Raw genomic sequence first — 72,089 nt, 5'->3', positions numbered from 1 at the left:
AAATTATTGTTAACGACGAAAATAGCTACAGGAATCTAACAAAGAGGGTAAAACTGCATCAAACTTGCAAAGTTAGGGACATAAGGCAACATCTAAGAAAGAAGAGATTTAAAATAGAAAACGTTACCCAAATACTAAAAGAAAAGGTCAAATCGCAACTGATACTTGTGCACTTACTTTTAATAAAGAGGAACATACAAAAAAAATGTATAAAATTACCGAAATTTTACACATGAAAGTGACCATAGAAGCTTTCAGAAAACTGAATTTGACTCCACAATATAAACGATGTTAATAGTACGAACATAAATAAAATTATTACAGAAAAGAACCTAGAGGCGTAAAATGCATCGGAAAATATTTAACAAAGGATTGTGTAAAACCATAGAATAAAAAACCTAAATATGTACACTGTGGTGGAGCCCACCCAGCTAATTATAGAGATTGCGCGAGTGCTATAGCTCTTTAAAAATTACAGAACAAACAGAAACCTACAACCACACTACAAAATAAGGCAGCAAACATGGAGAATTCGATACAAAACCATCCTAAAGGGGTTAACCAAATCCAAATATAGGCCCAAATAAAAAAAATATGTGCCAAAACAAGTAGAAGAAAATGACCCCCAGTTTAATACCAAACATACACATACTAATAAAATGCATGAATAAGCAAGAAGAATTCAATTAAAAAATTCTAGAAATATTAAATAGCGCATAAACTAGTAGAAGATAAAATGGCGGTAGAGTTAAGAATATCGCATTGGAACGTAAATAGCCTCTTGCAACATCGCCAGGAGATACTGTTTACCTTAAACAACCAAAAGATCGATATATGTTTAATATCATAGACACATTTCACAAAACAAACATCACTAAACTGAGAGGATATTAAATATATCGAGCTCTTTACCATAGAGACACAGCTAGTGTAGGAGCGGCAGTAATAGAAAAAAAATAAACTTATTCAGTTCGAAAGAGTAAATATAGAGACTGAAGCCATCTAGGCAGCTAGTAGAAATGTTTAAACACAAAAAGTGGTTATGTAATACCACTTGTAATGGTAGTAGCTACATACGTTCCACCAGCACGTAATCTAAAAAAAGGAAATTATATTCATTTTCTCAACACGCTTGCAGAAATATAAATCATTGGTGCATACTTTATTGCTTATAACAATGAATGGGGTTCACTGTTAACCAATAGAGAGAATAACATGCAGCAATAAAAAAAATAAATGGAAAATGGCACTTAAATAAAAAACCCACATATTGGCTTACTGATAAAAATAAAACACCCGTCTTAGTTAACTTTTTGATTTTAAGTAAAGTTACAACAAATTTTATAAAAATAGAAGAATCGAAGAGTCCCAGTTCTGATCACTCTTTAATACTACTAACGCCCATTAAACATATTATACTTAGAGAAAATAGCCCTACCCTAACCAATACTAAGATAGCTTTAGACAGAAGTTAAGTGACAGAATTAAACTAATGAACAACTTGATAAAGCAGCAAAGAAACTTACCATATATATACAACAAGCAGCATGAAACAATACCAAACAAACTATAAGAAAAACTAAAGGTCAAAATTATCCCAAATAAATTCGAGAACTGGTACAAAGAAAAATAAAAGTTAGGAAACCATAGCAAAAAAATTAGGCTGTAGAAAATAACGATGTATTAAATAACCTAACAGTTAAAATGGAAAATATATTTAATCAAAAATGACTCAATAAACTAATACCTAAAGGATCCAACCGATGATCAAACCACTGACTAATCTTTGGGGAAGTTTACAAGAAAAAAAAAACCAATGCAATTGTCAATCTGTTTGTTTTATACTTGGGGAATGTATTCCAAAATCACGAAGTAGAAAATAATGATCAAGTAGAAAACGATGATGATGAGAGTACTGAATACGATGTGAACAGTACTAATCAAGGAACAATAAAGTCTACTATCCTTCAAGAAGTAAGCAAATGAATCAAAAACAATCAATTGCAAAAAGGCTCCTGGATTTAACTTACTAACAGGAGAAATACTACAATAATTATCAAGGAAGGCCATTATTAAATTACCAAACCTTATAAATGCAGTATTCAGATTAAAATATGAACGTACTAATAACATGAAAGACATCTGAACTAACTGTAATTCCCAAACCAGGTAAACCAGTAAATAAAGTAGAATTGTACAGACCATCATCGTTACTACCAATTATTTCCATATTATTCGAGACGATATTGCTTGTAAGAATACAACCTATACTTAACTGTAAAGAAACTATTCCTTCCAACCAATTTCGACTCCGCTGTAAACACTTAAAAATGGACCAAATACATCGCATAACAAAAATTATAGAGAGGTTTCTACAAGAGAATAAAATAAGATCAGCTACTTTTCTAGACGCAGCAAAAGCATGTGATGAAGTTTGGCACAAAGGCTTAATACTAAAGCTAAAAAGATATCTTTTCATCCAACATCTTCATTTAATATAGTCATATTTGGAAGACAAAACTTTTAGAGTTAAACAGGAAGGCGATTATTTAGAAATACGAACAATCAGAGCAGGAAGGAATCCCACAGGGCAGTGTTCTAAGACCCATACTATAACTATTTTATACCTGCAACATTGCTGTTATAGACAGTATTAAACTGGTCACATTTGCAGACGACACTGCAATACTATCAGTCGGTGAAACTTTCGGGGAAACAACTAGACACCTCCAAAATGCAGTAAACAAAATAAACACTTGGAATAATTACTTACAAAAAATTAGTAATCACCCAGTTACACTAAATAATTAAATCACCTCATACAAGAAAACAGTTAAATACCTAAAGCTACATTTAAAAGCTAACTAAAGTGGTAGGAACACATCAGAAATAAAACTGAAATACAAGAGATTATATTGGTTTAGTAGATAGAATCTCACAACTTGAATCAAAAACAAGCTATTAGTTTACAAACAATTGCTCAAATTAGTGTGGTCCTATGGTCTACAGTTATGGAGCTGTACTAGTGGGAGTAACTATATTTGCCTTCAAGGAGTCCATAACCGAATATTTAAAAATATAGTCAACGCTCTGTGGTATATCCGCAACAAAGACCTACATCGGGAACTTCGTATAGCCGTAATTAAAGAAGAACTGAAAAAGATTGCCAAGGGTTACGAATACCGACTTCACACCCATATAAACAGGGAAGTGTTAGAACTGTTAGAACATTAAGACCTAGTCTGCAGACTCAAATGTACCTTTTGAAGTTGTTTGGTAGTGATATAAATTATTATTATTATTAATATTATTATTATTATTATTACAGATAAGCGAGGGCAGAGGAACTAAGTCCCTATTATGCCCAAAAACAAAGAAATTTCATTAATAACCTACTAGTAAAAAAAAACAAAAATTACAAATAAAAGAAATAAAATTACAATTTTTGGTTTAAAAGAAAAACAATATTTTAACTATAATGTAAAACGGTCAAGTCTGTTTTTGAACGAATTGGTAGAGAGAGCAGAGACAATGTTATCGTTAAGGTTATTCCAGCACTCAAAAACTCTATTTGGTAAAAAGTTCTACCTTGATCTTGTAGAAAAATTTTCTTTCTTCAGTTTGAACTGATGACCTCTGAGACGTTTATCTTGATTAATAATAAAAATTTCATCGAGATTTCCAAAATTGAATTTTAATATTTTAAAAGTTGTAATTAAGTCTCCACGTTGTCGGCGAAGTTCAAAGGAAGTTAGGTTGGCCATACTAAGTCTTTCTGCATAGGAAGGTCTTCTCGGTCCCAAAGAAATTCGGGTGGCTTTTCTTTGGACGTTTTCCAACATAGTCTTGTTTTGAACCAGAGATCAGGATACCACGTTGGTCCAGCGTATTCAGGTATGGGTCTTGCGTAAAGAAAGATCGTTATTCGAAAACACTGAATCTAATGGCTGCCCGTTAACAAAGTACGGCACAAGTGGGTTATTTTTACCAAATCGAAGCACTACACATTTTCCGGCGTTTAAGGGTAGTAACCACTGGGAACACCAAGTTAAAATAGAGTCCAAGTCCATTTGGAGTGTTAGCTGGTTTGTGATTGGATTGGCATATATTTTTGTGTCATCAGCGTAGAACGATATTTTACTTGAGACAATAAGGAACATCGCTGGTGTAAACCGTAAACAGCAAAGGTCCAAGGACGGAACCCTGAGGCACTCCACTTTCCACTAACCTGTCCTGTGAGAAAGATTCGCCAACTCTAACTTTGTAATATCGATCTGTCAGAAAATCATCATCCAACGAAGTAAATTACCGCGAACTCCGAAATGTTCTAGCTTATGTAGAAGTCTGCGCTTAAGTACACTATCAAAGGCTTTAGAAAAATCTAGATAAACAACGTCGACCGGCTGCGAACTGTTAAGGGATGACGTCCAGTCGTTAACACAATGTAAGAGATTGGTTAGAGTAGAGCGACCAGAGACAAATCCATGTTGTTGTGTTGGAATAACATGTTCCTGGAGAAGTAATTTGGTTATCTCCTCGGAGATAATGGCTTCCATAACTTTGGCAACTACTGGCAGCAAGCTAATAGGACGATAATTGTTGGGATCGAGTTTGTTGCCTTTTTTAAAAATAAGAGTAACGGAAGCTAATTTCCAACTAGGCGGTAAGGAGTTCTGGATGAAAGAAGTTTGCATAATTAACGTTAAGGGTATTGCAAGCGTGTCTGCGCACCTTTTTAACAGTTGTGGTGTTAAACCATTTAAACCGGGTGAAACGGCTGTGCGAAGTTTAATTGTTGTTTGACATGATCCACTGTGAATTCAACTTGCAGTAAGGATGCGCCGACACGATTACAGTTAATAGCAGGTAGATAACCATCATTCGATTATTCAGTAAAAACCTATGAAAATGCTAAATAGAGAGTTTCGGAAGATTCTTTGTCAGAAGAGCATAAAGTCTGGTTGGATTTTTGAAGTAGAGGAATGGAAACTTTAGATGTCATGGAGGAACGTATGTATTGTCTTAGGGTTTTTAGAGATGTTTTTAAGTTATTTGAAAATCTGCGTTGGCTTTGGAAATCACTAAGAAGCCCGGTGTGTTTAAATTTTCGCCATAGATGTCGTTTGTGGTTAATTTGTTTAATTGTTGTTCGATTTATCCAGGGTTTAAGGTTGTTTTTATAACTCTTACGGAAAGTGGTATTTGTAGAAATTATACTGTGGACTTTATCGAGAAATGCAGTCCACATTAATGAGGGGTCGTTTAAGTTTGCAAAAAATAAATGTCAGTCGATTTGAGAAAGTTCAATGTCCACTTCAGAAAAGTTGGTAGTAGCATATATTACAATATTATTTTTGCGGGGTAATATCTGATTGAACTGAATGTGAGCCGTTATAACTGCATGATCTGACTTTCCTATAGGAGAACTGACGTCGAGAGATGAAATCAGCTGTTCGTCATTCATAAGCACTAGATCTAAAGTAGAAGGTTGGTTATTATTTCTTAATCTAGTGGGTTCTGTAATTAGTTGTATCAGGTTTGAATTTACTACCTACAAAGCTTTTAAATAAATTATGAGCGTTTTCGGTGTCAGATAAGGAAGTTATTGGCCAGGTAATCTCTGGGAAGTTAAAATCTCCAGTAATGATAAGATTATCAAGATGATAGTTCTTCAAGTTTTGTGAAGAAAACATTATCGTGTGCAAGTAGTGTAGTAGGTGGACGATATATACATACTAAATAAAGGCAAAAAGAATTTTTAGTAATAGATAAGTGAATTGCATCTATTCCAGTAATATCTATTAGCTTAATGTTAATTTTGAAAGTTGTGGCAATAATATTAGATAAGTAAATGCATACACCGCCACCCACACGATTTTCTCTGTCTTTACGATATATTGTTTATCCCTTTATATTAACAGCGGAGTCAGGAATTGTGGGTTTAAGCCAGGATTCGGCAATACAAATAATGTCAGGTTTAAGAAGTTGCACTGTGCATACAAATTCGTCAAACTTAGCGGAAAGTGAATCTAAATTAGTATATAGAAATAGCCAGTCATTAAATTTCTCGGTAGAAAAATTATAAACGAAATTTCGTGATTCTGGGAATGCCATTGGTGTATTTAATAGTTAAATTATGTTCACCATTATTTTTGCGAGTTTCTAGCTCACTTCGGAGTTCTTTTAAACGTACTTGTTGGATGGGCATCTTGTCGTCAATTATTGAGAATTTTTCCGTGGGTTTGTTCTCCAGAAGTTTGGCTTTATTTCTCAGAATATCTTTAACGTGGTATTCAGAACCCATTACAACCTTTATCATTCGGGGAAATCGTTGGTTTGCGTTGCCGATTCTGTAGAAGGTGATTTGCTTTTCCTGGCAGCCAACAGTATCCAAAACAAGCTTAACCTTATTCGCGTCGTCATCTTTTCTGCGTTGTGCATCTCCAGAGGAAGATTCTGTTACGCCTCTAAGTAGAATATTTTTAGCACGTGTTATGCGATCTACAGCTTCGTTATGTCAGTTTAAATTCGGACAGTGAACCTAGCTACAATAGTAAAGTGTGCAACAATAATTATTAGATTCTAAGGTAAACCATTGAGAATACCTAGGACAGTAAAGTAGCAGATTAGGTTAAATTTAAAATTCTAGTTAGTCTTAGGATTAGGTATTAGCTTAATATATTGTTATATTAAAAAAAACAAAAATTACAAATAAAAGAAATAAAATTACAATTTTTGGTTTAAAAGAAAAACAATATTTTAACTATAATGTAAAACGGTCAAGTCTGTTTTTGAACGAATTGGTAGAGAGAGCAGAGACAATGTTATCGTTAAGGTTATTCCAGCACTCAAAAACTCTATTTGGTAAAAAGTTCTACCTTGATCTTGTAGAAAAATTTTCTTTCTTCAGTTTGAACTGATGACCTCTGAGACGTTTATCTTGATTAATAATAAAAATTTCATCGAGATTTCCAAAATTGAATTTTAATATTTTAAAAGTTGTAATTAAGTCTCCACGTTGTCGGCGAAGTTCAAAGGAAGTTAGGTTGGCCATACTAAGTCTTTCTGCATAGGAAGGTCTTCTCGGTCCCAAAGAAATTCGGGTGGCTTTTCTTTGGACGTTTTCCAACATAGTCTTGTTTTGAACCAGAGATCAGGATACCACGTTGGTCCAGCGTATTCAGGTATGGGTCTTACGTAAAGAAAGATCGTTATTCGAAAACACTGAATCTAATGGCTGCCCGTTAACAAAGTACGGCACAAGTGGGTTATTTTTACCAAATCGAAGCACTACACATTTTCCGGCGTTTAAGGGTAGTAACCACTGGGAACACCAAGTTAAAATAGAGTCCAAGTCCATTTGGAGTGTTAGCTGGTTTGTGATTGGATTGGCATATATTTTTGTGTCATCAGCGTAGAACGATATTTTACTTGAGACAATAAGGAACATCGCTGGTGTAAACCGTAAACAGCAAAGGTCCAAGGACGGAACCCTGAGGCACTCCACTTTCCACTAACCTGTCCTGTGAGAAAGATTCGCCAACTCTAACTTTGTAATATCGATCTGTCAGAAAATCATCATCCAACGAAGTAAATTACCGCCAACTCCGAAATGTTCTAGCTTATGTAGAAGTCTGCGCTTAAGTACACTGTCAAAGGCTTTAGAAAAATCTAGATAAACAACGTCGACCGGCTGCGAACTGTTAAGGGATGACGTCCAGTCGTTAACACAATGTAAGAGATTGGTTAGAGTAGAGCGACCAGAGACAAATCCATGTTGTTGTGTTGGAATAACATGTTCCTGGAGAAGTAATTTGGTTATCTCCTCGGAGATAATGGCTTCCATAACTTTGGCAACTACTGGCAGCAAGCTAATAGGACGATAATTGTTGGGATCGAGTTTGTTGCCTTTTTTAAAAATAAGAGTAACGGAAGCTAATTTCCAACTAGGCGGTAAGGAGTTCTGGATGAAAGAAGTTTGCATAATTAACGTTAAGGGTATTGCAAGCGTGTCTGCGCACCTTTTTAACAGTTGTGGTGTTAAACCATTTAAACCGGGTGAAACGGCTGTGCGAAGTTTAATTGTTGTTTGACATGATCCACTGTGAATTCAACTTGCAGTAAGGATGCGCCGACACGATTACAGTTAATAGCAGGTAGATAACCATCATTCGATTATTCAGTAAAAACCTATGAAAATGCTAAATAGAGAGTTTCGGAAGATTCTTTGTCAGAAGAGCATAAAGTCTGGTTGGATTTTTGAAGTAGAGGAATGGAAACTTTAGATGTCATGGAGGAACGTATGTATTGTCTTAGGGTTTTTAGAGATGTTTTTAAGTTATTTGAAAATCTGCGTTGGCTTTGGAAATCACTAAGAAGCCCGGTGTGTTTAAATTTTCGCCATAGATGTCGTTTGTGGTTAATTTGTTTAATTGTTGTTCGATTTATCCAGGGTTTAAGGTTGTTTTTATAACTCTTACGGAAAGTGGTATTTGTAGAAATTATACTGTGGACTTTATCGAGAAATGCAGTCCACATTAATGAGGGGTCGTTTAAGTTTGCAAAAAATAAATGTCAGTCGATTTGAGAAAGTTCAATGTCCACTTCAGAAAAGTTGGTAGTAGCATATGTTACAATATTATTTTTGCGGGGTAATATCTGATTGAACTGAATGTAAGCCGTTATAACTGCATGATCTGACTTTCCTATAGGAGAACTGACGTCGAGAGATGAAATCAGCTGTTCGTCATTCATAAGCACTAGATCTAAAGTAGAAGGTTGGTTATTATTTCTTAATCTAGTGGGTTCTGTAATTAGTTGTATCAGGTTTGAATTTACTACCTACAAAGCTTTTAAATAAATTATGAGCGTTTTCGGTGTCAGATAAGGAAGTTATTGGCCAGGTAATCTCTGGGAAGTTAAAATCTCCAGTAATGATAAGATTATCAAGATGATAGTTCTTCAAGTTTTGTGAAGAAAACATTATCGTGTGCAAGTAGTGTAGTAGGTGGACGATATATACATACTAAATAAAGGCAAAAAGAATTTTTAGTAATAGATAAGTGAATTGCATCTATTCCAGTAATATCTATTAGCTTAATGTTAATTTTGAAAGTTGTGGCAATAATATTAGATAAGTAAATGCATACACCGCCACCCACACGATTTTCTCTGTCTTTACGATATATTGTATATCCCTTTATATTAACAGCGGAGTCAGGAATTGTGGGTTTAAGCCAGGATTCGGCAATACAAATAATGTCAGGTTTAAGAAGTTGCACTGTGCATACAAATTCGTCAAACTTAGCGGAAAGTGAATCTAAATTAGTATATAGAAATAGCCAGTCATTAAATTTCTCGGTAGAAAAATTATAAACGAAATTTCGTGATTCTGGGAATGCCATTGGTGTATTTAATAGTTAAATTATGTTCACCGTTATTTTTGCGAGTTTCTAGCTCACTTCGGAGTTCTTTTAAACGTACTTGTTGGATGGGCATCTTGTCGTCAATTATTGAGAATTTTTCCGTGGGTTTGTTCTCCAGAAGTTTGGCTTTATTTCTCAGAATATCTTTAACGTGGTATTCAGAACCCATTACAACCTTTATCATTCGGGGAAATCGTTGGTTTACTTTGCCGATTCTGTAGAAGGTGATTTGCTTTTCCTGGCAGCCAACAGTATCCAAAACAAGCTTAACCTTATTCGCGTCGTCATCTTTTCTGCGTTGTGCATCTCCAGAGGAAGATTCTGTTACGCCTCTAAGTAGAATATTTTTAGCACGTGTTATGCGATCTACAGCTTCGTTATGTCAGTTTAAATTCGGACAGTGAACCTAGCTACAATAGTAAAGTGTGCAACAATAATTATTAGATTCTAAGGTAAACCATTGAGAATACCTAGGACAGTAAAGTAGCAGATTAGGTTAAATTTAAAATTCTAGTTAGTCTTAGGATTAGGTATTAGCTTAATATATTGTTAGTTCAACATAAAAATTGTTAGTTTAATAAAAAATATTTAAAAATGTTAAATTATTACAAAATAAATTTAACTAGACTTACTGATGATAATATCAGTACGTTTTGGTTATCTTGTCATAATTATTTTAAAATTTCGACGATGTGATATAGATACAAATTTAATAGTTGTCAGATATCTGTTAAAAATAGAAATATCTAGAAATAACACGTTCTAAGAAACCTCATTCTAGTTAAAAATTATCACTTTCTCATAAATGGTGATCATCAACGTATTCTTTGAACAAAAAGCAATGCTAACAATATTTCGAAAAATTAGACATTCTTTTTGGTGTTTTTCAGCTAATCTCTTTCTTAAGTACAAAATATTTTTGGCAAAATATTTGGCAAAATAGTATATTTGGCCTTATTAATCTTCAGTTGACTTAGAAGATTTTAACAAAATTCGTACATTCGTACATACATAACGAATGTCACCAAAATACAACACAAAGATCTTACCCAATGATGAATTATCTACTGCGACGAATGATAAAATCTTGCTTTAAATCATACCTGTAACAAAAAAAGTATTTTAATGTAGTGTTGTGCAAAGGTAAAGCTACTAAACTAACAATCATGTAAAATTTGTACATGAAAAGAGAATAGGTAAAGTGACATTAATCACTCGTTCGGATTGGATGCTGTTTATTGTGAGTGAGTGTATCGTTCGACCTACAATATAAATTTTCTAATATGCAATATTGGTCATTGATGTATATTTAGGTAAGTAAAAAAACAATTGAAGAAGGTCCTAATGGGCCAATTTCAAAATGTTTAAATGACGTGTTAAATTTGGTATATAATAGGTACAAATAATAATTTTTATATAAAAGATTTCTTTGCATTTAGGGAATTGATCAATGATTTTAAGCTTTTCGATGACTATATAAAAGTTAGTTTTGATGTTGTATTCTTATTCACCAAAATATCTTTAAACACAATCCTTCACTGGTATAAATGTTTAAGAAATGTATTGATTTTACATTAACAACAATTAATAGGAAGAAACAAATAATCGTATTTATAAAGTAATTACTATTTTAATGGGAATAAGCCACAATTGTTGTTTGAAATAAGTTGGTTGACGTTTCAATTTCCACTTCGGAAATCTTTTTGAAAATACAATTAATAAATTAAACAAATTTTGTTTTTTTGTTACCTGGTGAAAAATTCCTCTAATAATTTAATTTTACCTCATCATCATCAATGACGCTACAACTCTTCGTGAGTCTTTACTGCGTTTACTATTGCCTTCCATGTTTGTCGGTCCTGTGCCAGTAATTCCCATTGTCGCACTCCCATTTTTTCTAGATCTTCTTTGACTGCATCTTTTCACCTTTTTCCAGGCCGCCCTACAGACCTTCGTCCCTCTGGCCTTTCCCAGAACACATTATTTATAAGGCGATTGTCTTAGTTGTGTTAATTTTACTAGACTCATATATATATTGACAATTCAGATATATATTATATATTTTACAGTCAATAATGCTGAGTTGCGTTCCTGGGACGACTTTGTTGTAAGATAGTCCATTCGATTATATGAAATTAACTTTAACTGGTGAATATTTGCGATCATAGCATGTGATTTGTTTGTGTAGTATATAACATGTGTAGCATTTATAACAGTCACATTCTATGTGTAGCCACATAGAATGTGACTGTTTAAAATGTACAGTAAATGTGACAGTAAAATTCTCCTGTTAATGATTCCACAGTAATACATGAGGAAAAAACCAGGAAAAAACTCCATAATACTATCCTGATATGGTAAGTATTTGGTCTTATATTTAGTTTACTCTAAATAAACACCAAATTCTGATATTTTGTAGGTATGTTATTTAAAAAACATAAATGATGCATTTTCGATATATTACTGACTTAATAATATACTGACGTAATACTAATACTAATATTTTCCTTTTAATAACTTTCTCTTTTAATATGGGTAACCACATCTTACTGCATTCTGCCGAGGAATTTGCGACACAATAGGTCTCGGTAGCAAAATTATTCGAGCAGCTTCTTTAATTTTTTTTTCACCATCTGTTTTTTTTTAGCAACTTGGGTTTAGCAACCCAAGAAAAGAAGAATATAGAATATTATACAAACTTGAATGAAAAAAGTATATTTATTATAAACAAAGTATAAGCAAAAAGAAACTTAAAGCTATAAGAATTTTAAAAAATGACGACTCCATAATTATCCTACCAGCAGACAAGGGGAATGCAACTGTGAGTATAGATAAAATTCAAAATAAAAATAAAATTAAAGATCTAATAACACACGGACTAATAATCTAAGTTAAGAAAGAATCTAACAAAGTCTTTGGAAAACAGAATATATAGAGCTTTATTTAAATTTAAAGATTATTTAACAAATTATCAAAGAAGATCAATTAAATGGATTATCAAAAAAAAAAGATAAAAAATAAATTAAACGTTTCAACAACACTCAAAACAACAAATGCATTAAGATCTATTTTATCTAAAACTAAACCTAACAGTGAGCGAGAAAGAACAAAGAATGCATTTATAAAATATTTTGTGAATGCGATCTTTTTATTTAGGTGAAACATTAAGGCCATAAAATGTTAGAATATGTGAACATCAACTTTATTTTAAAAATAAAGAATTTAATAGATCTCAAACATGAACACACGCATGGGAAAATGAGTGGAACAATTCAAGTATAGTCCTAAAAGAAACAGTGGTAAAAAAATCAAACAAGCAGCTCTATAATATATGCTAAATGAGACCAATTGTGTCCCAAGTTTTTCGGCAGAATGCAGTCGGATCTAGTTACTCATATTAAAAGAGGAAGTAAACAAAAGAAAAATACCACTTTTAGTAATTCAGTAACATATCGAGGATATGTCATTTATGTTTTTTAAATAACATAAATAAAATCAGAATTTGGTGTTTATTATTATTGCGTCCTCAAATTCACAGGTAAGGTACACAGCTTCTGATCGCTCGACCAAAAAACTAGAGCAAGCAAGCAAGCAATTTGATTAAACCCAGCCTGTGAGAAATGTTCACCCCTATGAATTACGTTTGGGTGTAACAATTCATTGGATCGAGGTGTGTTAACTGTAAAAACAGGAGTCACCCACCGCGCTCCAATGCTCTAGACCATCCCTTTCCCCCTATAGCACTCTGATGCGCGATAGAGGCACAACTATCTTTGAGTTCAATTTTATTGCTTTATTATTATCTTCTAAGGCTCCTTGGAAGTTGCATAATTTTCCCCTTACTTTTCCTCTATTATCAACGAGTGTCTTTTTATCATTTGGGCATTTCAGAACAGCTTCATCAAAGAATGGCAGACTTTTCATATTGTTCAATGCAAGCCATATAATTTCCTATTGTATGCCATAGTGTTTGGTAGCCGCCGTATATTTCAGAAGGATAAAAAGGGTTATTGTTTTCAATAAAAATATTTAAAAATAAATAAAATATTCACGTAAGAAAAATATTCTAAAAACAGTTAAAAATAATTCTGATGAACAAAAAGTATGACATTCGTCCCACAATGTATAATATATATATATATATATATATATATATATATATATATATATATATATATATAAGGAAGGGGGTTTACTTAAATAGTGGGTTTGCAGCAATAAAAATGAAATGTGTACTCTTTTAAATTTTTATTCCAAGCTTTCGGACATTGGTTATGTCCTTCATCAGGGAGCTACAAATGTGATTAAGAAATTGTTGGTGTTGGTATAATTAATTAAAAATTGTTTCTACTTACAAACTTAACGAGGTTACATTTAAACCAACACCAACAATTTCTTAATCACATTTGTAGCTCCCTGATGAAGGACATAACCAATGTCCGAAAGCTTGGAATAAAAATTTAAAAGAGTACACATTTCATTTTTATTGCTGCAAACCCACTATTTAACGTTTACTTCCTTACGTTGTCAGCAAATACTTCTGGTTCATTATATATATATATATATATATATATATATATATATATATATATATATATATATATATCTGAATTGTCAGTATAAATCAGTCAGATAAAATTAAATTATTAGAAGAATTTTTTACCAATTAACAAAAACCAAAATTTGTTTATTTATTAATGTTTTGTACTTTCAGAACAATTTTCAAAGTGGAAATTGGAACGCCAAAAATAAACTTATTGTGTGGTTATATCCAACGAAAATGGTAATTTAATTAATAACATCATTACAAGTATACTCCCAAGAGAAAAGAGGCTTATAAATAGCTGCAGATTTAGATATATGTCTTTTAAAAACATATTCTTAACCGTTATTAAAACCTTGTTAGAATAATTAGAAACCAGCTAAGTAAATTATTTTCTTAATTCAAATTCAAACTAATAAACGAATTAAAAAACAAAAATTTAGTAAAATAGCAAATAACTAAAGGCAAATTGAAGACAGTTGCAATTAAATTAAGAGCCTAAGGCAGGCATTATAACGATGAAAAGTAATAACCACTGCAAAAATCCACAAATTGGAAATAGAAAAGTTTCACACTTCCCTTGGCTACAGAAAGGGTTTTTGAGAAAAGTTTTCCGGAGAATATTTTAACTTTTTAAGTTCATTTAGCACTACACGAAAAGGTACTAAGGGTATATAATAACGTCGGTTTGAACTTTCGATGAAGCCAAATTAAATTTATAGAGCTAAACCGACAGAATTAAAATTATCTGAAAACGATACCACATGAATTTGTTGGGCTAACTTATTTTCGGATTAAATATTTAGAAAATTCAAACGTAGTGTATAATACAAGGAATGTTTGTTTGAAATTGAAATGTTTGTTTGAATGTTTGAAATTATTCTCATGAAAAAACAATATAATCCGATTATACGCACCTATGACAAAAAATTCAGATTAAGCAATGTAAAGAAAGTCTGAAGTAAGTTAAAAACTCATGAAGTAACACCATTGCTAACACTAGGTCTAACACATTAGCAAACACTACTATTTTGTCAAAATAAAAACAAAACATAAATTAAGCTGTTTGCTTTGCAAGTTTTAGAAGGCACAGTGGTAACAATTTTAATTGGGTTTCGCCAGGTAGAAATCGTATGATTTCTTTTTGTCATTAGATGGCGTAGTTACGTCCGTAAATAGATATTTTGATAACTATTGGTTTACGACGGGATAGATTTTCTTTCGATTCAGAGCAGTGGCTATACCGCTCTAAGGAGACCTAAAGAGGTTCAAATACGTATAAGTGGTTTGTCGCTGCCCTGTATCAAAACAAAAATCTAATACCGTCATTATGTTTTATTTTTTTACTCCGTTTGGAGTACCAGAAACTAAATTCATTACTAATTTTGACCATGATGAACGGCAGGTTAAATGCAATTTTTAGATTCCCTTGCCGAGTAATGTATCAATCTGTTTACTTTGAAAGTTTTAGAAGGCACAGAGATAAAAAATTTCAGCACCTCAGAGGTAAACTGTACCAAGTCACAATTGTACCATAAGTGAGATTTCATTACTAGATGACTTGATATTCATGCTATTTTCTGTGGTAAACAGATCTAGGTTCAATACTATTCGATTACAAAGATGGTGACGTTAAACAGTACTAACCCACAGACTGTATTAAAAGTAAACTGTATTATGTCAGTTAATTCTCTTTATCTCGAATGCCTGTAGTCACGTGTCTGGCTTGGTATTAAATTGTCATTGCGTTTACTGCGTTTATGAGTACTCAGTCATTCACAAAAAATATTCTGAAGATAAGTTTGAACTTAGTGATTGTGTTTGTAGTACTATATTTAAAAAAAGTATTGAAAAACTGAGCCGTGGACAACGTTTGTGTGCTTTAGTAAAGAAAATGAATGACGACTCAGATGAAGATCCAAATTATCAGTTTTCTGATAGTTCGAGTATTTAGGGTGAAAATGAAGCAAATGATAATGGAAACAGCAATACTTTCAATAACGAAGTACAAGGAGATAAAAAAATAAAGTTTCGTAAACATAAGAGGAATTACAAAACATGGAAGTCGACAGTTAAAAAAGAAAAAGGAGCGGGTGGTGAACAGTATACATCGAAAAAAAAATAAGATAGTAAAACCGGGTACTGGATCCAACGTGCAAAGAAACTTACAAATTGAAATGTAGTGAGAAGTTTTCACAAGAAAATCGTCACGATATTTTAAAAGAGTTTTGGTCTGCTCTCTGCACAAATTGATATTATTCAGAAACGTCAATTTGCTGCATCAACTGTTAAAGTTGAGCCCATCCATACACGACGCGAAAGAACGGGAGAAAGAACAAATCAGCAGAAAAAACTTTACGATATTCACTCGCTAAAGACCAGATGTATGTAGTCGTTTGTAAATTATTTCACTTGAATACATTAAACATTTCATAAGAACTGCTTTTTTTAAGGAAGGAACTAGTGGCGTGGTATCTGAAGATAGAAGAGGAAAAAAGGTCTCGCCCAACAAAATCAATGAAGAAGTGAGGCGTAGTGTAAGAGAACACATTTTACAATTGCCTGTTGAACAGTCGCATCACCGACATGAAAAGACCAGTAAAAATATCTAGGGTCATATTTGAATATTTCCAAAATGTATGAACGCTATAAGCAACAATGTAAGAAACAGAATATTTCATTGGAAAATATAGCCAAGCCATGGCTTTATAATGAAATATTTAACACAGAGTTCAACTATATCTTTAAGTCGTCAATTAATGACACATTCGTCAACGCTGGAAAAAAGGAAAGGCTACAGGATGAATATGAGAGACATCTGCTAGAGGCATCTAACTGATACAATCTAAAAAAGATTGATAAGAAAATGTTTAACAATTCCTAGCCTGAGAGTTATAATATTTGATCTTGAAAAGTGCCTGCCTACTCATGTCTTAAAAAATGCACAGAGTTTCTATAGTTTAAAACTGTGAACATTTAACTACATTTTTTCACCAGATTCAATTTGTTTTGGATTAGGTGCAATAACTTCCTGAGGAGACACTTCAGGTCTTGCATCTCTTGAATAATAATAATTAGTATTAAGTTTGTGAGCAGGCCCGTCTGGTAAAACCGGCGGATCTTGCAGCTAAAGCATCTTGAAACCTGAAGGCTAAAGTATATTTTCTACCAAGCAAAACATTACGTATAGTTTGCATAAAGGGATTCACATCATGTATTCGTATTTTTGGAACGTTGGAACCTACTTATATTTATAGGTTTTGTTTCGTAACAAATTATAGTACATAACTTATTTTGAGTGTTTGCTATTTCTACTTTTATTTTTTTAAAAATGCCCAACGTTCCAAAAATACGAATACATAATGTAAATCCCTTTATGCAAACTATATGTAATTTTTTGCTTTTTAAAATTTAACTACATCATCCACGATGCAAGTAACAATGTATATTGCTTTATGTGTGGGACGAGTCAATCGTTAGAAGGGTAGTCAACGAGATCGCCTCCTGCTTGCTGAAATGGATATTGTTCTTAAAAATATCACATATCACCTACTGTTCAAGATTTAATAAATTGGTCCGATAATTGCCAATTAAAGTTTAAGATAATTGCCTTAAAGAAACACCTTCTTAAAGATACGACAGTTACTCACTTCCCGTAATCTTGATTTGTCTCTACGATACCGCATGATAAAGTGTTGTGTATATAGTGTACTATTACACGGCGTGAAAGCTTGGACGTTAACAGTCAGCTCGTTACGACGTTTAGAGAGCTTTGAGATGTGGGTATTTCGTCGTATGCTGAAAATTCCATGGACCGACCGCGTTAGAAATGAAGAAGTTTTCAGGCGTATGAATAGAGAACGTGAACTCACAGAAATTGTCAAGAAGCGTAAAACGTCTTATCTTGGACACATATTTAGACACGACAGGTATAACTTCCTTCAGCTTATTATAGAAGGGAAAATAGAAGACAGACGCGGCCCGGGTAGACGACAAATGACCTGGCTGCGCAACATCAAAGATTGGACAGGATTAGACTATTAAAGTTTAATAAGGAAAGCCCAAAATAGTGAAGACTTTGCAGAGGTTATCGCCAACCTTCGCTAAGAAGACGGCGCCTAAAGAAGAATTGCCAATTGTGCTACTTTTATCTCCTCCAAATTTGTCCCAATCTTAAAAGTATAAGTTATAAATTTTTATTGAGAAGAAATACACATCTAGAGGTGGATTCGCATAATGCACGAATAGAAAGCGAATCAAAAAACCAGCCACAGTTTCATATTATTACACCTTCGGATTGGCAACAGATTGCCAGAATGTGTAACAAAAAAAAAATCCCTATTAAGTGTTAGCAATGAAAACGAATGATTTTAAGAACTTTAAAAGTATGTACAAATCTCAACAGTCGCCTTATCTAGCACGTAAGAAATCTACAAATGGAGAACAGTTTTTAATATCTACGGCCGTTCAATTGCAGATGAGAACAGATGCACTTGGTTGTTTATTTTATCAAACAGATTTTAAAAGTGACTTTTATAAACTGGATCTCAATAGACTCAGGTGAAATGCAAAACTAGGTGACATTAATTTGCCTATTATCCATGAAGAACTGAATCCACTACCCTCTACTAAATACCAGCATTCGCAGAATTTATTAAAGTGGTTCCCAAGGTTCTCCATAGTTTTATAATAATTTACCAAATTCTAATAATTTTTCAAATGACACTATTGATGACGATTACGATTAAGTCTACTGTAAAATGTTTATATTTTTGTATAAGTTACGAAATAAAAATTAGTCAACCACTCATTCTTTACTTCTGATACTTTCACTTACAGATAATTTTGACTGTTGGGATAGTAAATAGCATGTGAGCCAAAATATTGGAGAATATTGAACCTAGTTATTGAAGAATATCTGTTTAGCAAAAAAAGGCAGAGGAATAGTTGAAAACACCTTTATTACTTCAGTATTAAGTTACATTTTTGAATAAAGAAATTCGAGGTAAAATGTACCAAGTCACTTTTTTCTCAAAAATTTGTAGGGTCAATATTTTTTTATGTTTAGTGTCAAAAATATGACCGTTGTAGAAACATTTGACCGAATTACAAAATATTTTATTTTTTTACTTAGCAACACTAGTACTTTGAAGATAGCTTTTCACTTTAATCGTACTTTTCTCCATAATTCACTTTTGTGACTTAGTACACTTTCCCTCTGAGGTGCCAGAATTCGGTTTCGCCATGTAGAAATCGTATGATTTCTCTTTTTTTTTTAATATTAAATTTAAAACTCATTTTGCAATTAACCCATTTAGAACTCTTTATTTCTTTATTTACTTCTTAAATTTTATTGTAAAAAGTTTATCGGAATGCACCAAGTTACAAAAACTATTAAAATTATGATGTATTTGGTGGAAAAATATTGTTCAAATGACTTCGGCCAAATATTGTGGTAGTTTTTTTTATAAATAAAAAAAAAATTACGCACAAATAAAACCTGCATGCACGGATGATTTAAAGTACCTATTTAGAAATTTCGTATCGACTGTTTGCTCCTTATTATAAAAGCCGATGGTTTAACTGGTAAACCGCCTGATACCGTTAGCGTATATAGTTCACATAGAGTGTATTAATCATTTTATTGCGGATACTACAGTGTTTTCCTATAATATCGAGTTTGTGGTTAGTATATTGGTTTACGAGTTTTGGTTTTGCTTCGAACCTAAAGTCCACCAGAAAATCAAACACAGGCTGTTTGCAAACTTTGGATCGAAATAGATTTTATCGTCCAACATAAACAAATTTACGTAAATATATAAATTACAAAATATGACTCTAATAAGAATTAAAAGTAATATCTTAATAGTATGATGAAATAATTAGAAAATGCACGTTTAAAAATACAGAAATACAAAAAATTTAATTAGTCTTTAAGTCTTTAATTTATTTAAATCGTAGGTGGTTTGAAAACTGAATTTTAACATATTAGTATAGGATGTGATGTTAAAACTAATGGAAAATCTCTGATTTTTCTTTAAATTCATTGATTTGTTGAAATTTTGACAGTAGTTAAAAAATAGCTTAAAGATTAAAATCGCCGCCATGGCCATATGTGCTTTTCTTCTGGTAAGGGACTTCCCAGAGATTTTACATTTGCCAGGATTGTTACTGCTTCTTTTAATCTTTTATTGTCTTTTGCCATAAGAAATGTGTCATCTGCATATGCTACTATTTGTGTTGAGGAGTGAGCTACAGTTACTTTAATTTAGCTGGCCTTTACTATTCGTCCTACCGCTGTTGTTATTTTAGCTCGAGATCCGTCCATAATCATTTTTGTTAATCTGATTAGATTGGCCGGTATAGCTTGATTTTTTATTTCAGTAAATAATTTATTTCTTCACATACAGTCACAGGTTTGTCTGAAGTCTACGAACAAAGAGGGTGTTAAGTTCTATGTTGTGTTCGTAGCACTTCTCGATTGTTTATGTAATTATCCCATTAGTGCCTAAAGTTACATATATGTAACGCAAGGCAAGATTTAATTTATCCATTGTAAATTTTTTTGTAGAATTACTAACGAACAGATGGCGAACGGTTGACACTCAGACATTACTGTTCACGCCCACACAAGTTTTGTTTAGTTTAGTTAGACTTTTTTTGCATCTATAAAGTTCCATGAAGTATGTTTCCCATGATTCATTGTCAATGTTAACCACTGGTCTGCATTTTATTTTTTGAGATTTTATTTATCCAAAGAGTTTAGCGCTGTCGTTATTATTCCTGTTGAGGTCACTTTACAACTTTTCCATCCATAGTTTTTTTTTGTTTTTGCAATAATGGTCTACTACTTTCTTTTTTTATTTGTTTTCAATTCGATAATTCGTTCGCCTTTAGTTGAAATTCACTTATTTCTTGCTTGGTTTTCCTGTTTGATTTTAATTTTGCTTTCTGTGTCAAAGCATTTTTTCCTTTTTTTTTGATGGTATTGGATTGGATTGGATCATAAAATGGATGATTAAATCTTTTTCCATATTTCTTTCGTGTTGTTTGCGTTTGTAAGATTTTTCTTTAGGTTAGTCTCATATGTTCCATCTTCAGGTTTCATCTTCTTTTGTTTTGTCTGGTGTTTTCTGTTTTAATTACGTTACTTTCTTGCGTTACCTTTGTGTCTGCGTTTGGTTTTCGATATGATCTGACGTCATGCATTATTGTTTTCTATTTTTTGGATATTAGTATGTGATATATCTGATAGCCATCTATTGTGCCAAAATAAAAAAAAAGTCAACTACTTCATAAGTTTATTGAAGAAGTTTCGCTTTATTTTTCTAAAGCTTCATCAGTTCTCTAAAATACAACAGATGACATAGAGTTTATAAGAAATACAGAGGTTAGTAGTTTATAACTTTATTATTGATGTTATTATAATATGTACTATAAACTTTACTTATTATTTAAAACTTACTAAAAAAAAAACAAAAAACATACAAACTCTGCAGAAAATAATGTTTATATTCGTAGATATAGTATTTTCCATATAAAAATGCGTGCACGTCATTCAAGATTTACGACGTCAGAAACCCATAGCGTTGTCAAAACGCTGTAAAAAAATAGTCAGTAAGTGAGAAATTTTTAAAATGTCAACTATTTGTCAAACTATTATATAACAGTTAATACACTTAGTTTTAAGACTACTACAACACACTAAAATACATAAGAAAACATTTTAATACAAAATTATATATTCTAAAACTTAAACTTACCTCTATTTAGAGCATTAATAGTAAAAACATCCCGCCATTATTTCTTGTTCAAAATAATCTGTCTTATATGAAAGCTTATCAGCTTTCTACAGACTATTTAGTTGTCTTGGCATAGTACATTCACAATACGCAACAATAATTAGTTTTTAAATCTATTAATCTAAATTTAATATGTATTCATAAATACCATTTATTAATATATAATATATTATTATGATCAAATTGTGTAAGAAATCAAAACATAAAAAAAATTCTTACTCTAAAAAAGCGGCAATTCTTAAAACAATTTTGCCACACACTGAACTGTCAAAAAATTGGAAGTATTTCCATATCAGTTGCGTACAATTGTCTAATATATTTAATTAAAATTATTATTTTGTGGAATATTAGCCTTAAAGAGTTTTCATAAAATTTATATTATTTATAATATATATATATATATATATATATATATATATATATATATATATATATATATATATATATATATATATATATATATATATATATACCCGGTATTTAGGCGTTCGACGCCCTTCCGGTAGGGATCTATGGAGGAGTATCACCTAGCCGCAAGCCCTTATCTCTTGCCGTACTGCTCCACCATAGGCCGATCAGATACCAGCATATTCTAGACTAAGCCGCAGATTCATTTTAGAATTTTAATTTGCTGCGTTAGCCTTTTTGTTTTCTGCACACCGAGCCGGGGATCGAACTGACATCTCTCGCATTGAAGCGAAGGAGAAGCCAGCCGTCCAGCCCGCTAATCCGATCGACATATTATTAATAATACATAATAATAAATGTTTTTGGTTATTTAATCAATATAATTCTAAAATTCCCAATATAACGATGATTACATTATTCTGATTATTATACCATGTTGACGCCTATGAAAGATCGAGCAGTTCTGTATGGGCTTCGTATTATTAGCTGTGTTAGGAAAATTTGAACTCTAAGGTTGACGTTCTGGAAATTTTAAATATAAGTGAAGTCACTTTATATAAATTGTGACGTGCACACATTTTTGTATGAAAAATACTATACGAAGATTTAAAATTTTTTAAACGGACATTTGGCTTCATTTAGAGATGGTTCTCCACTAAAGACAAATTTAATAAAGCACTGATTTATTGCAATTCATTGCAATCTATTCAAACGACGTAACGCGATACCGAAATTTTTTAAGGACCAAATTCCAAGGTATGAGAAAATTATGAAGGTCAACGGGGTCATTGAATGATTAGTTGGACGGGTGGATTTGTATGGCGAAAATATTTGATATATTTTTTTAAATTTTATTGAAACTTGGAAATATGGGACGATTGTGTTATATTTTGAATGGAAAATAAGCCACATTTTAACTGAAGAATAATTGGTATTATTTGAGCCAGGTAAACTTGGCTCAAATTATCGATGCCGGTTCTTTTGTTTGTTGCAAATGAGTTCTTGAGGATCTTACACATTTTACTAAAGGAGCGTTTTTAATGGTTATTTTGTTTCGCCAGTATTTTGGTATTTGTAAAGTCAATGTGATGTTTAGTGGAAATGGCGTGTTGTGCAAGGGCACAAGAGGGTTTGGAAAGTCTGATGTCGCTTTTGTGTGAAGTTATACGCCCTAAAAGCGACTAACTGGTCTGGCCAATGTAGCAGCAGTTGCATTCTGAACAGGATATCTGATAGACAACATTAGTGTGCTCTAACGAGCTTAGTGGAGTTTTAGTCTTAGAGAATAATTTTCCAATGGTTTTAGTATTTTTTAGGGATATTTTGACGGGTAACTTTTTGAATAGTTTAGTAAAGCTTGCTCGTAATTTGTGGGAAATAGGGAAAAGAAGCATATGTTGGGAAAGATTTTGGGGTTACCGGGGAATTATTCGTCTGTATGATATTGGATATAAAGGCTACTATTGCACCGTTAGATGCTTTCAAAATAAAATGACCATAGATTTTAGAGAAAAGATATTTGTTGATAATAATGAATATGGGGTAAGAATTGAGTAAATCCAAAGATTCCCTCTTGTACCGTGTATGGGTCAACGTGTGTACTCTAAAGCTAAGAACTTGTACAAGGTTATGTTTGTATCTCATTGGGTATCTAGAGTTGTAATTTAAGCAGTGGTTGCTCGTTATTTCTTTCCTGTACCACGTAGTGCCCAATGTGTTACTATGTGTGCGTATGATTCACATATCCAAAAACGGTATGCTGTTTTCAACCTCCAATTCACATTGTAAATTAAAGGTGAGGATCAACGCTATTGAAGACTGATAAGGCTGACTGACATAACGCTTTACAAAGGGAACCTGGAAATCAAACTTACTGATACTCTCATTAATAAGGTCGTCGAGTACGAAATTAACTAGAATGGGGGAAATGGACGGTCCCATGAGAATTACAAAAATTTGACGATAGTATTTGTCATTAAATATTAGATAATTGGTGTCAAACGTCAGTTTAAATAATTCCGATAACGTTTCCCTCGATACTAGACTGTATGGTTGTATTTCATTCCAATGGTTCCGGAGTGACGTGACGACGCTAGAGAGTGGGAAATTAGAAAACAGCGATACCTACTACGTCGAAGCTTACTAAGATATATTCTCTTGGTAACTAATAGTTATTGACAAATTCACTGAACTAGAAAGAGTCTACTACGTTGAAATCGTTCTAAAGTTGTATGCTTGTGAAAGAATGTCCGTTAACAATTGGGCTAAATTAGTGTTAGAAGCGTTTATTAATGATAATATAGGACGCATACTCAGTTGTAGCTTATGGATTTTAGGAAGACAATAGAACCTGGGGGCATTGCCATTATAGTTAAAGAGGGATTGGGCTAGTTTATCATCGATGACTTTATACTTTTTAGTTCAGTGATGAATTTATTCATTTTCTTTATGTAAGTTAAGTTGGGATTCCGGAGAAGTGGCTGATAATATCTATTATCATCTAGAAGTTGTTGGCTCAGGTTAAAGTACTGCTCTCTCATCATTAGTACTGTTGCATGGCCTTTGTCCCTGGTTAATACCATCAGGTCAGAATGTTCTTTAAAGAATGTGGACGTTTTCTTATAGACATCATCTATATCCGAGCTGGTATAGGGAGGTTTATGTGAAAAGTTGGTGAGAATATTATCAGCAGAAGATCTTAATTAGGAGTTCATTGGCTTCCGAATGTAAAAGTATGTTTTCTATGTCAGCTACAAAATTACATACGGAATACTCGTTAAGCGAGGGTTTTAATCCCAACTTAGGTCAAAGAGATAGAAGTTTTAAGATATTTCTACTGATTTAGATGTTTCTGAGATTTTTAAACCATTTATCGTAAAATGGTAGACGGCTGAAAAGAGTGAACCCTAGATTATTTAATTTTGTTTGGAGGTAACATTAAGAATTGTTTAGAAAGATTTCTTATTAAGTATTTCTTATAAACTCTGTGTCATCTGTTGTATTTTAGAGAACTGATGAAGCTTAAGAAATATAAAGCGAAACGTCTTCGATAAACTTATGAAGTAATTGACTTCTTATTTTATCAGCCAACCTGAATGACCGATTAAACCTCTGAATTCACTGGTTGAACACTTAAGAATATATATATATATATATATATATATATATATATATATATATATATATATCTTAACGAAATTGGTAAAGTACCGAATGTGCATATTCGCTACTTTTCAGGAGAGCTTAAAAACACTTTGGACTAAAAATGTTTGTAATGTTATTTGTCTTTACACACCTGATCTGAAAACCTTAGAAAAATGACTAAAAAAGTTAAATACAGCTAAAAATACTGAAAATATGCTAAGTAACCATAGTTACTAAAAAAGTCATTCGATTGTTTACCAAAGTGACTATTGTTGGAATGTTAGGCTATAAAAATAGCGAATATGCATTCATGTTAAAGGAGAATGTACTTATATATCACCTATTGATTGTTTTTTTCATGAGGTGGGTGAACAGAATAAAAAACTTTAGGATTAAACAAAATTTAATGAGACGCTAAACTATTTTATATTTTCCTTTTAAATTTAGAAGATTATTGGTTTAGTTATTATGATTCGCTCTCTGATTCTTCAAAGGCATTTTTCTCTGGAAAAGCATCTCGTACACTGTCCTCAGAGAGAAAATTGGTGTAGGTAAACGTGGTTAATACGTGGTATTTGAAGATCCTTACAAAGATTTTGAAGGTCTTTTAGTTTTTTGGTACCAATTAAGAACCTCGATTTGTAAGGTTTTAATGAAAAATTATTAGAAGGTCTTCCTTGTTTGTCTTTTATGCCTTTTGCAATTTACTTCACAAAAGGTGATCGGAGTAACCCGTTCTCACAAATACAGCATCTCGATGAGTTGACAGATACTACTAAATAGCTTTTTTGAAAGGTAAGTGAATAATTTTTTATGGCCACTGCCAGGGTCCTCAAAAGCGATCTTATCAGTACAGACATTAATGAAATCATGGCACAAAGGCATTACTTAAAATGATGTTGGGTTAATTCTAATAGTGCGACTTGTTTGACACCACTCCTCCTGAGTAAAAATTGGGACATTTTTACTTTGCTACCCTATTTTGCCATGAATGGAGTCATACTACATTTGGCTATGACCAGGTTAAAAAACCTGTGATCAATTTGTTTGATCGAGGGCTGCTTCTTAACAACATTCATACACATGGTAATGAATTTAAATTTTTTTTTTGCCCTCCGCAGCTATTCGATATCATTCTGACAAATTTTGTATTTATTTGGCTCATCAAATAGTATAAATGCATGTCGATATCTCTATACTGCTCCAGTTTCCTTGTTTCCCTCGGTTTGTTCCAGACAAACAGGTAAAACTGTCATCTTTAAGATTTGAGACCATATAGAAAAATGGTCCACTTGCTTCTTTTGGTGTTCTCAGAATGGCTTGGAGATCTGATTGTATAGCCAAAACACTTTCTCGGTCCTTTGTATCCTCTTTGTCTTGATATCTTGTTTTTCGTGCTGCTTCCTTATGTTTAGTATGCTCAGTATAAAAAGTATTATCATAGTTTGTATATCCTTTTTGCTCTTCATCAGCAATACATTTCTTACAACGATCTTTAGCAGGCTTGTGAAATTTCAGCAGGTTTAGCAGGTTTGTTGGTACTCACGAAAAATTTGTCTGTACTTTTTAAAGATACTGAATTTTTGTTTTCTTCAATGCACTTTTCTTTATACAAGTTGTGCATAATTATTACATTTAAGTCACTGACTAAATATTGGTATTCTGATTTCTTCCTTGCATAGTGTGATTCCATTCTTGGGAACGATAAAATGTGATCTCTTATGAATTTTTCATTTATCGGGTTTATTTTATTAGGTGGATCTTTTTTCCCTCACAGGTCAGATAGGAGAATTCCACTAGAGTTATCCTTTTAAGAGCTCCTCTAATGTGACTCTGAAATATTTAAAGTATCGAGAATAAATTCTCTACACACATCAACTCTGCCATTTTCAGTGAAAAAAAGTGTATTTTTTGGTGTAAGCTTTTCGTGACTCCACTGCTTTTATCACTTTTCTTGATTTTGGAACCCGTAATTGACGTTTTATATAGTAAATCTCGTTTATCTCTTTGGAACAGTTTATTTAAACACTATATTACACATTATCCAAATACAGCTTACTAATTTACTTAACAAAAACTGATTATAGGTTTAATCCTAAGCGAAATAAACAAAGTTCAGTTGTCTGCTTTGGAAAACAGATGAATTGACGTCGCACTTCGCTTTAATTTTCTCGTGAGCGCTTAATAGAATCCAGAATATAATATAATTTGGGATAATTTGCTTAACATTCATAGCGAGTTTGTCACAAGCAAAGTGTAGATTACGTTGGATAAGAGCTGTTTAAATACTGTATTGCCCCAAACAAAATTTAGCTCGTGCTAGGCGCTTGGAAAATCACTGGGATATTTCTATGATATTGTAGGGACATTCGCTTTAAATAATATTATAGCGTCTAACATAAAAATTCTTTTTGAAATATTATTCAGCTCTTAAAATAATTTACGGGAAATACAGTTAAATAAGTACGATGAAACTATATAAGCCGATAACGACTACTAATTGAAACCTGACATTCATCTAAATATTCAGCTATAAAATTGTGTGAGTAAATTGCGATTACTCCTTGTACAGTTAAGCAATCAAGACGTTACATATATGCAAAATTACCAAAATAATTTTAGAGTTCAAATATTAATCAATAGGTGTAGTTCAAAAGTGTTATGAGGGGTAATTAAATGGTGTGCAGACTAAATCTAATTCAAGGCTAAATCAAGTTTATAAAAATAGTTCCTAATATTACTGTTATACGCTCGCGAACTGATAGCATATATAAGCAGGGTTTACACGCGTGAATTCTCGTACAAGTTTTGTCTTTAGCAGATTAGCGATTTGTCTATAACGCATTTGCTGCATTTGTTTCACTGTATTTATGGTACTATTTTGGTTAACTAATCGTTATTAATAAAATAGGCGGAAAGCAGGGCTGTTGACTGCCAAATTAATATCAAAGACAGGTGTGGAAAAAGCGTCTGTTGTCTAAAGAATAGTTAAGAAGAGAGTAAAAAATCTAGTTTATTCGGTACAAATAACAAGTTCAGAAAGATACAGCTTATTTCATATCGAGTGGAGAGCCCTGTCACGAAATAGTTAATCGCGCAGACAATAGAATATCTATGATCAGACCCATGCAGTGGCATTGCAATATTAAATCGCGCTATTTACAAAATTTAATTACAAAATTATTACTCACTTAAATAATAAATGGAGTTTAATTGTACACAGATTGTTTTATAGATACCAAACTTTTTGTTTGTTATAATGCCATCTTTAATAATTAATACTCTATAAAGTTTGGTAAAACTTAATTTTAAATTTAGTATCCTTAAAACCGTAATTATTAATGGCTCCTTAACTACTCAAGGACTTACAAAGAACTGATAAGAATCATTTCCGAGAATTTCTAGCCACAGGATTTCAAACGAATTCATAATTTAGTCTCATTATGTTGTCGAGTCTCAACAAGAAAGGTGCTACCACGCGTATTAGAACTATTTTGTAGAATGGAGATGGTTAAGTGTGGTACTAGTAAAGAGATCCGATTGAGACCAGTATCCAAAGAATTAGTTTACAATGTATTTAAATATATTTAAATACTATTTCCTGAAGATAATCAAACCAGTATTAAACAACGTGTGAGTAAAGCTACTGGAGTATCTTTACCTGGGATATCTTTTAGTTATCGTTAACAAACGGAGAGTCAAATATTACACCAAAATTTCCAGCTACAACTAAAAGTTCACAAGAAATACTGTTCATCGTTTTCCTGAGACCAAACGTTGTCGTGTATTATTAAAGCTTTTGCAGAAAAAAAGAGATGTACAAGTGGACTGGAAGTGCAAATTCTCTCTACAGAATTGTCGTGCTCTACGCATTAAATATTTGGACAAAATTAAATATTACAGAAGCGAAGGTAAGACAATTGTATATGTTAATGAAACCTATGGCATGGCTGACGGAGAAATGTACGAAAGTTGAAACGCTATAACGCAAACATGACGACTTCCACATGCACAAAAAAATTAAAGAGGTACAGAATACCAAAAAACAACGCATTATAGGCATAGTTGTAGACATTGAACGCCAGATTTTGACTACAATTGAAGTAAATGACTGAAATAAACAATCCCCACGGCCCGGAAATAACAAGCGAAGAAGTAACTATGGCCATTAAGCGAATTAAAAATGGGAAATCACTAGAACCTGATGAGGTGCATGGTGAAATTTTAAAGCTATTAGAGGCACACCAAATCACAGCTCTTACGAAACTATTCAACAACATCTACGAGACTGGTTACTTGGCAAAAGACTGGCTACTATCAATATTCATTCCACTTACTAAATAACGAAATGCTAGAAAATGTGAAGAACATAAATTAATTAGTTTCATGAGCCATGTACTTAAAGTACTGCTTACTATCATTTACTCGCGCATATACACCAAATTAGAAGAACATCTGAGTGAAGTTCAATTTGGATTCAGAGCAGGACTTGGAACGAGGAAAGCACTTTTTAGTTTGCAAGTTCTGATACAGCGAGCCACAAATGTCAACTGCGATGTGTATGCATGTTATTGATATCGAGAAGGCTTTTGATAAAGTCCCACATGGGAAACTAATTGATATCCTAAAATCGGATATAAAAACCCTATCCTAGGACTCGATGGTAAGGATATAAGACTGATCTCAAACTTATATCTTCAACAAAAAGAAGCAGTACGATTGAAAAATAAACTATCCGAAATCTTTACAGTCAAAAAAGGAGTTAGACAGGGTTGCATATTGTCACCGGCAATATTTAACATATACTCTGAAAACATCTTTAGAGAGGTCTTGCACGAATCAAAAGATGGAATTGCTGTAAATGGTTAACTTATAAACAATATTAGATATGCAGACGATACAGTGTTGGTGGCAGTGCGCAGGAGCTCCAAAGGATGATTAATAAAGTTGTAGAAGCATGTAACAAATGGGGCTTAAAACTAAATGGCAAGAAGACAAAAATAATGATTATCAGTAAGAACACCAACATAAACGCCCAAATTACAATAGGCGATACACGCTTAAAAACAATGATATATTTATGCTATTTGGGCTGCAATGGCTTAAAACTGAAATAAAATCTATATGGCAGAAAATAACTAAATAAGTGAAACGTGGTATCAGAAATATCGGAGTTACCTTACTCGGCTCAATATAAATTCCATTAAATTACCAAAGGAAAATCAAAAGTAGTATAGAACACAATGCATAGCAACAATTCCCATAGCTACATATGCATCCGAAACGTGGACTTTAAAGAAAGCGGATAAAAATAAACTAGACGCTTTTGAAATGTGGGTATACCGCCGCATGTTAAAAATATCCTGAATTGATCATCGCACTAACGTAAGATATTAGAACATCTTAAAGTAATGGATATATTGCTTAAACAAATACAATAGAGATATTTGCAGTATTTTGGACACATTGCTAGAAGAACAGGTATGATGAAAAAACTGACAGTCGAGGGTAGAGTTCAAGGAAAGATAACTTGGGGAAGATCTCCAAGCCATTGGGTAGATCAAACAAAAATATTGATTAATTAAGGGTGAAAAGAATTAAAATTACGCAGCAGCTGTCATCAAAATCAACATACACTGATAACCTTATGGAACAAAAATCGTCTGTTATAATATGAGATAAACAGTCTTTAGTAGGTAAAAACGGTTACAAGTGGAGTAATTTACCAATAAATGATGAAGATTGTAAAGTCACATCCAGAAATATGTTTTTTATCCGTCCAGGTCCAACCAACTTAGCTAAATATGCTATAGAACATATAGATGTTTTTAATTTATTTTATACAGATCAGATTCTGGACGAAGTTTTTCTACGTAAAAACGAAAAAATTGCAGAGTTATGAGAGAAGTACCAGACAAAAAAAGCTACTGTTCTAGAAACGACATTGCCTAAACTGAAAGCGCTCTTAGGTTTGTTATTTTTATCTGCGGTTTTAAAAAATAATCACCTTTTAGCTGACGTTTTGTTTGATAGAACTTATTGTGATCATATATATACAGTGTGGTCATATATATACAGTATACACCGAAAACGAAACAGAGGCATTTACTGGCAGATGATTCCTTTTTTGAAAAAACGCTCGGACCCGTCGATTTTGTTTTCGAGGGGGACACAAAATTGGCATAAAATCACTTTAACATTTGCAGCCCCTTAAGTGGGGCTGGCATCATCCCTAAAATCTTAAATAAAAAGGGGGGTCGAATGATCCATTATTTGAAAGGTCTTTCAACTCCCTTTATAATGATGTAAAATTCATGTATTTAATTCAGTAGTTTTGGAGATTTATTGATTTAAAGTTTAAAGTAGACTTTAATAGGTACATCAAATTAGTTTGTACTTCTTTCAGAAGAAATTTGAGTAAAAGCATTTTCTTGATAAGTAAATGCTTTTATTTACTACGCCCATGGTTTATTAATAATAAAAATAGCAATTGAAGTGTCCTTTGTGACAAAAAAAGTTGTTTCTTAAAGAAAGATAAGTAGAGAATGCTACTTACTTATTTTAAATAGGAAATAGTACATTAGTTTGCGATTGATTTGACCAATCTTTGTTGTTAAAATATCATTTATTGCTTTATACATAAATTAACCATGGTATATTCCACGGCAGAAAGGGTTGAAATTATTGAAATATTTTTCGGAAATAATCAGTGCGCTAATAGAACAGCACAAATTTTTAATGAGCGACATGAGAACAATAATGTGCACCGAAAATATGTTCTAGAACTTGTAGCTAAATTTCGGGAAACTGGATCAGTCGCCAATAAAAAAGGTAATATTGAAAATCCTATAAGGAACGAAGCAACAGAAGTGGGGGTTTTAGAGCAAGTTATTGTAGATCCTACATTAAGTACCCGCAAATTGCAAACTTCGTGTGGTGTTAGTCGACGTACTATCCAACGGATTCTAAAGGCCCATAATTTTCATCCGTATAAAATTCACCTTGTACAAGAACTTAATGAAGACGATTTTGATAAGCGATTAGAATTTTGTGAAGTTATGAGTGAACAAATTACAAACGATGAACAATTTTTATTTAACATTTGCTTTTCCGACGAATATTCCTTTTTTTTAAATGGCGAAGTAAATCGTCATAATTGTCGATATTGGTCGGACTCTAATTCCAGAATTTACCATGAGGTACACACATAGTAGCCACAAAAATTAAATGTTTGGGCTGGCATTTTTGGCGATCATTTGGTTGGTCCTTTTTTCTTACCTGGAAATTTGACTAATGAAATGTATTTGGAATTACTGCAAAATGCCATAGATCCTGCGCTAACAGATATAATTTAAAATCAGAATGATGGTCGATACGTTGAGAATATGTTGATGTTCCAACAGGATGGTGCCCCACCACATTACGCATTAAGAGTTCGGCATTATTTAGATCAGACCTTTCCAGGTCAATGGATTGGTAAAAGGGGTGCCGTTGAATGGCCCCCAAGATCGCCAGATTTATCACCTTTGGATTTCTTTTTGTGGGGTTACTTAAAAAGCAAAATCTATGCTACTCAGCCAATATCCTTAGAAGATTTACGACACAGAATTGTGAATGAGTGCCATCAAATTACTCCTCAAATATTGCAAAATGTCCGGCAACGTTTTCAGCAAAATCTTTATTATTGCATGGAAAGTAATGGTGGTCATTTTCAACATTTACTCGGCTGACAGGTCAGTTTATTCTTTATTTTTTAACAACTTTGCTGCTATGTATTGATCTCCTCTTACGATGATGTATTTAAACTTTAAATCAATAAATCTCCAAAACTACTGAATTGAAGTACATGAATTTTACATCATTGTAAAGGGAGTTGAAACACCTTTTAAATGATGGATTATTCGACCCCCCTTTCCATTTAAGATTTTAGGGATGGTGCCACCCCCGCTTAGGGGGCTGCAAATGTTAATGTAATTATATGCCAATTTTGTTTCCCCCTCGATAACAAAATCGACGGGTCCAAGCGTTTTTTTTAAAGGAATCATCTGCCACTAAATGCATCTGTTTCGTTTTCGGTGCGCCACCCTGTATAAAGCAACGATGAGTAAAGAAAGGTTTTACTTTTTGATCAATTCTTTACGATTTGATAACTTCTTGACAAGAGAAGAACGTAAAAAAGAAATATATAAAATTTGGAACTGTTTATTGAAAACTGTGTCAACAAGTATAAAGTAAAGCTAGTTCATATGTGACAATCGACGAACAAGTCCTAGGATTTCATGGCAGGTGTCAATTTTGCATGTATATTCCAAACAAACCTAGTAAATACGGCATAAAAATACTTATGGTTTGCGATGTGGCTACGAAATATGTAACAAATGCAACACCGTGTCTGGGTAAATCTAGTGTAACCAACGGCATTCTTTAACAGAACATTTTGTCACAAGCCTGACGAGACCTTTAATGGAAGTAGACATAATGTGACAATGGACAACTGGTTTTCCAGCATCCCTCTTGCGAATGAATTATTATCTTTCTCTTACAATTTGACAATAGTCGGAACACTCCGGAAAAATAAAAAAGAAATAGCTCCTGAATTCTTGACAAAAAAAACTTTTAAGTACGGTTCAAGTAACTTTGTATATATAGATCATATTTTACAATATGATGCATATAACAATTAACGAAGCCGTGGCAGAAAATAAGACTCCAAGCAGTACCAACTTTATCAAGAAGTCTCAAAGATAGTCTTTCCATGCTTTTGAATTTAACATATTGTTGTGAATTTATTAAAAGGTTCAATATTTATAACACTTACGGATTTAATTTATTTCTTTATTTATATTAACTTATCTGACAATAATTTATTATATCCGTACGTAACAAATTCGCGAGCGCGGGTCTTGAGTATTAACTGGCCCTCCATATAAAAATGTTGTATTTATATACGAAATCCTGATATACTAGAACAGCATCGAAAGATCGCATTGTCTTGCATCGAAAAATCGAGAAACATCTAGTTGGAGAATTCACCATAATTTGAATCTAGAACCTCCGGCGAAATTTCTACAACAAAACAGAATATTAGTCATCATATATTTTACAGTTATTTTTAGGCCAGGATTTTTATCGTAACATTGCCCCCCTCTTAAAAGATGGTTCCTCCTGGAACCTTGTCGGGACTGGAACCGGAACTGTATGCTGGTATCGGCAACTGGACCCTCTTTTACAACTTCCAGTTGTATAAAAATGACAAGGGACGGTTTTCTCTCCGCACCATTAACTATCCGGATTGCAACAGACTAACACCTGGACTTCGGTGTCTTTGAAGATCTCCTCCACCATATTTCGGATAACCCTCCAATCTAATTGGCGGCACTCCAACTTTGGCATGGCTAACTTTTGCACGTCGGACTCTAGTACGTGCTCTCTCAATTGAAGTAAGGCTTCCCATACATCTCGGTAGGTAGGTTGGTCACGGGCAGTGTCTTTTGTTACCAGGTAGAAAAGGTAACGTGATGCATCTTGGAGTTTCAAGGTTTTACCGGGAGCTGGCACCTGGCATTGAAGTTCTGCAACTCGACCAAACTTCCTTCGAAAGACGGATGCCAACCCTGGTGCGTCTTTGATACTGGCCGGGATGGTGAGGGCCAGCGAGTAGTCATCGGGGAGCGCGAGTAGATCTTGCTTTTCTTCAGTGGTAACACCATGTCTCGCTTTACCGGTACCTCCATAGGCACCCATGAATTCCTCAAACGTGAGGTCAGACACATCGTGGACTTGGTTTACTTCCACTTCTTCATCTACGTCGTGGTCACCTTCGAAAGACGCCAGCCGGTTATGGTGTACTATCATCGGCTTTCCCTTCGGAATCTTGCTTATTCGGTAGATGACATCGTTGATCTTCTCCATAATGAGGTATGGACCTTCCCAAAACTGCTGCAATTTGGGAGAACAACCTTTTCGCTTCTTGGGATTATACAGCCATACTTTGTCGTTCTTCTTAAAGCAACCCTTTTCGGCTTGTGTATCGTACCGTTTCTTCATTCGGTCGCTAGCGATCTGAAGGTGGGAACGGACCAACTCATGTACATCGTCCATTCTTCTTCGTAATTCGATCACATAATCTTCACCTGCTACATCTTCTCCAGGTCGACACCCAAACTCTAGATCACAAGGTAGTCGCATTTCGCGTCCGAATAGGACTTTCGCTGGTGTCTGGCCTGTTGATTCGTTAACAGCAGATCTGTAGGCCATTGTGAAGAACGGAAGGTATTGGTCCCAGTCTCGCTGATGATCGGACACCATCTTTGTCAAATATTTGCCAACTGTCCTATTCATCCGTTCTACCATACCATCAGATTGCGGATGATATGCTGTAGTTCTTGTTTTCTTCATGCCTAGTCTATCACATATTCCTTGGAATAGATCGCTTTCGAAGTTCCTGCCTTGGTCACTATGGATCTCCAAAGGCACTCCAAATCGGCTGATATATTCTTGGATCAACTTATCTGCAACGGTGGCGGCCTTCTGGTCTGGAAGTGCGTAAATCTCGACCCACTTAGTGAAGTAATCCATTACTACCAGCATGTACTTGCCCCCATTTTCACTTTCTGGAAATGGCCCAGCGATGTCCAAAGCTATTCTTTCAAACGGGCTTCCAACATTATATTGTCTCATAGGAGCTCTCCTTTTTCGGTAAGGCCCGTTACTCGTGGCACAAATAGTACATTTCTTACACCAGTCTTTTACATCGTCGGAACTGTTCATCCAATAAAACCGTTCCCGAATTCGCTGAAGGGTTTTCCTTACACCAAAATGCCCTCCCGATGGACTGTCGTGTAACTGACGAAGTACTTCGGCTATTCTGCTCTTTGGGATCACCAACTGTCTTCTCTTCTCTGAACCGTCATCATTTTCCAGGACTCGTTTAAGCAAGCCATCTTCGATGATAAATGAGTCCCACTGGGCCCAATACGTCTTAACTACTGAGCATAGGTTTGATATTTCCTGCCAAGGTGGTCGACGGTTTTCCTCTTTCCATTTTCGGATTTTCTGAATAACTGGATCTCTCTCTTGTTCTTCCCTGATCTTAGTAGGCGTCCAGTCGTCGTTGACAATCGTCGTTCTTAGCACTGCTGCTTCCTTGGATTCCGTTTTGTTGCAGTGGGAACACTCTGCTGAGCATGGCCTTCTGGAAAGAGAATCAGCGTTTCTGTGGCTAACTCCGGCCCGGTGCTCAATCTTAAAATCGTATTCTTGGAGTCGTTCGATCCACCTGGCTATCTGAGCCTCTGGATTCTTAAACTGCATCAACCACTTAAGGGCGGCATGGTCGGTTCGGATTAGAAACTTTCTTCCATAGAGGTATTGATAGAAGTGCTCTACTGATTTCACTACTGCCAGAAGTTCTCTTCTCGTGACGCAATAATTCCGCTCAGGTTTTGAAAGAACTTTACTAAAATATCCGAGGACTCGTTCCTGTCCTCCTTGAATCTGAGACAGCACTCCTCCAATTCCCACATTACTTGCATCTGTATCTAAGATGAACTCTCCTTCTGGCAGTGGATACCCTAAAATTGGTGCTGTTATTAAATGCTTTTTCAAGGTCTCAAAGGCATTTTGGCAGTCTGTATCCCAGCGGTAATCTCTTGCTTCCTCCGTAAGTCGCGTTAATGGCTTAGCGATATCTGCAAACTTCTTAATAAACCTCCGGTAGAAGCTAATTCTCTGTCTTCGAGATGTCTTCTTAAATTAGTCACTGTCAGCTCATAAATCGTAGCCATTTTCACAATTTATTTTATATTCACTTGTATTATTATTATAAGTCTAATTTATGTTCGATCTCACTCTGACACCATTTGTTGTGAATTTATTAAAAGGTTCAATATTTATAACACTTACGGATTTAATTTATTTCTTTATTTATATTAACTTATCTGACAATAATTTATTATATCCGTACGTAACAAATTCGCGAGCGCGGGTCTTGAGTATTAACTGGCCCTCCATATAAAAATGTTGTATTTATATACGAAATCCTGATATACTAGAACAGCATCGAAAGATCGCATTGTCTTGCATCGAAAAATCGAGAAACATCTAGTTGGAGAATTCACCATAATTTGAATCTAGAACCTCCGGCGAAATTTCTACAACAAAACAGAATATTAGTCATCATATATTTTACAGTTATTTTTAGGCCAGGATTTTTATCGTAACAATATGTTACTGAAGACCGCCGAGGTCTCAAAGGAAAAGGAAAACGGACTTACTCTAGTTTACATATGTTCTACTACAGCAAAGAAACGAATGACAACTACCAAATGCTAGAAATGTGGGAGTGCCTTGTGTGGAGAACATCAAATAAAAATATGTATGGAATGTGTACATCAATAGAAGTTTATCGTTTCTATATTTGTAATGTTTATTATATGCACAGGTTTATCATGTACAAATTATTACAAGATTCTGTTTTGTGTCAAAAGTATCTATTTTATGTAGTTTATGTTTGGATTATTAATATTTCAATGTTATTTATCTGTGTCGTTCCTAAATAAACTTTACTTGAAACTAAACCATTTTATTTTAATTAGATATAAAATAAAAAGAAAATAATACACCTAAATCAGTGAGTACCTACGTATAATTTACGTATAGTTAGCATTTGCGTATGTTAAAGAAACGATAGTATTCCAGGGTTAAACTATAAGTTATTAATAAAGGCTTATATAAATTAGTATTGCTTCCTGCACTAAAGCTAGAGAATACTAAATATTTTTTTTTATTTGGATGAATTTAAGGCCTCCTAAATTTGTGATTTGTTCATAATTTATTATTATCATCCTAAAAATATATTAAATTTTAATATCCAAACTTTTCTGAAAGGTATTATTCTTTTCAAAAATCCATAAATATCCATTAGGCCGCTGTCCGGCTCAAATATAGTATTTCAATGACTTTACGCCATCTGTCGTTTTCGTCTGAGAAAAATATATTTGAAATACTTTTCTCGGCTCTATTGGAATTTATTTCATAATTCATAAATGGCATTCCAATGAACGATGCTTGTGACCCTATTTTACCTTTCAAGAGAAAGACGCACAGAAATTATAATTATTTTATTATATTATATGAAGTGCTTTCTCAGAAATTGGAATAAATAAGAAATTGATAATTCTTGTCATATTTTTAAATTTTTATTTAGTTCATCGTTTCGAATATTTACTCAAATACTGATTGATGAAGTCAATAAGGCGTTAAAATTAGATATTTTAGATTTGAAGTAAAAATTTTTAATTATTATAGATTTTAATCGTTAAATTATAAGTTAACAGATGCTTTATAAATACCTGCATTTTTAAATAAACAAAAAGAGTCTGCGGGATCTTATGTTACTAAGTGCAGTCATTGTTCAAATTCCATTTATTGTTTTTTAATATTTTAATGTAAAATTAGGTCACTATTTTCCGTCACAAACCCTGCTGTGCAAAGGGCAACTGTAACTACCAACCGAGTTTCACTTCATAATAGTCTGTTTTTAAATCTTTCCAAGCAGAGCTGTAAAGTAAATTTTCGACAATCAGTCCTATTATTTTACATTTTTTGAAGTTTTCTAAAGTTATATTGATGTTTTGCGTTCCTTTTTTAATTTTCGTTTAGAATTCGAAACTGTTTAGTTTCTTTATTAAGACAACTAAAATATATTTTAATTAGTTTTATGAAAGTACATATACACGGTTCACAATTTGTTGATAGCTCACTACAAGTTTAACCCTAATTAGAAAACTGAAATACAGAGAGAATAGGTAATACGATATAATAGTAACAACCAACCTAAAACTGACGGTTTAAGAGGTTTTCGACTAACCCACCTTATATCTGAAGGAATACAATACCTTATAATCCTATTACGGGGGTATTTTGAATGGTTAGAAATGAACGACCAGTGTCGTAGAGTATATGATTGAAACATTTATTTGAACTAAATAGATATATTTTTTAAATTGTACTTATGTAAATTGTATTTTTTAATAAAACTTATTTATTTTATTCAAAAATAAAAAGTTTCTTGCCATTTGTAAAAGATACATTTATTTAATTAAGGAAAAAGGCGCCAAATGTCGCCCGGCAAAATTTCTAATGTGTTTTAAATGGATCCATTATTTTCGAATCCGGAGAAAACTAATAAATATTTTTGAAAAATTTAAAAGCAGCATGAAAGATTACATTATTACAGAAAGTCCCTGAAAACTTTTACAATGTTTATTTTAATATGTTATGTAACAGGGGTGAAAATAAAAGAGAAAATATAGTATAATTTTTAACTGAAAATATTGCATGCAAAAGAAACTTTTTATTTATTCCCAAAAATATTTCATTTTGCATTTAAATTTTTCAAAAATGCTTTTTAGTTTTCTCAGGATTTGAAAAAAAAAATGGATACATTTAAAACACATTGAAGATTTTGACAGGCGACATTTTGCGCCTTTCCCCTTTAATACCTTACGATTACAACTACTATTACTTACCTTATACAATTACGATTAGAAAACTATTCAAATTCAAAATAAATAGGATCAACTTCGGAATCCGAGTCTTCTTGAGGGTTAATAATTAGGTTAATAATATCTACGGTCGCATTAATTATATTATCAAGATCCCACATTTTTTGTTCTTCTTCTATTACATGTCTTACTGCATCTTTCCAGTTTTGTTTTGTAATATGTTATAAAGACTCGTATAACAATTCACGTACAGCTGGTATTTTATATGACGTATTTTTTCTAGCCACATAACTTTTCATTTGTGCCCAAATGAGTTCAATTGGATTTATTTCGCAGTGGTAGGGTGGAAGTATAAAGACTGTGATGTTTCGCCTTTCCGCCATTTTGTCAACTACGTATTTTTTGAACTTAGATTTGTGTTGCCGGGCAATTTTTAAAAGTTCTGCTTTTACCATTCCATCTTCGTAAGGCAGATACTTATTCCGCAGCCAGTCAAAAATATCCTGTTTATTCCACGCATTCGTTAGAAGTCTTTCTACTAGTCGTGAATGATAAGGTGCATTATCTAATACTATAATTGAATTTGGTGGTATGTGTTCAATCATTTGCTTAAAATACTATTCGAAAACATCAGCTGTCATCTCCTCGTGATAGTCTTTTGTGCTTTTGGAATAAAATTCCAACAAACCATGCTTAACAAATCCTTTTTCACTGCCATTACCAGAAGATGGGGAGATACCAGTAGACCAACCTTCCATAAAGGCTTGCCTGGAGCTTAATATATTTTTAACTGACAAAATTTTTTTTAGAGTAAAACCTGAGTTTACCCACGTTTTATCCTGGTAGAAGATGGGCCTTTCTTCAGCCCGGAATTTTCGTATGAATCTTAGATAATTTCATCTCCAACATCATCTTCTCGTCCCGGTTAATCAAAAGTGATTTTCGGTCTGATTTCTTCTACCGGAAATTTAATTCTTTTAAAACTTGCCTGGAGAAGGACCTCTGGAGAAGAGCAGCAGGAAAATCAAGAAGAGATCGGATACCAAATGAGAGAATACGTGAAATGATGGGAGTCAAGCATACAATAGTTGATGACATAAAAACAAAACAGTTAATATGGTACGGCCATGTACAGAGAATGCCAGATGACAGGATTCCAAAACAGATTTTGACGTGGACACCACAAGGGAGAAGGAAAATAGGAAGGCCGAGAAAAAGCTGGAGAGAGGGAATTGAAAAAGAACTAGAGGAAAGAGAAATCCCTCCAGGCCTATGGCTGAATAGAGAAGAATGGCGGTTAGGAGTCGGAAGGCGTTGGAGAACGCTGTAAACCGATAGTAGTAGTAGTTAAAACTTGCCACAATTTAGTTCGTCCGATATGAGGCAAATCCGGGTCGTCTCTAACTTCTTGTAAAATTTTGTTTAGGTTAGGTATTTTTTTTTGAAAAAAAAAACCATGAATTTTCCTTCGAATACCATTTTTGGCAAATTCATCAATTTCAATAGGCTTTTTCCCTCTCTTTAAGTTTTGGTTTGTGTTTGGGTTAGCTATACCGTGTTTTTTTCTTTCTGATAGGAACCTATATAAAGTTGACCTTCCTACGCCAGTCATGTTTGCACAACTTTCGCCTATATTGCGAACAGTGTTTGTGGGATTCTGAGAAACCAGTGCATCGTGAAAATTCAGGACAATAGTCTTCTCTCTTGGTGACTAGACAGACTTACTGACTGTACGCAACAGTACCGGTGTAGACGGTGATGATGAAGCCATCACAAACAATCCAACAAAATGAGCACGAGCGAAAGGTACGTATATGTTCGTAGGTATATGGAATAAAAAATCACTCACGCACTGCATATAATTCGCAAAAGAAATATTCGAGACGCTAATTACTGCCGTAGACGCGGAAACACCGACGAACCGTAAATTACATGCGATCAAAAACGTACTAAACAAAAAAATTGTTTTCGTTCGTAATAACTTCACCCTTTCAAGTTAAGTTTCGAATATAATTATATTATTAAAAATCTGGGGAATTCCATCTTAATTATCTTGCAACGAATAGTACATTCGGATATGAATTCCAGGTTTTCTAGTAAAGTGATAAAACGCGAAGATTAGTATTGAAATATCCAAAGAGATAAAGTATTCTTATTTACAAAATTGTTAAAGGTTAAATTCTTATTTTTATTAATATAATATAATAACCAACATTAGTCGTGAAAGTTTTAATTGTTTTTTTGCTAAATATATTAGTATTAAAATATTATCAATATTATATATAACAGTATTAAAACATTATATTATTATTTAGTGAATAAACACCTTAGGAACGCCTATGATTTACGACCGTTTTATGAGTTTGAGGCATATTTCGTGCTCTCAACAATTTGTGAACAGAGAATAGTAAATGTTGAGATTAGAATACTTCACAAGCCACGTTAAAATGAAAAACAATATACAGTGCTAGTCAAAAGTCTTCCCCCCTCGTATCTTTTGAACGGTTATACTTATCATAGTAAAATTTAAAGGCAGGTAATCAACAGATGTAGGCTTCTTAACTAGTCATGAAAAGTGACAGATGACGTTACAGCGCAACTGTGACAGATAATTTTAAACTGCACCTTATGGCAAATGATACATCGTTTGAAAGATATTTAAAATACCTATTTAACCATACTAATTTTATTTTAGTTTAAACCCATTTAAAATAAATAAATTAAATAAATACTAAAAATGTAGTTTCGCATTTAATTAATAAATACTAAAACCTCCGCCTCTGGTTACTTATCAAAAAGTTGACGTTTTTCAATTTTCTAATTATTTTTACGTCAAAGTCAACTTTTTTGACAATTAACCAGAAACGAACGTTAAAATGTTTATTAATTAAATGCGAAACTAGAATTATTTTAATATAGATTTTCAATTATACTAATTTTGTTTGGATTTAAGATGATCTTGACGAATAAATTAAATAAGTACTAAAATTCTAGTTTGGCATTCAATTAATAAAAATTTTAATGTCCATCTTTGGTTATTTGCCAAAAAATTGGTTTGTTAATTTTCTAGTTATTTTTAGTTTGCAAAAGTGTTTATAGCTTAATATTTAGTAACGTTCACCTAACATTCTAACAAATGAATTTATAAAACAATTTTTACAATGTTAAAAAAATATTTAAAAAATAATAATATTCTTGTAATATCGATGTGATCCTAGAGATATACCACTTTATGCAATTAACGAGTCAAAAGTAGAAATAATGCTCTGCCGTGTTAACACAAAAGGGCGTATCTGGTTTAAACAAGTTTGCGAGAAAAATCAGTTTTAGTGGTTTTGATGAGGTGTTTTGTATAAAACTTAATGAGGTCGCTGGTTAAATGATATTAGATAAATAATTATAAAGTAAAAATGTAATATTTTGTTTGTGAATAAATTAGCGACAAATAGCAAACACAACTGTCAGTAAATTACGAAATTAACTGGTCTTACTCATTATTGATGTTTGTACAAAGAATATCGAATTACCCTTTGAAATATTGATGGATTCTTAGCCAAGGAGATCTCGTTGGTACGTCGGGACGCCCGCCGACGCGGCTCTATGGCACGAGAGCCAACAAACTTGGTGTGTTTCGTTCGCTGTCTTGGGATGAAGTGTCTTGAGATTGCAGGTCAGAAAAGAATCTTTTGGCCGTTGGGTGTAAGAGGATACATCAATAAATCACCCTATTGTATTATGATTTTGAATGCGATAATTTAAGTTAATTGAGATCGTAATACGAAACCGTACACTTATGTGCACATTTGTGACACAGAATACAAAAGAGAAGTCAAATTCTCCGTACTTAAAACATAATATATAAGATGGCCAGTTTAACAATTTTACAGGAAGCAATATATTTTACCAAAGTCGTTAGAATACAGTATTGAATTAGATAAAATTACAGTACCGTAACAGAAAAATATTAAATGTAAAAATAAGAAAACAAATAGTATATACTTTCCCAAACATGAGGCAATCGTGATTTTTTAAAAAGTTGTAACTTGTTCCATATAGAAGTTAACAAATAGGTTTATACTATCATGTGACAGATTTTGGTAGAGTATCAACTTGGGAAAACAACACTTTTGACAGATACGCCTTTTTCACTTAACAGGAGGTATACAATTAAGAACTTAACTACATGACTTTTTAAAAATATTTATTGCATTAAACAAATGAACGTTACAATATTAATGTTGTATTAATTTCGTAAGTTATTCTTAATAATTAGGAAAAGTTAAAAAAGTAAACAACAATACAGACTAACTAAAATATCATACTCAGTCAATCAAATATAAATAATTAATACTTAATTTTCTGCTCCGAACTAGATATTATATTATATTAATTATCAATTATTGTGTCCACATTTTCGATGACAAAAATATTTTTCCAAAATGTAATGCGATTTGGGGGCATTATTTGACCAATTTTAGTGATTATATTCTGTTTTCTTTCCATGGTAATACCTCGTGGTTGAGAGATAGAGAGTGGTTTTGCAATGCCAATTTTTTGGATATTAGCCTTTAAAAAATTGGCAGTTATGATTTCTCCTTTAAAACTAGTTTTATAACCTAATGTATGGAAACCTCTCATGAACTAAACTTCCACCATTTGTTGAAGGTACGGACGAGGGACCAACCTTGTTATTTTATATTGAGATGATTCGTCTTTCCAGTTGTAAAAATCATTAAAAACCACGTCGATAACTTCGACATTACGTGTTGATGTTTTAACCGCATTTACAAAATCAACGAAGTCATAAACTTTACCTTGTGGATTTAGTGATTGCTCGACTCTATGGTGAAATGAGTCAGCTGCCATAAATGTATGACCTGACTCAAAATATCTTAGAGTTATTTTCCTAATGTTCAATTCTAATGAGTTTACAGCATACACAAAAAATGTGTACAAGCACCAATTTTTGTTCTGACCGAAACAATTATCCACCCAAACAAAAACTTTTTCGGAATCCCTAATTTTGTTTAAAAATGCATAAAATGTGCTAACAATATCAGCCTTTTTTGTCCAGAAATAGCTTCATGCCATAGAACAGCAACTGTAGAAGTTTTAGAAGTACCAACTGGAACAAAGCTCTCATTAAAGGCTATCAGTCTAGGAGTAAATATAATTTCTTTGAAAGTATCGCATCTTGGGAGCATAATCACCTACAAAAAGATCAATTTACAATAACTTCAGAACCAAAAATATTTACCTTGACACATAGGTACAAGGTAACAATTTGTATTTGTTTGGCCTTTTATATAAATTAGTAGAAAATATACTTACTAGTTGTTTCTGCAAAATTATTATCAATATTTATTATGAACAACAAACTAAACACATTCTATGAAAACACGAAAGTTTACTAGTTTTCGCGCCAACATAATAATATCTTGAAATGTTAACTGAATAGGCCGTATCTGCCGAAAACTTTTTAGTTACGGCTTTTTGTGTTAACATTTATAGTTGCGGCTTTTAAAGCTAACATTTTAGTAGAAAATTCAGATACGGCTATTAATTTAAGCAGTATATATCCGGTTTTATTGCAGATACGGCTATGAACCCCAGGTCGATTTATAGAAAAGATTACTAAATAACTCGTGGGATATGAAACTCGTTTTTAATAAAAATTGCAGTTACGCCCTTTTCAGTTAACACGGCAGTGCTTAGAAACAGTTTTTTTCAAGTTTTGACTATTGAAGAAAAAAAAAACAAGTGGTATAACAAAATTAAAGGGTGCGATCAAAAATATGCGGAAATTTGATCATTTAGCTATTAGATTTTAAGGTTATCAGCCAAAGTGGGAAAATATTAGAAAAACACGATTTTTTCGCAATTAGAGAATTTGTAAGTTAAAAATGGTTATTTTAACAATAATGATTCATAACCCGTAAGAAAACAGATGCAAAAGCATACATCTAACTATTTGATTTTGAGGTAAGGTAAAAAATAAGTGAGAAAGGGATAAAAAACGTGTTTTTTTTGAATTTTATCTTTATGAAAAAGTTATATGGGGAATTTTACAAAAGAATGTGATAATGTGAAAGAAAAAATTTTGAAATATCAACTGAGGTTTGAGGTTAGGTGCAATCAGTTAGTAAAAAAAACGGTTTTTTTAAATTTTTTGATGCTTTCCGCTCAGAAATTGAAAATTCTGCCTTGGCCATTTAAAAGAACGAAAAAAAATACATAAAAAATTACTATTTAAAAGTAAGCCAAAAAATATTAACATAACCTATGAAATTATTGAAAATTTCAATGGTTTTTCCTGAACTCAATTTTGAATATAAAAATTTGAAAAAATCAGTCTATTTTGAATTCAATAGAAACATCTTCATAATTTTTTACAGATTTGTTAAAGCAACATTATGTTCAAAAAAAAAATAAAGTCGAAGAAAGCTTCTTTTTAGATTTGAGAGGTTCTATGGACTCTGGGAAGCTAAAAATTTGTACGAAGTCATGTTTTTATATGCTTTATTGAAAGCACAAGTCGCGGTGCTGATCGATGCGGGGGCACTTTGGACTATCTTATCCCGCTATAGCCTTTAGATATTTTTCAATACACATTTTGTGAACTTTATTAATATAAAGCTCCTCTGCTAAGTACATTTTAAAAGATTCTGTGAGGTTTTAATGACCTTTTTGGCCTTTAAACGAACTAATGAGTTATTCTTTTTTTTTTTAATTTGATTTACCATTGAAGAAATTTTATAATTTAAATTAACTTATATTCTGACCAGGTAAATTAACAAGACTAATATGCAAATGTTAATACATTTGCATATATAGTATTATCGTCATTTCTAAAATTTAGCTGTCTTGTTCTGTTATTGCTAGACGACTGCTAAACAAAACACGTTGAAGATAAATTGACATTATAACTGCAAGTTCAACTAGTTTATACAAGCCACCGACGGTACAAACTATTACAATAGTTATTGCACATGTAGAATCACGTAGAATATAACTTATGTATATTCATGTGGGCTCAGAATGTAAAATACGAGTAGCTGTATTGTAAAGAGGGAACAATTCGGATGTTACTTTGTTCGTTCTAAAACTCTTCGGTATGATGTCTTTCTACACGAACAAAAAGCTGCTGTATTAATCTATTGACGTACAATAGCAATTCACTTGGCTGATTTTTGCCCTAATTCACATTTGTTTCATAAAATAAATAAAAAAACAGCACAAAAAAATTGATAAAATCAAAATGGAAAGTTTATGTAAGTAAAACTGAAATAGTGATAATTTGTAATTCTTGAAAAAAATTAAAAGCATTTATTTTGAAATTTGTAACCAAATTTAATTATTGATCCCTCATTATTCATCGTTCGTCACGTAAAATGGACTCTTCCAACTGTTTAATGTGACTACTATTTCGTAAAATGCCCTATTTAATATGCGCTAATTTAAAAATCTCTTTCAAAGTATAAATGAAAAAGTTTCACTTAAAATGTTTTACTAATAACCCTTTTTGTCACACTTTAATACAATTTTTAAACTGATAATTGTAAAAATCCGACATTATCTTTATATGAAATTATTTTAAAATGTATAAAATAGAAATTAAAGCCCGATTTCATGACAACTTAAACTAAACCTTAACTAATGTTCACTTTAGACTAAAGAATAATTAAGTGTCAGACCCAGTTTTATAATATCTACAGCTCTTTTCAATATTAAAATTAAATATTAGTTATATTTCTTTTTTTCTATCAATGTTGCTTTATTATCATCGAAAAAACCTTATTTTTCTTATTGTTAGACTCCCTTTATAACGATAAATGAAATGGCAGACTAATTACCTCGTTATTAGCCGATCTCGTTATATCAGACAACAATAATCCTGTGCATACATATGTATATGTAGTTTTCTAAAACATTAACTTCCTATAGTAAAAGCCATTCAGAGCAATATAAGATGCTAAATATTGTTTGAATGGCGTTTTTCAAAAAAAGTTGTTTACTTTTATTGTCAATGATATACGTTAAAACAAAAAGTCTGTACTTAAATTGTTTTTCCAACTACATAATGTATAAAGCGTATTTTCAATGATAACATAAATTATTGCTTCTGAAATTAGAAGAAGTCTGTCATTTTTGACTGCTTTAAATTGTCTAGTATCGTTATATCTATCATATTTTCTATAGATGTGAAATAGTTTTATGCTTTTTCATTTGCGTTTTGTTTTGGATAAAGTTTCTTAAAACGTTTAAAGCACTTTCCACATCTTGTCTATTAGAACCTTATTGCGTAGATTCACCGCGATTGTCTTCTCCATCTTCATCACTTTCGTCACTGACGATAACGCGCTCCGCCGGCGGATTTATTACTGCCGCAATAATTGCACTATCCGTCGGAAGATCACAAACAATGAAGTCATCATCAGTGGCAATGAATTCAGCAAACTCGTCATCATTGTTCAGTTGGGTTAGTTCTTGACCTTGCTGTTGACCTCAACCACTCTGCTACAGGATAATTATCTTCTTCGTTTTCTACCCCGCATGACCGAAACATTTTCTGATGGTTTTTTTATCTACGAGTGTCCATGCTTTATGAATGAAATTTATGGCATCTAATAAAGTAACAGGGGATTCACTACGGTTTTCCACATTACTCAGGATCCGCTTAACTAAAAGTTTTCTGGGAACTTTAAGGGACCTTATGATGCCCTGATCCATCGGTTGCAGAACAGATGTGTAATTTGGAGGTAAAAAAAGAAGTTGAATGTTTTTTAAACCGTTAATTTTTGCATGGGCAGTACAATTGTCAACAATTAAAAAAATCTTTTGATGTCCCAACTCTCTGTCCTACTTCAAAAGTTCTCCACTGAAAATGTCTGCTGAGATCCTTGATTTTTTATTAAATTTATATGTGACAGGAAGCTGATTCACACCTCTGAAACATCGTGGTTTTTGAGATTTCCCAATAATGACTAATTTCCTTTTTTCGGAACCTGACATGGCACACGCGAGTACAATTATCCTTTCTCTTGATAACTTACCACCTGTGCAACGTTCATTTTTGAATTTGAGGGTCTTCTCTGGAGTATGTTTAACCCTAGAAAGGTGGACTATTATTTACTGACAGTTATGGTGGACTATCGTAATTTTTACGACATCTAACAAAAAATTGAAAAAAAATACAAATATAATTATAAACACTTTTATTACAATAAATTAGAAAAAATGTAAGTATTAGTAAGTGGTACACATATAAATAAAGTCGATGTACACTACTCGTTTGCACACATTGTACATATATTACCTCGGTGTTCGCCACATATAGCGTGATGGCATTGGTTGCAATATGTGGTAGTCATGCGCCTCTTTTTACTCGGACAATGGAAACATGCCTTGCGTTTCTTTTTTTCAGGTAACGGACGTTCAACTTCTTCGGAAATTTTGAGGACATCTTTAATATTTTGCTTAAGATTTCGACGTAAAGTTGGAATACACAATCGTTCTCTCAGCCAGGGTTCGGCGAGATGACGAGCCAATTCAACCATATATTCGTATCTGGATAAAACTGTTCTGTTTGCTTTTAATGTGTTTGTGGTGTAAATAACATACGAGTTAATACTTGCAATATTAATCATATTATAGAAGATACACAAAGGCCATCTCCTCGTTTTACGACCCGCATTCATATTCGAACACATTTGATCAAATGTATCCACTCCGCCTTTTGTTCCATTATAATCAGTTATTATAGTGGGTTTGCCATTTATTTTGGAAACATCAGCACCTTCGTGAAGTGTTGAAAGAAGTAAAACTACCTTATTTTTCTTTGGCATATATGATACCAATGTCTTTCTTTTATCAAAACAAAACATAGATGTATTGGGGACTCTGTTCTTTACATTTAACAATTCCTGTGGAATTTCTCTTTTATTTTTGCGAAGAGTTCCGATAATTGTCAGTTTGTACTGATCTTTTAATAACTCCTCTGCTAAGCTAACTGATGTAAACCAGTTGTCCATGGTAATATTTCTGTTACTACCATGAACTGATTTTGTAAGTTCCTTTACAAAATATGTACCCAACGGCAAACCATTTGTATTGGTTTTCTTGCCTAAATAAGGAATAGCATCGATCATATATTTCGAAGAGCTGTCACACATCATTACGATTTTGAGACCATACGAATTAGGTTTATCAGGTAAATACATTCGAAAAGGGCAACGTCCTCGAAATCCTACTAACTGTTCATCAATAGTCAAATAGGATGAAGGTGTATATGATTCTCTGCAGGTGGTAATAAAAATGTCCCATATTTCGCGTATATGCGCAAAAGGATCATCTTGCTGCCTTTCTTTTCGTGTTTCTTTTTCATCAAACCTAAGACAGTTTATGAGATATTTAAAACGCTGACCACTCATGCAAGCCTGATAAAATTTTCCTGATATATTACTGTCAAACATATATTTCACAGATAGATGACTGTCTTTATTTGCTGCAGACATTATCAAAATTGCCAATAAAGCTTGTAGCTCATTTTTACTCATGTCAGAAATATTAGGACGACTGGCATATTTTTTAGATTGTCTTGTAATTTCAGTATTTGAGTGTAACAGAGTACGACATAATATATCCTCTGAAAAAAAATGTAAGAAATATTCTTCAACTTTTGTGTAGTTTTTGGCATTTCCTTTGGGACCAGCTATAAAATGAATAATATTTCTAGTTGCCGTTCTTTTTGACAATGAAGGTATTTTGTTTGACCACTTATGCCCGTTTTTACCTTTTAGAGCCTTTCCCGGATTTACAATAAACTGAGAAACAGTGGAGTTCTCACCTGATGTTCCAGGTACTTCTTCTGTAGATTTTTCGCTTTCCACCACTATTGCTTTTATATCTGCATCCATTAAATTTACAGATGAACTGGATACACTGGATGGCTGGAAAATTTTGGAATTATCACTATTTTTAGAGTCATCTTCTTCATCTGAATCGTCCGATTCAAACTCCAAAGCATCTTCTTCTAACTCCCAGTCACTTCCACTATCTTCAAAAGGTTCCTGCTCACTATCTTCACCATTCATTATACGCTGTATTTCATCGTTTATTTCACTTGCCGTTAAAGGTTTTCGTGATGACATAGTGCTACAATTAAATAAAATAATATTTACTACAAATATAAAAAAGAATTAGATAATGACTTACCAAAAACGTCACCGGCGTCCAAATAAACTTGAGAGAAAAAAACTAACGTAGAAGGTGGACTTTCGTAAAATTGACGACGTGCCCTCAAAAAATCTAATACATAAATACAGTAGTGGAGAAACGCACTCACCGCCTGTTAAATCAAGACTAAAGAAACAGCTACTGAGAAGTGTATGGGCAGAGGTTACGCGACTGCACCCGAACTGCGGCGAAAACCGAGGAGCGTCGTCAAATTTACGATAGTCCACCTTTCTAGGGTTAAAAAAAGTCCCAGCTTGTCAAAATTAAGAACATTATCGTCACTGTAATTTTATCTTATTGTAGACCATGACTTCAACCCGTTGTCGGTGACTTCTTTGAAAATACTTTGTGATTCACCGCAAATTTTTTTAAATGCAATTTCGTGCCTGGCCTTAAAACTGCTCATCCACCCACTTAATGCTTTAAAATTCTCATCACCACCTAGCTCCTGCGAAAACTGTGTTGCTTTTTCTTGAAGCAGTGGTCCACTTATTGGAACAATCGCAGCCCTGCTTAGGGCAAACCATTTGAACATTGCTGTATCGAGTTCTTTATTAGGTGCGGCACGTAGTTTTTTCAATCTACCGGAAAATTGCTTTGAAATTCTTGTGTTTATTTTTGAGCATGGTAGATAGAGTGAAACTTGAAATTTCTCTTTTACGACAAACTTTTGCTTTCTTCTTACCATTCTTAACTTCTTTAAGGATGTTAATGTTCTCTTCTAAAGTAAATGCTTTTCTTTTAGGAGTCATAGTGTGAAATCTATGTGACTATGTAATCTACAACATAACTTTTAAGACGCAAAAGCACAATCAGGAAACAAACGATAAACATCTATGACAAAAACATCTGTGAAATGAAATTCTGGTAAAATTTGTTATGTTTTTAAGCCGCTTTCCGTAGTTTATTAGGTGCGAAGAGTCATAAATTGTAAATTTTCGACAACACAATATCGGTCAGTAGATTAAACAGAAGAATTTTATTGCGCGCGGTAGTTAAAAAGGTTATTAATTTATAGCCACAGCCGGGCGAAAAACGTAAAAAAACACGTTTTTCGATCTTATTTTCTCTCGTTATAACCAAATTTGCCTCGCTACAGAGAGTTATAGTTTAATAGAAATTTCACGGGACATCTAATGTACCTCGTTATAAACGAAACCTCGTAATAACCATGTTCGTTATAGAAGGAGTATACTGTATATTAATTTGTGTGTAAAATTATTATTTGTTATTAATTATGTCTGTATCAAAAAAGTAGTTCTTCAAATTTAATAAAAAGGGAAACTTTTACTTATTGTGGAAGTAGCCAAATATAAATTAATTAACTAAAAAACCAAAAAAAAGTTTAGAAAACTGGAAGTTTTCAATGGAGAGAATAATCGATAGATAAGAGGAGAAAGAAGAGGTCAACACCTTCGTTCCGTCGAAATTTTTGATATGCTAAGGTTGAATTTCAAGCCATTGATTTAACTGATTCAGGCCATTGTAGCATTTCAAATCCCATTGTATATGTTAAAACACCGAAATATTTTCTCAATCCTCTTGCGTCATTGGGATTGATACTATAAACATTTCTGGTTTGTCTGTAATAATTTTAATGATATTTCTTTAATCGTAAAGCCGCTTTAGGATATACTGCGCGTCAAATAAACAGAAATTTTTGGTTTACGTGATTTATACGATTATATGATTATAATATGTCACTCTGCATGGATTGTCGAAGTGGTCACTTCATTTTTTAGTCCAGATTTTCTTTAAATTCGTTATAATGTTTTCGTATTCGTTATTGAAAATTAGTTAGTGAGCAGTTAAATGTGTAGTTTAAGATGGCAAGACCACCCCTCTGGAACGGTGGTTAAGATTTCAGCCGGAACACGGTTAATCCGGCACTACCCTGAGGTCTTCTGGCCTAGTGTCCTACGCGGCCGAAAGATGCCAGGGTGTCTTGTTCCGTGACGTGGATGTCCAAAAAAAGGTTTCTCCCGCCGTTGGCTATCAGAATTCAATGGATACCTTCTTAGGCTCTTACTGGAATCTGGCAATACGGCAATTAAAAAAAAACGGTCAAGTTTGATTTTAAATTTTGAAGGAGAAAGATCTCAGTGGGGGTATTTTTCAAAAAGCCGGCAAATATTTTAAGTGGAAATGGGAATTTTATTCAAATATTCGATCTTTCAGTGTTTTGTTGAGTTAATGACTGATTTGTTCGTGCTGTGTTTTATTTGAGAGATTTGAAAAACAGCGTTACAACAATTTAAGAGGTCCACATGGTTTCAAGCAAGAACTTGGGTATCCGAGTTTTGAAGATTGCAATTTGTTAATCCGAGGACCGAATCCAGTGTTCAACTTCCAAAGAATTGTCTATTTGTTTTCCCAAGTCATTTCAGCGAGTTTTGAAGATTGCAATTTTTTAATCCGAGGACCGAATCTAGTGTTCAACTTCCAAAGAATCGTCTATTTGTTTTCCCAAGTCATTTTAGACTAAATTGCAGCTTCTGGGACGCATTTGTGTTATTTTGCAGTGTTTTGGATCCAGTTCCAAGCCCTAAAACTTTTAAAGGAAATACATCAGCCAGTGGTACTTTTTTGTTAAATTTTTTTCTAAGTTAAAATAGACATTTTTCATTAAAATAAAGAATTTGTTTTCATGACAAGTTAAAAAATTGTAATAAATAAAATTATAAGTTTTATGGATTGGCTAATTATCATATTATTCTTCTTTAAATGCAAATAATTTTAAAAATTTAATCATTTATTCAAAAAGTTAAAAGTTTTAGTATTTACTTTTGACATATGACAGTTAGTATTATCTCCTTCGGACATTTGATACATGACCATAAATTTAATATGTTTCGTTTTGAAGGTTAACCTCAATGTAAGTTCCGTTGAAAAATTTAGATATTTTTATTTTAATATTAATTTAAATTCCTATAGTGTTCCCAACGTCTAGAGTTTGTTGCAAACCGATAGAACCATTGGAAGTTGTTTTTATCTTCTTTTAATTTTATTTTTTTAGTTTTAACTGTTTAACTATTTATGTAAAGTTGTAATAAACATGGGATGTTTCTCTGTAAACCAAGTGTAGTATTATTTTCTTTAACCTTCAGCCGGGCGCGCCGCAGTAATTTGCTGCGTAAACTCAATATTTCCAGGTAAAGTGTTAACGAGATACGCTATGTATAACGATATTTTTAAAATTCCCTTATCGGTTAATCCTTAGTCGGTACCCATCATCGTCTTGTGAAATCCAAATCCAATTAGTTATCGTACTTTATTGTGAATAGTACATCGAGGCAGACAATTGCTGCAAGGCGCCTGGTAGTGAAATTCGCGCAATTTTTTTTTGAAAAAACTAATATATTATATATCTTTTTCGAGAAATTGAAATTTTATTGGTAAGTAAAATTGTTAATAATATAATTATTTATAAGAATTAATAATAATATATATGAAACAATATAACCAGTCTCTATTGGAACCAAAGTGCTGAAATAAAGATGGGCAACTTACACAGTGGGAAGATAGATATTAAAAAGGGTGTATACGACAGGGATGCGTCCTCTCGCCGCTCCTGTTCAATATATACTCTGAACAAATCTTCAGAGAAGCACTGGGAGAAGTTTCGGACGATATCAAAGTAAACGGAGAGGTAATCAATAATATTAGATATGCTGACGACACAGTTATTATCGCAAATGACTGCAACGAGCTTCAAAGACTCATGCAAAGCATACACACAGCAAGTCAAGAATATGGTTTAGAACTCAATACAACCAAAACTAAATGCATGCTCATCAGCAGAACACAACAACCTCCGATGCAATTGACATTAAACAACCGAAAAATAGAACAAGTGGAGACATACACATACCTTGGAACCACAGTCAACACAAAATGGGACCAGTCAACAGAAATAAGATCACGAATTGAAAAAGCGCGAAACGCGTTCAACAATATGAAAAAGTGGTTCACAAGCAAAATTTCAATGGAACTAAAATTAAGACTGGTCAAGTGTTATGTCTTCCCGGTCTTGTTCTATAGAGCAGAGGCATGGACCACAACGGAAGCCACCCTAAAGAAACTACAATCCTTTGACCTGTGGATATATTGCCGTATTCTTCGGATATCCTGGACAGACCACATCACTAACGTGGAAGTAATGCAGAGAATAGGCAAAAGCAAAGAAATAATCTTCACCGTAAAGAAACGGAAGCTTGAGTACTCTGGACATGTCATGAGGCATACTAAGTACCGGCTGCTACAGTTAATAGTCCAAGGAAGAATCGACAGTAGGAGGGGACCGGGAAGAAGACGACACTCATGGATGCATAACCTGCGACAATGGTTCGGACTAACATCGACCGAACTGTTCAGAGGTGCCGTAAACAAAGTCAAAATAGCCTTGTTAATAGCCAACGTCCGAAACGGTAGGGCAAAGGAAAAAGAAGAAGATATATGAAACATATTAGATTATTGTAGAATTCTATATTATAACATATTTTATAATTTTAGATTACGCCATGTCTCGTAAAAATCCAAAGGAAGTATTAACCCCAGCACAATTTTAGAGGAAATTCTATATAATATGACAGATACTGAAGATGAAACAGATGAAATATTGGAAAGTGATAGTGATTTTGATGAACAACAAATTGAGGAGAACCACGACGATACATGTTCAGAGTAAGATATGTCAGATGAGGAGGAAGTGTTTTACGAAAACGTTGAAGATACATTCATTGGCAAGAATAAAACAAGTAAGTGGTATAAAACTTCTTTTGTCACATCTAAGACAAAGCAACAAAATATAATGAGAGTACCACCGGGATTAAAAGGAACTGCACGTCAAATAAAAACAGAAATTGATGCGTTTTTTACTATTATCAATATTGATATGGTTGATGAAATTCTAATTTTTACCAATTTATATATAAATGAACATAGAGATAAAACGCAATATTTGATAGGTAGAGATTGCTGGAATGTGGACAAGAGTGAGTTATTGGCCTTTTTTGGACTTCTCTATTTGATTGGCATTAAGCACGGCAATCACACAAATGTGATGGAACTTTGGGAAAAAGATGGCACAAGGATTGATATTGTTCGAGCAGTAATGAGCTAAAAACGTTTCCTATTTATTGCACGTTCATTGAGATTTGATGATAAACATACAAGGAGTGATAGATGTAAAATAGACAAGCTGTCGGCCATTAGATCGTTTTTTGACAAATTTATAAAAAATTGTCAAAACTCATACAATTTGTCAGAGTATACAACAATTGATGAAATGCTCCATCCCTTTAGAGGTAGGTGTAGCTGGATACAATATATACTTAACAAACCTGCTAAGTACGGGATAAAAATGAACGCGTTATGTGATGCTCAAACATTTTATACCGCCAATTTAGAGATAGATTGCGGTAAAGAGTGAAGTGGCCCATACGACGTATCAAATTCGGCCTTTGACGTTGTAAAACGTTTAATAGAGTCCGTAGAAATGACAGGAAGAAACATAACAACAGATAATTTTTATACTAGTATTCCATTAGCTAGATATCTGCTGCAGAAGAAATTTACTCTGCTTGGGACGCTGGAGAAAAACAAAAGAGAAAGTCCTTAAGAATTTCTTCTACACAAATCAAAGGCAGTTCAATCTAGCATATTTGGATTTCAAAAAGATTATATGATTACCTCTTACGTGCCGCGTAAAAGTAAGTCAGACATATTATTATCGTCTATGCACAACCAAAGTACAGTTGACATGGATACTAAGAAATCACAGTTGATTTTAGATTACAATAAAACAAAAGGAGGAGTTGATACTGTAGATAAATTATGTTTATTATACAGTGTCTCACGAATTACTAAAAGATGGCCGTGTGTTATATTCTATAATTTAATGAATATTGGAGGCATAAATGCTTTTGTTCTACATTCCGCTGCAAATTCTGGAAAATCACTCAAAAGGAGACATTTTCTCAAAAACCTTGCAATGAACTTGATGAAAGAACACCTTCATACACGATCACAAATTAAAACATTTCCACGTGATATAACCGAATTCCTGTCCAGGATGTTTCCAAAGCAACCAGTACCCCATCAAGAAGACGAAAATCCTGCTAAACGTGGTAGATGCTGCAATTGTTAAAGTGAAAAAATCAAGTCGTATACCTCTATGAAATGTACACAATGTAGTGCATTCACTTGTAAAAGACATTCTAAATCTAATATTGTATGTATTAATTGGTATAATCAAATAAATTAAAAGTTTTTTCTGTACAATTTATTAGAATTAGTTAAATTAATAAAGCGTTTTTATTTTTTGACAAAATAAATAACGATACAGTTGATCAATAATTAAAAGTGTCGAAAACAATAAGAAACTACATGGCAGCAAATTGCTGCGGCGTGCCTGATGATGTAATTCTTTAGGGCGCGCCTGGCCGAAGGTTAAAAAGATTTTAACCCTTTTATTTTTTTTTTTGGAAAAAAAAGCCTTTCTTTCCATCCAGCAGGAAGATTATTGTAAACGGCGTCCTTTTTAAATAGTTTAGCAACCTTCTTGTGTTGTGTTGCTCAGGAAATCTATGTAAGTATTTTTTTGATTTATTTCTTTGTAGTTACCCCTTTCCAATCTCCATTTTATTCATTTACTTACAACTCAGCTCTAAAACCAAATCAAGAGTAACCGTTCGCAAACGTTCTGGTTTGTTGGCTTACCCTATCTCCAGACCAGTAACTTTCCCCACTTTCGACCCCCTATAAATGATACCCAATGTGATAGGGAAATATACCCGCTACACCAATAAAAAACTTCTCAACCGCAACTTTATTGAATTCCTGCGCTCGTGTAGATGATGTGGCTTCAAGATTTTTAAGGCTTTTTAAAAAGCCAGTTAACATCAGCCATGCTATTCGTTACATTAAATTTGTATGTAATACGATTTTTTTTCTAAGTGAAAAGCTAGAGTTCTCAACTCACAAGGATTTATTCCATAAGATCGCTCCTCCACAATTATAATATAAGTCGTTCTTTTCTCTCTCCTGTTTGGGGGTGAAAACAGTTTTGTAACAACACAACTTTTTTTCTACAGAAGTAGAACAATATAGGTTTGACTTGAATTTGGCCACATAACTTTTAAGCGTAGTTTGTGAAACTTTAAAGACGTGCGATGATATTTTGTACCTCAGTTTATTCATGCTGTAGACTGATGTCTACAGCATGATTACTCACTCCAGGAATGTTGTTTGGTTTTCCGTTTGTACATACTAATCAACGGGTCTATAAAAAATTACAAGAAAATGTAGGTAGGTAACCAACCTAGTCTAAGTATAAGGTAATAGGGGCAAAGTAGGGTATCAAGTAAACCGAACCCCACTTTGGTTCTTACATTCTTCTCCACTTTGCTCCATTGTCAAAAACATGTGGTGGTACGTTATGCTAGATTACCTTAAAATATATTCATTTGCTTTATAGGGTAAGTCTTAACCTTTTTCTTGGCAAACCAAAATGAAAATGTAAAAATTGTGTCTTCTTTCTATTAGTACCCTTTTAGACTTATTTATAAATTTATGAAAGAGATATTTCACTTTTAATTTATAACTAGGTACCAAATTTGAATTTGTTACAAATTGGTCACATTGCCAAGAACACCACAAACCTACGTATTTTATAAGATTTTAAACGATTTCTTAAAAAAAGTGTTCAAATAGAAAAACAGACAAATGAGTTTTTCTACAAATTAAAAAAAAAAAGCTTGTAATTAAGCTAATAGAGTACAAAAATAATTTTTATATTCTAAATAAAATTCGTAAAATCTAAATTAAATTCTTAATAAAAACAAAAGCCTTACAATCTAGGTGCCTACTTATTTGTGATGATAGGCGTGAAATAGTTTCTTTTCTCATTTAGTCGCCTATCCTCACACTTCATGCACTGATTTGACCTTTTAGGTCTAATAATGTACTGTATTAGTGCATTAGTAGACCTAAAATCAAAATGCTACATTTTTGTTACATTATTAAGAAAGGGGTTAATAAGCCATTAGCCAGAACTTTCGACAAACAAAAAGTCCAATGTCGTAGTTTGTTTTGTTTTTAAATAAATGCAATTAGAAATTATAATATCAAAGCAAGTATTTTTTTATCAAGACGTATACGCAAATCGAATAATAATCAACTAATGCTTGTGAAGTTCACGCATCACCTGACAACCACTCGACTAAGATATACGTTGTTACTGGATGTATAGGCATTTCTGCAAACCAGAAAAAACCTTGCTTTGCCCCGATACCCTACTATGTCCCACTAACCCTACTTCTTTATTACGGATAACATATTTGTCTCATATTTCTATTCCGTAATAATATATTATGTAACACAACGGTTAATTGTTTTGTATTTGTATTCCAGTTTAATTGAATTTGTGAAATAATTGCATTATCTGAGGACCTATAGTATTTGATATACAAGTTTATTGCTCGTTATTTGATTAAGCAAATTCGACATTTGTATATAAGCTCATATCGGACAGATAAATAATTTGTTTTTCATTATCCTGTACCCATCAGTGTATTCATTAATGTTTACAATAAAATTTGTATTAAAAGTGTCAAATTATTCATATTATTACCCACAATTTTATCAACGAATTTAATTCAATCAAGCATATTATTAGTTTAGATAACATAATATCAGTCGATCTATTTAGTTTACAATTACTGAAGGTAGAGTATGGTTTTTGTCCCGGGAAATTTGATTAATAATATGTACGTATATATCGATTTATATTTGATTTTAAAATTATTATAATTCAATGGTGGGCGCAACAATGTTGTAAGCGACAGATTGGGTCAAAGTGAGGTTATATATATTGTTGTATATCCAAAGATCAATGCAAGCATCTTTCAATCTGACTAAAAACATTTTGCCTTCCCTGAGTTTTTCGTACCACAATGTTAGTGCAAAAACGTTGTATGTACGTCACTGTCAAACTACTATCACTGTAAAAATAGAGGTTATCGTGACGCTGTCTACCCTTTTGCAAAAACGTAAAATTAATATTAACCAGTAGAAGAGAAACATCCGTAAGCGTCAGAGAAATGCAGGTGAAGCATATGTATCTGCTAGAAACGAGAATGTACCAGCAATACCCCGCCCACATGAGGTGAGTGCAACAATGTTTTATTACTGTATATGTTGTTAGGAAACACATTTTTTTTTGTAGCCTTATCATTGTCGTTAGTTTTGTTATGATTTGTGCTCATCCGTAACGAGTGTATGATTTCAAATTCGGCATCTTTCGATAATTTCGATAACTTCAAATAAGTATTTTTATATTGTAGGAGCGACTATGTAAGTGCAAATCTGTTTGCGAGGTTGCTAAACTTTAAAGCCAGTTTGGAGATCTCTTCACAACATTTCATAGGCTGGAATATAATGCACAAACTGCGTACCTGACCAGTTGTATGAAACTTCAAGAGCCACAACGTAGACGCACTCCAGAAGACATCTCTAGACGAAATGCACTGTACGATACCACAGCCAGATTGGACTGAAGAAATTACCAGTGTGCCAAAAACTTAAATGTCAAGCATTTGGAATAACACCCCGAAGAATTTAACACATTCAGCAGAAGATAAAAAAAGATATGCCGCTACGTAATCAATGTGGAAAACAAAATAATAGGCCTAATAAAATCAACTAAACCGACAAAGAACGTATAAGAGAACACATAAAGTCGTTTCTCTACGAAGTGTATCTACGAAGAACAACTGCCTTCCTTCTGAATTAAACTTGAAATATGTACAAACTGTTTTGTGAAAAGTATCCGCAATGCAATGTTTCTCGGCGCACTTACAGTAACATATTTCATTTGGTCTCCCCCGCTCAGATACGTGTATGTTTTGTGATAAAATGGATATCAAGCTTGTGGTTATTCCAGAAGGTTTAGAAAGAAATGTTATTCTTGTTGACAGTGAACTCCACCATGCACTAGCTGAGGCTGGATACAAAGCATTGAAGTTTGATGATAAAAAGGCTAATTCACAACTCGTACCCTTCACTGATCTTCAGCAAGTGTTGTACTGTCCAACATTGACCTATTCTTCAGGGTTCTACCAACGTCAGAAGGGCACTTAAAACTATGATATTCACGATGCCGGTTAAAACGTTGCCACTATGATGTTGTGGCATGAATCTATTGGTAATCATGGTTCTACAGATATTGCTTCAGCTTTCCTGTGTTACATAAAACTTAACTTTCGTTCATTGAACTCAGGAGAAATAAAAAACCTCATAATCTGGTCTGACCAATACGTCGACCAGAATAATAACTGGATAATTTTGTCCATGTTTCGTTTGCTGATTGTGAATTGATATTTTACTCAAGTAGAACAAAAGTTCTTAACTAGCGGTCACAGCTTCTTACCTTGCAACCGTGACTTCTCGCTCATAAAGAGAAAGAAAACAAGAGCAATGTTGAATGTACCCTTCAACTGGGTGGCAGCAACTCACGTCTTAGCAAGCCCTTCAAATTGTACTACATGGAGCAAAAAGACTTTTCAGCATGTGAGAACTACTTATGGAAAGATCTAAAATGTAAGATCATGGTTCAAATTCGACAGCAATGATCCTACGAGAATAATGGCTAGAACTTCTCACAACGTCATGCAACCTTGGCAAACATTCTCACTTGTGAATAAAAAATGGGGTGCACAAGCCATCAGAGTATTCAACTAACAAATTGATGCTTTGCCGAATGCGTATACCGGGCCTGTCAAAATAAAAGAAGAAAAACGCAAAAATTTAATGGATATGTGCCAGTACCTAAAACCCGAATTCCGAGAGTTTTATGAAAAATTAGAATAAGATGGAACATTATTTTTAAGTGTAAATTTAAGGAGCATTAAACTGTGTACTTACTATATAAAAGATATTAATTAACATTTTGAATTGATTATAGTTTATTATTAATATTAGATACTTTTTTCAAAACCTATATATAAGCCAATTAATCGCATAGTAATTAGGTGCAACACTGTTATATATCCAGTATATACAACATTGTTGCTGAGATATTTTGTTAAAATAATTTTTTTCTGCTTACTTTGTGTAAACCTGCATAATTTGCACATCTATAACTTTATCTTGTTGTTAAGTGAAATTAATTTTTTTTCAGTGTTTATTTTAATAACTTGTCAATATGTTTTTTCATCTTATGCATAACCTCAATTCTGTCGCTTACAACATTGTTGCGGCCCACCATTCAATTATTTAACAACATAAACAAACATTAAAACAGGATGCTGAATTTTGCTCAGAATTGTGGGACTCCAAAGAGAATGTAAAAGAGTTTGCCACTCCTACTCACGGGCTTTCTCCTAAAACACCCTCAAGGGTAAGAAGACAAAAAACATCGATTTATCAAAAATCCATACGTCTAAAAATATTTCAAACAAGAAATGTAGCTGAGATAATTTCGAACTAAAATTTTTATTAGAATACTTTTTAAAGAATAAACCATTCTCTCAGAAAAACGCTTTAAGCAACCGGCCGTTTTCAATATCAACGGTAAAATTTTTTTTTTTTATTTAAACAAATATACCCGCATCAACCACTAAGGGTTATTAGCGGGGGGACATACACAAACAGTAAGATACGTATTGTTACATAAAAAAAAATATTTTTTACAATCTGGTATATAGTTTAGTCATTTTAAGATAACTTAATAAAGACTGTAAATTTGACGTTAGTATACTTTTTAAATTATCACTAAGGGCACACGCGATTCTTTCGTTCTGGTACACTGGACACTCAACAATTATATGTTTCACTGACAACTGAGTGTTGCACTTGGTACACATCGGAGCAGCCTCCTGGTTGAAGATATGCTTGTGTGTAAGAAAAGTATGTCCTATTCGGAGTCGGTTGATGATGACTTGGTCTTTTCTATTAACGGTAAAATTTGATTTAACTCTCCTGTCTCATTTAAGTCAACTACACAAATAACATGACAAATTAAATTATTATTAAGTATTTTTATTGTATTACAAACTTTTTTAATTATACAGTAATCGTACCACACATTTCTACTGCATTTTTCACAAATTTGTTTCGTGCCCTTTTTGGTGGGCACCTATGACACCTTTTCCCTGTTAAAACTGGAGATTATTTTAGTTTTTGCTTTTTATTGTGTGGTTAAACTTCCTGTAAGTATTTTTAAATACAATGTTTTGTTTTCCATTGTGGTCCTCTTGATTTTCTTCTTAAAGTTTGAGGCAACAATAGTTGTTTTGCTCTCGTTGTAACACACAATCTTTATTGTAAAACTTACAATGGCGCTATTTGTAACGATCGACAACAAACACCCGAACTTGGGGACACTTATAGGAATTTAAATTATTATTAAAATGAAAACATCTAGATTTTTCAACGGAGCTTACATTGAGGTTAACCTTCAAAACAAAACATTTTAAATTTATGGTTATGTACCAAATGTCAAAAAAATTATAATAATGACTGTCATAAGTCGAAATGAAATATCAAACGTTTTTGAAATATTAATTAAATTTTAAAATTAATTGCATTTAATTAATATCACAATTAGCCAATCCATAAACCTTATAATTTCATTTATTTATAATATTAGTTTGTCATGAAAGCAAATTTTTTTATTAATGACAAATGTTATGTATATTTTTACTTAAAAAAATGTTTAACAAAAAGTACCTTATATCACTCTGGCTGGTATTTCCTTTAAGAAGTATTTGGGATTGAGATTGGATCAAAAACACTCTCCCACATAAACTTTAAATGATCTGGGACGATCATGGAACAGAACAAAAAGTCCTGGGGAGGTAAGACACTGATTCGGGCTTCGGATTATATATATTTAGGTATTCACTGCCTTCCCTCGCTCAACCGTTTCCATCTCTCTCTGTTGTTCCATTCTCCATCGTTTAGTCCTCTCTTACTCATGGCGTCGTCTACTTCGTTCCTCCAGGATTTTCGGGGTCGTCCTCTTTTCCTCCTTCCTATGGGGCTCCATTCGGTTATTCTTTTTATCCATCTGCTGTCGCTAGCTCTTCTTACATGTCCATACCACTTTAGTCTTTTTTGTTCTATATATGTTAGTTTGTCTGTTTCTATTGATGTTCTTTGCTTTATTTCGTCATTACTTCTCCTATCCATTCTTGTTACTTTGCAGCATCTTCGCAGGCATTCCATCTCTGTTGCTATTATCTTACTGCTGTTTTTCTTGTTTATGATCCAATTTTCGGCCCCATATGTCATAATACTTCGCACTAATGTTTTATAAATCTGCGTTTTTGTCTTCATATTTAGGTGTCTATCCTACCATACTGAGTTAAGTTGTCGGATTGCTGTTCTTGTTTGCTGTCCTGTTGTTGCCTTTTTCGTGATTATGAACCCCAGGTATTTGAATTTATCCTTTCCTTTGATTGTTACGTTGTCATCAATCTGTAGATCTTCTATGTCTTCTTCACTTGTAGATAGGTACTCTGTTTTCGCGAGGTTAATATCTAGGCCAGCCTTGGTATATTCTTCTTGTAGTTTCTTCATCATGTAGCTGAGGTCGTCTTGGTCTTGTGCAATCACTACTTGATCGTCTGCAAAACTTAACGTATATAGGTATTCGTTCCGTACCGGTACTCTCATGCCTTCGGATGCTTCGGATTATCCTATATAAAAACAAACTGCACTTTTCAAAACACGGCCTCTCAAACACTCCTGCTTAAAACCATGTGGACCTCTAAAATTGTTGTAACGCTGCTTTACAAATCTCTTACATAGGACACAACACAACAAATCGGTAACTAACTCAACAAGGTCATATCTCCACAAAAAAAATTGCTGGCTTTAAAGAACTACATGCCGCAAGCTATTTTGTCCGAATCAAAATCTTAGCCTTCACTTAAACTCCACATTTAACTGTTACTGTCACTTTATACTATATTTCGATGACAAAAACAAATAACAAATAACAATAACAAATTTAATAAAGAAAAATCCGGACTTAACATTGAAACTAACTCCTATCGTGGTCTATTGCAGAGTAAATCATTTTATCCTGTATTTTCATGACAAAAACGAATATAAAACATACAATAATGAAGTTTAAGAAAATGCGGACAAACCAACAAAACCAACTGCCCTGGCAGCGGGCTCATCGTACAGTTATCTTATAATCTTTAAAAATCATTCGCCTCCCCGCATAATTTTCTCACCAACCTAAGTGAATATTTATTTGACGCGCAATATTAAGCAAAATCAACATCAAACGAAAACAATTAAAATTATTAAATACAGACCAAAAATGTTTATATTATCAATCCCAACGACGCAAAAGGATTGAGAAAATATTTCGGTGTTTTAATATGTACGATAGGAAATAGAAATGCTACAGTGTAGGATGGGATTACCAGTACATTGTCTACGTATCTCCTCTAATATTTAAACTGTTTGGATATAGGATGTTTGCAAATCTTTGGCTCTAGATGATCCACAAAAATATCTAATAAAAATGTGCTTAGAGGATTATCCAATATAAGTCTTGCATTGCTATTTGTATACATTTAATTATTAAATTCAAAGTAGTCATAGTTTACGCAAATTTCAAGAAAATGTAAAATTAAAGATGCAATGATTGGATTTGTAATATTATGGTCAAAGAGATTTTTTACTAGAACAAAAGTTTCTGTAGAAGGAATACTGAGAAAAAGATTTTTTACGTCAAATAGAATTAATCTAGCGTTATTAGGTAATTGAAAATATTGCATTTTAGTAACTAGTTCTATTGTATTTTTTTCGGTAAATTTGCCGTGATGTATTCCTCTTAGTGCCGCTGGACACAAAACCCACAGGACACAAAACCGGCTGGGTAAGTTTTAAAACAGAGTTTTCAATGTTTTATTGTTATATAAAATGCAGCGATAAAATCCATCATATAAATAAATAAGGTAAAATAAAATAAAATAAACAACACAGACTGAACACTAACTAACAAATAATATTTCCACATACATACATTGTAAACTAACGAAATATTGATCACATATAAAGTCTAAATAGGTTTATTATATTATATAATATAATAGATTATTCTACAGAGGTTAGTATTTTTAGACATTTTACAGTGAAAATTTAATTTTGTATTTATTGTCATAAAAATATTTTAAATATGCCAAGATATACCGAGAAGGAACAAAGACTAATATTAAAATTATTAAATTATTTTCAATTTGAAAAAGAGGCTGAGACAACTTTTTTACCAGTATCTGGCGTTCATTAACCAATAACTATGAACATGTTATTAGAACTCGTGTATACATAATTTTTAGTGAAGGTTTGTATTAAAATACAGTTTGCCAAAACCTACTGAAATATCACTAGCATCTTTAAATCTTTTTTTGTTAATTTTAGGCCAATATGTTACCCTTCATACCAAAAATACCAAATTCAAGTTGGACTAAACACTCTTTAGTAGAATGTTTAAAAGTGAGACATATACGTGTTTCAACAACCATGATGAAACTTGATTATACGTTTCAACTATTGGAGATGATAAATCTTAGCTAATAAAGCACTTTCTTTGGAATGTATAGAATAGGAAATATGACAAACTGCCGTTTCAATGTAATGCACAATAAAAGTTTATATACAGGACGAAACTTTAATATGTAAATTAAAAATTTTATCTTTAATATTAAAAAACAATTTTGAATTGTTAAAGTTTTTATTTTATATTTAAAAAAAAATAACCTTTTCACATTTAACCAATTACAATCCTACAACTGTCAGATTTAACCAAAATGTCATGCAATAATTCTCGACATAATCCTATATGACGTCAAAATTAATGATGCACTGAAAGAAGGGTTTGTGACAGACTTTATATTGCATGACTGACAGTTGCACTTCTTAAAACATTCTATAAGCTCCATTCGCTTAACTCGGGCATATTTTGACAGATTCATTGTCAGAAACCTACAACACAACAATTCCTACTTCTCAGTATTAATAGTTAAAGTATCCTACTATTGCATACTACTTTGTTTAAAAAGAGAAGAATTATTCTAAATAGTGGAAGTGTATACTAAACACATAAAATTTTAGTTAGTATATATTTAAAAAATATATTTTAGTTGTTATAATTTAACATAAATATTTATTATATGGTGCAGATAATTAAATATTTTTGTCGGTAATTCGCAAAGTTCTATTTTATTTACTATTTAGTTTGTTTACTATTAATATTGGCTATGAGTACGTGTGCTTGGTTGTATAGTAATTTCCAGCCACTTTTAGTCTGTCAAAAAGTAACTAACTTGGCAAAAAAATAATTACTAAATTCACTAGACAGTTCGGACTGGGAATAGCGAACCGAGTTTAACACTGTTTATTATCTATAAAAGAGCATGTCCTATGCGTTCCAGGTGATCTCTCATAAACAAAAAAATACACGAAACATGACAAAAATTTGACAGCCGTGTCATAACGCCAAAAAACAAAATGATACTAAGACACAAAAACTAAAAACTTTTAATTTTAAATCCTTTTTAATCTCTAAAATTAAAAATAGGCGGCGTCGATCATTATCAAATGTGACATCATTGTAGATATATTATGTGTTTGTGTTCGTGTTTGTGTTTGCCCAAAGAGAAAACAACCAGTTTAACTCAAATTTTTTATTGTCTATTTTATTGAATTTTAACAATTTCTACAAAAAGTTTTAATAGATATACATAAGTTGCATACAAAAAATGCATAGGCAAAATTTATTAAAAGTCAGCTCTTCCAACAAACAGCTGAGGTTATTTAAAGTAGCTTAGTCCAAGTAGCCTGAACGCATGGGTATTCTCTGGAATAAATATAAATATAATCTAACCAATAATGTACTGAGATAATTTCTTGTACTAATATGTAAGTATTATTACATTTTCTGTGAAATATAAAATAACTATGCAACGTATACACCAGTTAACATCAGACTGAAGCTGGTTCATTTAAAACACAGTTCACGTGATTTACTTAACCATTCTTATATAAATTTTATACTACTTTTAGACTTTTATATCACTGTTATTTCAATTGATATTTGATATTGCTGACTACTTTTAATATTTTTTTATATAACTGACTATTAACTAACTCCTATATATTTTTAGTACCACTCTAAATAATGTTTTGGTTATATTGTACTTTGGGTTACATTTACTATCTATTTCAGCCTGTAGTTTTTTGGGGAGCTTGAAGATGTTGTATATCTTGTTAACAACGAAACCGGTCGCCCAATATTTGACTTCATAAATACCTTCAATAACGGATTGTGAGTATAAGACCCTTTTCCCTAACATTCATAAATATGTGCTCACCCCAACAACCTTTCCATTATTTGATATAAAGCCATTTCTTATGCAACAAAATATAATGATTCTGTTTAATAAATAAAGTTTTAATCATTGGACTACTAGTACAAAGAGTTTTGATTTTTTGAAATGACTTTTGGATTTAATTTTATTCTCTTAAAATATCAAATTTTTAAACCAATGTCATTATTCCATATTAAGTAAATAAACTAGATCCAATTAAGCTGTATACAACCAGAAGACAATTTAAAATAATCGCTCGTTAGTAAAGGGATATTACTGAATATTAAAATAAACAACAACTTTCAGTTAGCGGTTATAATGAGAAAAGGAAATTATGATATAGTAGTTTATTTCGCAATCTACTTTTCTTGTTTTGTGTCGTTATCTACACCAAAATTGTGTTTGTATGTCCGTGACACAAACGACAAAACCTAAAATTTATTATAAAGATAATGGAGTAACAGCAAGATATTCCAAAAATATGTACGGTAAGTTTACAACAACGTTTTCAATTGTCTGTATCAGTTTTGAATTTTCAAGTAAACATTTTGGATATATGAGAAATAAGTCAATGGTACTGGGACAACTAGGCTATAGAACCTTAGACAAGGAAAGAGAGGAAATGCGTTATCGTATTTAACTGACTGAAGCCAAACCGGCACCAAAAAGGTTGCCAGTTATATTTTATTTCTTCAGTAGATCGAGAATAATCGATATATATCAATAAATAGATTTTTTTAATTTATAATCAAACACTGACAGAATGATCACTTTTTAACATGATTGTATCATTACGTATTTTTTGGCAGATCGATTAAGTGTTTCAGTAAATCAGTAAATTAAAGTTGAAATCAATAGATCTGCTGAAAAATCAGTAGACCTGGTAACAATGCGAGAGGTAGTAATTGGTAAAGCACAGACACCAAAACATGTCGGTTACATGGAAACTGGCTTCATTTTGCAAAGGTTTGTTAAATGTGTGTTACTTGTCCTCTCTCTTTCCTTGTCTAAGTATAGAACGGTTTTAAACTGTTTATTTTAAATTATTAATAAGACTCTTTGGGTTGTCAGTTAAAGTGTCATGAAGTTAATGGATGTGCATAGATTTAAATTTTAACAGCCTTTATCGATTCTATACACCGTGCCGTATATTGAATTGAGATTTTGTTGTTGACAAATTAAACTGTTACGAACTATTTTTAAACGACTGTATAATATTATGGACAAAAATCCGGATATGTAAGACCATAATACGGCCAGCAGTCGCGTATGGAAGTGAAACATGGATGCTAACAAAAAGAGAACTAAATAAATCCTGGTGTGGGAACGTAAAATTCATCGAATGATATATGGCCCTTTGCAGAGACAGCGTGACAAACGAATGGAGGGGCAGATACAATAACGAGCTAGAGTCTTTATTCGGAAAGGAAAATCTAGTCAGATATATAAAGGCCAATAGACTCAGATGGGCAGGGCATGTGATACGACAATCGCCTTATAAACAATGTGTTCTGGGAAAGGCCAGAGGGAAGAAGGTCTGTAGGGCGGCCTAGAAAAAGGTGGAAAGATACAGTCAAAGAAGATCTAGAGAAAATGGGAGTGCGACAATGGGAATTACTGGCACAGGGCCGAAAAACATGGAAGGCAATAGTAAACACGGCAAAGCTCACGAAGGGTTGTAGCGCCATTGATAATGATGATGATAATGTATAATACTATGCACTTTTATAAAATGTGTCATAAATAATTAAGAGTCGAATAAGGATGTGTCAAATAAAGGTTGTGTAGAATAATGGAAGAGACCTAATGGTAAGAAATGCTGGTGATGCCGTATTTAGTGTGTAGACGCAGATCTTATTTTTATTAAATCTCCAATGGGTCTTTTAAAGATAACGTTTTTCTGAAGTTGAAGAAAAACTTAACGAGACATTTTAGTGATATCTGCTCCAAGTGCCAATAGTTTATGTTGTGGAAATCTAAGTAGAATGTAAAATAAGTTAACTTGTAGATGAGGATCAACATATATGATATTGTTTAAGGAGTAAATTTGTGGTATATTTTGCAACATCTTTTTGGTTCATATATATATATATATATATATATATATATATATATATATATATATATATATATATATATAGTAAACTCTTAAATATTGGGGAAATCTGCAAGAAATACTCTAATGTGTATCAATTGTTTCGCCGAACGTTTTCGCCAAAGAGAATTAATTTGGCTTCTTCAGGGCTGAAAGAGAATAAATTATAATTAGCTACCATATATTATCTATTAAAACATTATTGATCTTACCGTAACTTAGAATTGTAGAGTTAGAATATTAAAAAACTTTGCTAGTAACATAGTGGTGTTTTTTGTTACTATGTGCAAAAAAAGTTTTTTATAAGGATTGAAATGTATGGTAGCTTCGAACTTGACACGTAAACGCTTACCCAAGGTTAATCGAAAAACCCAATGCAACTACATTTAAAAGGAGGTAATTCTTTGAAATGTCGGCAATAACTAAATTTTTGATTTTTAGATAGTTAAAAGTGAGGTTCTGTTTAAGCCAGAACGCAAGCGCTGACAACTTCATTATTAGTTGGTATGAATCTTTATGTCGTTAAGGTTCATTGGTAAAAAACGAATGAATTTAAATCCCAGTAAAGGGAAATATTATTTTGATTTTCTTTATTTAATTATATTATATTGTTCATGTATTATAGAATCTAATTGAGACGTATCTAAGAAAAGCAAGGGAATGTTATAAATTTTTTGTTAATGAAAATTAATTATAAAGGTATGTTAGTTGTTAATGGATATATCAGTCAAGTTAGTAATCTGTGATATAGTATTGTTCTTGGTATCTGATTTAAGTAACAGGTGGTATATATCGCTTAGATTCTTGATGTCACTCTTAACATTAATGGAGAAATCGTTAAGGAAAATATAAGACATTTCAATGAACTCTCTTTTAGATTTATTGTTCTCACGGTGGAGAATTGTGGTGTTAGTATAGTCCATGAGATGACCAGTGGAATGGACATGTTTGGCTAATGCACAACGGTCAGGGTGAAGTCGAGAATCACTTTTGTGTAGTGTAATACGTGATTTCAATAATTGAGATGTTTGACCGATGTAGGAATTTTTGCAAGAGAGACATGGAATGTTGTAGACAATATTACTAAGCCTATCTATGGGAGTCTTATCTTTTATCTTAGAATAAAGATTATTAATTGTTAGGGCTGATCTACAAGCTACATTAAGTTTAATGTTGTTATTATTATTGCCAAAGCTATTTTCAACACTTTTCAGAATCCTTGTTAACCCTGGAGTGATATCTCTGAAATATGGTAATGAAAAATATTTGTTTATAGGAGTATCAGAGACTGGGTTCCCACTTAAGACATCAGGATCAGCATTGTTAGTCGCGAAGGAAGGTGAAATATCTTCGTCATGGATAGTATTAAACAAAATCTTATTAACTAATGGTGTTGGATAAGCGTTTGAAATAAAAAGTTTCTGTAGGATTTGTAGGTTTTTTGTTTCTTTGTTGTCTTTTTGTTTTTTTGTTTTTATTTCAAACGCTTATCCAACACCATTAGTTAATAAGATTTTGTTTAATACTATCTATGACGAAG

The sequence above is a fragment of the Diabrotica undecimpunctata genome, chromosome 5 (assembly GCF_040954645.1).
Source record: "Diabrotica undecimpunctata isolate CICGRU chromosome 5, icDiaUnde3, whole genome shotgun sequence".
In the NCBI taxonomy this organism is placed as follows: Eukaryota; Metazoa; Arthropoda; class Insecta; order Coleoptera; family Chrysomelidae; genus Diabrotica; species Diabrotica undecimpunctata.
The sequence above is the reverse complement of the archived record's forward strand: the minus strand, read 5'-3'. Positions refer to the sequence as shown.